Source organism: Daucus carota, chromosome 8 (assembly GCF_001625215.2).
Source record: "Daucus carota subsp. sativus chromosome 8, DH1 v3.0, whole genome shotgun sequence".
NCBI lineage: Eukaryota > Viridiplantae > Streptophyta > Magnoliopsida > Apiales > Apiaceae > Daucus > Daucus carota.
The window spans coordinates 14,340,567-14,412,655 of record NC_030388.2 but is presented as its reverse complement, the minus strand read 5'-3'; the positions used below and the strand labels follow the sequence as shown (position 1 = coordinate 14,412,655).

The window sequence follows — 72,089 nt, the reverse complement described above, 5'->3', positions numbered from 1 at the left end:
CTTTCGGATCTTGGAACCCTAGTTCTTGCTTGGGTGCCTCTTTGTACGGCTGCTCCAAAAATCCTATCTTTTTCCAACCTCCCAAAGACTTATAAAGAACATGAATATATATATAGGCTACAACAGGGAATCTGGATAATTAGGTCAGGCCATCCAATGACATTTCGGGCAAAGCCCAATGTCATTAAATCTATCTATCTATACTATAATAAGCCAACATGGGTATAATTTGTAGTCCAAGGTTTTAGTTATATTTTTTGGTTTGGTACTCTCCTTTTGGTACTACAAGTTTATAAACACACATTAGTATTATAAACAGTTTCAAATACTAAAAACACTCATAACAATACATTATCATATAATATTTCATTAAAAAAATTATAATGATGTTATAAATAAAATTAGAAATATACAATTTTAAATATCTTTTTTTAACAAGAACCTTCATATAACTCTTTTTAACTTTAACGTGTTTAATTTCAATATAACCATTACATAACCCTTTCTAACTCTAATCTTAAAAGTTATTGTTGTCAAAAAAACCGAGATTACAAAATTATTATAATTTGTAGTCCAAGGTTTTAGTTATATTTTTTGGTTTGGTATATTAGTATTATAAACAGTTTCAAATACTAAAAACACTCATAACAATAGATTATCATATAATATTTCATTAAAAAAATTATAATGATGTTATAAATAAAATTATAAATATACAATTTTAAATATCTTTTTTTTACAAGAACCTTCATATAACTCTTTTTAACTTTAACGTGTTTAATTTCAATATAACCATTACATAACCCTTTCTAACTCTAATCTTAAAAGTTATTGATGTCAAAAAAACCAAGATTACAAAATTATGTTGAAATTCGATTGATTAGATTATTGAATCTTTCAAAGGTATTACACGATCGGCTATGTTTGGAAAAGATTAAAATTTTCTGATTTTTTTATTTTTAAATCTACGTGTACTAAATTCGGATTAAATGTGCTAAAATCCTAATATATATTAGGGTTTGTTCATTTTTAAGTAACCGGGAGAAAATATAGTCAGTTGAATAAAATAATTTTATTAAAATTCAATCCATTAATACTAAAATACTAATAAAATGATGTTAAAATTTAAATTATAAATAATAAATTACGAGGTATATACCGCCCATGCTTCGCACGGGTTAAAGGCTAGTATTCATTCAATCAACGAAATAATTAATATTTGCACCACCTCTCAAAACATCATAATTTAATTAATAATTTAGCTCCAATGTTATTTGCTTATTGAACTCCCCATATTAAAGATATTGCATGTCCATTAATTAAATTTATTAATATTATTTTATCCTTGATCATCCATTCAACCTTATAATTATGCAAGAACAAATGTTCCTGCAAGGCCAAAACATAATTATCATTATGAGCTTTCAAGAGCATATCATTACCCCAATATTTTTTAACACTATTTTCATTTATAGTTTATATCCCACTTTGAATATAATATCATTTCCCCATACATAATTTTGTAATTAATATAAATTACATAATATATGAATATAGTGTCAATCACTATATACGGATTAAAAACCTAAGCAATAATAATGTTATAGAATTTTAGTTCTTCTTATTTGTCAGAATAGAAGAAAAATTATATTATTTTGATCTTGTTTAATACACACAAAGTATACATGCATTATTTAATAGTCAAGATAGACTACTACTAAATAATACTTCTGTCATTCAAGTGGTTTGTCTAACACCACTTAGATTGTGATCCTTTATTATATTATATAAAAAATTAACAATCTAATCTTCTGTATCCTATTTGATGTAAATTATTCATTATATATAAAATCAGACAATAAGCGAATATTTAAATGATTCTCAAACAAAATGGTCGAAAATAAATAAATATACTTCAAACAAATAGTTCAATACCATAACAATCTCCCACTTCTACTCAAGCTATTTTTTGAGTATATCAGTGTTTATTACAAGCAATCCACCATCATCGAAATAAATTCTATGGGACCAAATATCTTACTCATATCACTTCCACGCGCTACCATAAAGCTACATTCAAATCCAAACCTAAATACAGCAGGATCTTCCGAAGCATACAACCTCCTTGGATGCCTTAGAGGCTGCCACATATTCGGCTTCCATGGTGAGTCTGTGATGCATTTCTACTTCACACTCCTTAATATCACGGCTCCACCTCCCAAAGCAAAAACACATCTCGAGGCAAAATTCCTCTTATCCTTATCTGTCTATAATTTTAAATCAGTATGGCCCACATCCAACAAATATGATACCTTGTAAATTAACATACACTCTTTAGTCTTTCGTAAGTACTTGAGTATTGTTTTTACTACACTCCAATGTTCTTGTCCTAGATTCAACTAATATTTACTAACCATGTCCACGGTAAAGCAGATTCATGTCTCGTACATAACATTAAATACATTAAGTTTCTATATATCGAAGCATAGGAAACTGCTTCCATGTTCTCTCTCTCCTTAGATGTCCTAGGACACTACTTTTTTAATAGAGCAAGTCCATGTTTGAAAGGTAAGTAACCCCTCTTGGAGTCATGCATGTTGAAATGAGCTAATACCTCATCAATGTAGGGTTCTTGAGATAAAGCCAAAATCTTTTCTCGCAATCCCTTATTACTTTGATCCCAAGGATGTCTCCTACTTCACATAAGTCCTTCATGATAAATTTTTTGAACAACCATGCATTGACTGATAACAACATATCAATATTGTTTCCAATAATTAAAATGTCATCAACATATAGCACTAGAAAATTCATTGCACTCTCTTTACCCTTCCTATAAATACATGATTTGCATGAATTTCATTAAATCAACTAGATTGGACCGCTCGATCTAAACGGATATTCCACTACCTAGAAGCTTGTTTAAGGCCATAAATTAATAGACCTCTTAAGCTTACGCACAAGATGCTCTATCTTAATGCATCCTTCTTGTTACCACATATAGATAGTTTCCTCAAGACTTCTATCAAGGATAGATGTCTTAACATCCATTTGCCAAATCTCATAATCGAGATGAGCTGCTAAAGATAAAAGAATCCAGGTTGACTTGAGCATGACTACTAGCAAAAAGATTTCGTCATAATTGATCCCTTCTTTTTAAGTATACCCTTTCGCAATAAATCTTGCATTCCAGCTTTCATCTTCCGTCAGATCCTCTTTTCCTCTTGTAGATCTACTTACATTTAATGGGTTTTACACCTTTGGGTGGTTATACTAGCTCTGAGGCTTGATTAGAATACATAAATTCTATATCAAATTTCATAGTTTTATTTCACATATTTGCATCCTTATCTTGTAGTGTTTCCTCATATGTCCTAGGATCCTTATAATGTTCTCTTGGGGCCAAGTCCAAAGACTCTCCCACAAACACGAATCTCTCAAGTTGTTCAATAACCCTCCCACTACGACGAGACACTCTTGTGGTATTAGTGACTAATTGTGCATTTACTTGTGGTTGTTCTACTTGTACCATTGGCACATTAGAATTATCTGTCCCTCCCATTAATTCCTTCAAAATAATAATACTTATGGATTTGTGGTTTATTATATAGTCTTCCTCTAAGAATCTAGCATTAGTGCTAACAATGATATCTAGATCCTTAGGACTACAAAATAAATAGCCATTTGTTCCCAAAGGATAGCCTAAACAATCGTAATTCTGTACTAGGATCCAACTTAATTGTGTTCTTGTTCAGCACATGTGCCGGACAACCCCAAATCTGAATATGTCTTAGACTAGGTTTATCACCAGTCCATAATTTTGCTGGAGTCTTAGGAACTGACTTAAAAGGTACCGGGTTCAGGTAAGCCGCTATTTCTGAAGCATGTCCCCAAAATGACTTGGGTAAATCTGAATAAGTCATCATCTATCTTACACTCTATAAAAAGTGTTCGGTTCCTTCTCTTTGCTACACTATTTTGTTGGGGTATGACAGGTGCTATCAACTGGGATATGATCTAATGTTCAGATAAATATTCCCTAATTCTCCAAGCAGGTATTCACTATCATGATCTGATCATAGTGACTTGATATATTTTCCAATGCGTTTATTTATTTTAGGTTTATATTCCTTAAACTTATCAAAGCACTCTTACGGCGCAACAAGTAAATATACCCATATCTTGAATAATCATCAATGAAAGTGAAGAAATTCTCATAACCACCTCTCTCTTGGATATTTATAAGTCCACATAAATCAGTTTGAACTAATTACAACACTTCTTTGGCTCTATTCCCCTTTGCATTAAAGGATCTGTTAGTCCTTTTACCTTATAAGCAGGATTCACAAACTAAAAATGGCTCCACTGCCAATTATGAGCTTAAAGGTCCATCTACTACCAGTCTTTGAATCCTTCCTAAGTTAATATGACCGAATTTTACGTGCCAAGGAAATATTTGGTTCATATTAGAAGGTTCCTTTCTTTTATTTGTGATAGAAGATGTCTTGTTCGATACCCTATTTTGTAGTCATAGTGCAGGTTGACAAGGATATATGTTGGGATTTATGGGTGATAGACTGTCACAGCCAGAGTATGTCTTTGTAAGTGTCCTTTTCATTACTATCAAATGTAATACAAGTATGCTTAGAAGAAGTTCAATTCATATTGTTCATGCCCCAAGACACAAAAAGGAATGACTTGCATTAAAGGATCAGTTAGTCCTTTTACCTTATAAGCAGGATTCACAAACTAGAAATGGCTCCACTACCAATTATGAGCTTAAAGGCCCATCTACTACCAATCTTTGAATCCTTCCTAAGTTAATATGACCTAATTTTACGTATCAAAGAAATATTTGGTTCATATTAGAAGGTTCCTTTCTTTTATTTGTGATAGAAGATGTCTTGTTCGACACCCTATTTTGTAGTCATGGTGCAGGTTGAAAAGGATATATGTTGGGATTTATGGGTGACAGACTGTCACAGCCAGAGTATGTATTTGTAAGTGTCTTTTTCATTATTGTCAAATGTAATACTAGTATGCTTGAAAGAAGTCCAATTCATATTGTTTATGCCCCAAGACACAAAAAGGAATGACAACAAGAATAAAGGACTGTGTTACGTAGGAAGATTCATTTATGGATCAGGAGATCATCACAATGAAACGACAATGAACAATGCAGTTGATAGAAACTGATGGCCGCATCAGAAACTGATGTAATCTCATCAGTATGCAGATACTTGATTAGTATCGAGTACTATCAGTATCTGAAGATTGAGTTTGAGAAGGAAAGAAAGAAGATTGATACGATATAACTTATTCATATAGATACACTTCTGTTTGAGTAAATCAAGTTAGTAATTGTAGAAGCTGTGTACTATATAAACACAGATCATTAGGTCTTACGAAGATATGAGCACCGAGCACAACACGAGTAATATTTTGTGTAACCTAGCAGCTCTTGAGTACGTTGTTTTTCTTGAGAGAGTATTGTAAAAATTCTTATCGATCAATTAAATCTGAGTTGATTTGAATCTTGTTTGTTGTGAATTTTAGAGTATTCGACATTCGATTGAACAATAGATAAAATTCCGCTTAAGTCTATTGATCAAATCAGGGACTAACAAGTGGTATCAGAGCGAGGTTGGTTAATAACTACCAGTAAAGATCGAATCATGTCAACAACCAAACAAAAATCACTGAAAATTCCAGTCCTTAACAAAGCTGATTATCTGACATGGAAAGTCAAGATGATATTGTATCTCGAAGCCGCAGATCCTGACTTCAATGACAGGATTACTGATGGTCCTCATCTCACAAAGAAATTGGTCCCTCCAGAAGGAACGACACCAGAACACTATGTGGACAAAAATAAAGCGAAGATGACACGAGAAGAAAAGCTTGAAGTCCTCAAAGATTCGAAGGTAAAATCCTTGTTCAAGAATATGAAAGATATGAGACAAATCCTGATGAAGATCTTACTGACTCATATGATCGATTTCTTACTTTATTGAACAATTTATCTCTTGCCGGAAAAGAATATGAAGCTGAGGATTCGAACACGAAGTTTCTAGATCATTACCTGAAGAATGGGATACTCAGAGCTCTATCATAAGGCATCACTATGACCTAAGTACTATTTCTCTGGATGAAGTATATGGATTACTAAGAACTCATGATTTAGAGATTCAACAGAGAAAAGCCACGAAAGTGAATAGAGATAAGTCATTAGCACTGAGAGCTAAGATAAGGATGGAAAGGAGCATCTATGTTGAAAAGCCTAGAAATCAAGTATCAGTTACTGACACTATATCGGTAACTGATGACTCTTCCGGAGATGATGAGAACGATAGTTCTGATGAAGCAAAGATACATGAGATTATGGCCTGTATAGCTAAAGGACTAAGAAAAGTAAGATTTAGAAGAGATGATAGAAAGGTAAACTACAAAAAAGACTCGTCTGGATCAATGAATGACACAAAGGGAAACAAAGTTGATTGGTCAAAGATAAAGTGTTTCAACTGTGAGAAGACAGGACACCTTGCAAAAGATTGCACAAAGCCTAAATCAGATGGAGGCAAAGGTAAAACACTTTCCACTTCAACCAAAGACTGGATGTAATCATCTTCTGAGTCTGAAGGAAAAGAAGTGAACTATGCACTGGTGGCAAGTTTTAAAGAAACTCAACCCACAAATGACTCCTCTACTGATAAGGTACAAGAACCAATTTATAACTTTGATATCGATGATACATATAGATTGAAATCATTGCATGTTAGTTTTAAAACAAAATCACTAAAAAATACCAGACTAAAAAGTGAGATTGAAGAATGCAAAAAGAGAAATGACTTCTTAGAAGGAGAACTAGTAGTGTTGAATGAATTGAAAAATGACTACAAGATTGCTAAAACCTCAGAATCCATGTTTAGACTCAAATATGAACAAATGGAAAAAGAATTAGCCATTGAGAAACAAAGGATCAAAAACTGGGTTAGCATAGGAAAGAGACTTTATGAAACTGTATCCACTAGATCAGGATTAGAAGGTATAGGATATAAATTTGAAAATGACAAAAATGAGAATAAAAAGAAAGATCTGAAAGACATTTTTGTTAAAGCCAGTACTGATAAACCTGTTGAGATATCAAAAACTGTTTCTACTAACTTTGTTTGTGATGAGAAAGTTATTTCTCATAAAGAAAAGAAAACTGAGAAGGTTTTCATAAAAAAGATAAATAAAAGCAATAATGATGTCAAAATGACAATTGCTGATACTCAAAAGAAGGTAACAGGTAAAAATATTGGATTGATGACGAAAGGTCAATTCAGAAAGAAGCTAGGTGAAGTTAAAGGTAAACCTGAACCTAGAACAACTCCAAAAAGGAATAGGAATGAAAAGCATGGAATTTGCAAAGCAAATAACTATGAGTTTATTCCTTTTGCACCTAGGAAGAGATGTTATAATATTATCATAGTTGTAATCATCTTGTTATTGATTGCAGGAAAAACAAGAAGAAGCCAAAAGCTATACATAAGTCTGATGTAGCTGGTAAAACAATGAAAATTAAACAAGAAAAACCATGTATTCGTTGTGGGAGCTATTGGCATTCTCTTAATACTTGTTTTAATTATTATGATATTTATGAGAATTATTATGATCCACTTCAAGTTTTATAAAGATGCAGGTGATGATAAAACTTCCAATAAGAAACATGGCTCATGTTCTACTAATGCGAAAATCGGTTACTGATGAAACTGATGTTCATAAAATGTGAGGTATAAAGAAAGTTTATGTGGTTAAAAAACAGTAAACATGTTAAGAGGATCCAACAAGTGTGGATTCTTAAATCTTCTAATTAATCACTATTGTTGACTGCAGGATAATAAAAGCAGAATTTTCATTCTGAATAATGGATGCTCAAGGATTAATGAGATCGTTAAATGAAAGGCATATGTTTAGCCTATTTGTAATTAAAGAGGTACCAACTCAACTCTGATAAGAAAGCAAGGTAAATAGCAAGTACTGTTGAAGGAATCCATACGAAGAACGTCAAGTGATTTATTGAAATTATATGTCTGAAGAATTTCAGGATGCTGCTACACACCACTGGAAGAAGTTCATTAATATGTTCAAGCCTCAGTGTACAAATAATCTTTTGTAGCACGTCTAGAAGTCCAGAAGGTATAAAGTTTTAATACTTTATTTATTCAGAAGATTTCATACTACTGTTACTTATGAAGAAGAACTACGAAGACATAGACTCGACGAACAAGCCTCGTTTCAAATGTTTATTTAATAAAGAATATTTAATTCAGCTAGATACAGATGAACCAGACAGTACATTTGTGTGTCAGCTACTCAGATTAAGTGTTCTGCATCAACTACAAGTGGTCGTTCGATCAAGACAAAGATCTACAAAGTTTAATCAAGCCGGAAGTCTCTGCTGATGAAGATATACAATATTATAAGTATTTATTTAATTATCTCACTAATCAAAATAATTAAATTGGTTATATAATTTATTTATTAAATTGATTCACCTTCGAATTAATTTAATTTATGAATTTATATAATTAATATAATTAAGTGGGTAATTATCTAATATTTATATATATTAAAACAATTGATTTAATGCATATTTGGCTCGATATGACATTCTCAGAGAATGTCATACCGTGTCAGTTGAGTAGGCTTTCTCAGCATGGCTTTAAAATGTCATTCTGATGCTCTCTACATGGCTTATTCAATCGGTATGACTTTCTGAATTAAAGTCATACCGTTTGCTTGCATCAGGCATTCACTGGTATGACTTTAAAAAGTCATACTGTGTCCTCTATTCAGACATTGTGCTTGTGCTTGTATGACTTGTATATATATGACTTAAAATATCATATAAGGCTCAACCGAATGGCTTTCTTTGGTTAAGTCATGCCAAATGAAGAGTAGTGACCAAGGAATAAAGTCATACCGCCCCTGACAGTATGACATTCCATTTAAAAGTCATTCCTTCTTTGTTTTATGGCATGGCTTTGTGTAATAATGTCATATCTTCCATTGTAATGTCATTCCTAAGCTAGAAAGTCATTCCTTTCTATGTCATACCTAGATCCAAGTGATTTGCCTATAAATATGGCTTCACTTCTTCATTTGTAAAGTGTTCATTGCATTGTAAACTTTCAAGTTGTTTGTAACTTGCTATTCGTTATATCCACAGTTTTCTGTGCTTTGATCACTCGGTTGTTTTAATCACTAAACTAGAATACATCCTGTCGAATTTATTCTACGAACTTTAGTGGACTTTAAAACGAACCATATTAATTATATAACGACTTAAAACATTGTTATATTAATTAATTAAAATCTGATTAACAAGTTTAATTCAAATCAGATTATTCCGCCACGATTTTTAGTGACGATTGTATTCAACCCCCCCCCCTTCTACAATCGTTTCAGGACCTAACATTAAACCCTGTTGTCATAGCTACAGAAAATTCAAGCAAAGGACGCTCTGAAATCGGGAGGAAATCTATATATTTGGGCTGATCCTAAGCTTGAAAAGGCTGAAGAAGAAGAGGCTGTTAAAGAGAAAAATGAAGAGACAATCCAGTACTGATGATTCACAATCTACTAATGAAGCATCAGGATACTGATGAAAAGCTCATTACTGATGAGACTGCCAACAAGGGTAAAACTAACGAAGCTGCTAAAGAAGCCATCAATACAAAAGCTGAGGGGGAGGAAATTACTTTAAAATTTTTGTAAATTTTAGGAGTATATTTTTTCAAATATTTCGGCTACTGATAGAGAAGATTTGATTTACAAAAGATGAGAACAATATTTCTTTCAGTAATTATTTATATAAATGAATTTGATTTGTTTTATAAAACTAATAGTTATATTTGTGTTATCTTTTAATCTTGGAAATAGCATATTTTATTCAAGAGTCAATACTTGTCTTCTAAAGAGTCGTGGTTAATTATGAATATTGCCGTTAATAAAACACGATTCACAATAGAAACTCTTAAGTTACCCAAGCCTTTTTCCGCTATAAAAAGGGTTTCAGTCTCAAGGTTTAGGCATTCACTCATACACATCTCTAAATCCTAAACACCATGCCCTATAGACAACTCTTTCGGCTTGAAAATGGAGCTTATATTCCAGTCAGAATTGTTCTGAAAGGTAGAATATATTATGATCCATTTGATCTCACTATTCATATGAACAGTCAGGTTTTCGATCCTGATTTGTTTCCTCATGAATATGCCGAAACTCTGTCATGGGCAGATTTCTTGGAACTCCAGTTCTTCAAACTAGAGGTTCGTCTTGAGAAAAGGAGAGGAGTGGAGGAGATGGAACAGAGGCGGATTGCTGCCTTAGTATTGAGAGAAAATATCATCTCTTTTGCCGGCTCCATGTCTAAGATTTATAGCCGGAGGAAGTTGATGGAAAAATCTCCGAAAGGAGAATAGGTAGAAACCTCCAAGTCTGGAGAAAAAGAAAGGGGAGCCTCTGGTACTTAGAAGCTTAGGTTATTCTTTTCTTTTAACATCCAAAACCCCATCTGCATCAATGGTAAATGTTACTACATTTTCTTGATGTATGATGATCTTCTTATATTTCTACAAGCACTTCCTGCGGGAGAAATCTTCTTCGAAGCCATCACTTTCAGATTGATTATCTAGAAGCTAAGTACCAGAATAGGACTTAGATTATTATGTAATCAATAAAGATTATCTATTAAGTCAGTTTGAGTTATGCATGTAATCATCTCAGTTTATTAATGGAGTAAAGCTTATTTTTAATGATGTTTAATGTGTGAATTGCTTAAGATTATTTTACTTGATTATGTTGATTGAAACTATTCGTATTCGTCTTAATGAAAATCTTATTAAACAAATAAATGTATTTAATGAGTTCGCTTTAATTTGAAACTACTATGATGAGTTTTAAGTTATGATGAATATCGAAGTACAGCTCAAGAATCACACCTTTCAAGACAAATCAATGTGATTTCCGAGAAAAGAAAACTGTGAATACAGAGACGAGACTGATTATCAGTAAAAGAAAGGTCAAAATTTCGATTAATTTTATATTATGACTCTTTACTGTAATTTCTATCTGTTAGGTCCCGATATAGGGGATAATTAAGCTAGAAGGGGGGTTGAATAGCTTAATCGCCAATTTAAAAATAATAGTGTAGTTTTAAAAAGTTTATCCCCATTTTAAAAGCTTGTATCGAGAGTTTAAGCAGTTATGATGTGCGGATGTAAATGAAAAGAAAGAAAATACCACACGAGCGATTTTATAATGGTTCGCGGTGGCTAACTCAACCCTCGGAATCCACTCACCCCTACTCCAGTCCCCGAGCTCCTCCCCGGACTCGAGATTTTCTCTACTATAAAGCAGGGCTGAGCAAATGGTCGGTTCGGTCGAAAACCGAACCGAACCGAAATAACCGAAAACCGAAGTTTCTAATTTCTGAAAACCAACCGAACCGTACTTTGCTTTCAAACCGAACCGAACCGAAAATACTTCAGTTTTTTCGGTTTGGTTAAAGAAAAACCGAACTTTACATTAAAAAAATTGCATAAATTAAGAATCAGGAATTATATTGCACGATGCTCGTAACGGCTCACACCCAGTCAAAGAAGCAAGCCCATAAGCCAAAATATCACAACCAAAATTAGTAATTGACTATTTTCATACCCTGCACTAGTAGACCAAAGAAGTGAAACTTGATTCAGTCTTCAGATGTGAAGCTTGTCGCAAGGCCCAAGTCGGTCTCCGGGGAAAGGAGATCGGAGTATGACACAGAATGATGGAGTGGAGGCGCGGCGGGTGTTAGATTTAGGGATTTAGCTAGAGGACTCACTGACCAGAGAGTTACGCCAGTATGTATATCTATTATCTGATTATTATCTGATATACTTATGTATTATGTATTATTAAATATATTATTAATTTTATATATAAATATAATTTTAATATATATATATATATATATATATATATATATATAACTTCGGTTATTTCGGTTAAACCAAACTTATGCTATTCAGAAACCGAACTGAACCGAACTTTTAGTTCGGTTTAAACCGAAAACCGAACTAACCGGAGTTTTTAAAAATTCCAAACCGAACCAGACCGAATTTGAACGGTTCGGTTCGGTTATTCCGGTTCGGTTCGGTTTTGCTCAGCCCTACTATAAAGAAACTCCTTTACAGTAGGCGGAGAAGCCTTTACAAATATATATCTTGGAGCGTAACTTTCCGTTACCTCCTCACTATAAATGTAAATTACAAGACTTGTCTTGGAGCGTAACTTCCCGTCACCACCTCAAAATCGTTGTATCTCCAAGTGTGTAGCCTTTGTTCTAGGGGTGAGCATAAAAATCCGAAATCCGGATTATCCGATTTTCCGATTCGGTATCCGGTTTAAAAAATCCGGAAATTCGGATATCCGATCCGAATAAACCGGATCGGATATCCGATCCGGTTTTTTTCTATAAATCTGGATACGGATCCGGATCACATATATATAAGAAACCGGATATCCAGATCCGATCCGGTTTTAATATTTTTAAATAAAATATTTTTTTATATATAATATATAAAAATTATTTAATTTTTTAAATAGAATATTAAGAGTTTATGTTGTGTGTTAGTTTGTTAGCTTACGTAGCCAATCTGCTGAATAATACGACTACGTTAAAACTTAAAACTTAAGAACCCTAGAGGCCAGAACCATCAGTTCATCACTCCATTGCCTACGAGAACGGGCTACGGCTATCGGTATCAGGTATGTTTAGACTTTAGTTGTATATTTTATTATTTGTTATAAATCTAAAGTATATGATCCTGGTGATTCATGAATCAGTGATCATGGTTCCGAGTATATATATATTGTTTCTCTTTTGTTTCACGCATCAGTGAAGAATTTTAAGGCACTGTTTTTATGCAGATAAAGAACAATGTCGACTCATGTTGATGACCACATGGACGTAGTAAATTTAGAAGATGAGAATGGAACTAATCAGCAAACAAAGAACCAACAACACGAGCATGACAAAGAAGAAACTTTGGAAAAGAATAAGAAGAATGTTCAAGTCTCGTCAAGTCAAAAGGAGAAACGATCAAGGTCAAAACGAGGTGACAATTCTTCTCGTAAACGAAAAAACGCTTCTCCGGTTTGGGATCATTATGAAAGAACTGATGATCCGGATATGGCTAAGTGTATTTGCTGTTCTAAATTGATTGGTTGTCACCCTGATAATGGAACTACTTGTTTAGCTAATCACACTAAGAGATGCAAGATGTTACCTGCTAATCTAGATAAAAAACAAAAAATCTTGAATTTTGAATCCCAAACCATTGTTAACAAAGATGGAACTACTGAGACAATTAATGTGTCAAAGCCTTGGATTTTCAACCAAGAGGTTTCTAGATCTGCACTTGCAAAGATGCTAATTATGGATGAGTTACCTTTTATGTTTGTAGAGAGAGAAGGTTTTCGCTTATTTTGCAAGGCCATGCATCCTGAATTTTTAATTCCCTCACGTTTCATTGCTGCAAGAGATTGTTACACTATTTTTATTGAGGAGAAGAGGAAGTTAAAGGATTATTTTAATAAATTATCCTCTAGAATTTGCTTAACAACGAATGCTTGGACCTCTGGTCAAAATTTAAGTTATATGTGCCTCACGGCTCATTTTATTGATGATGATTGGAATTTACATAAAAGAGTGATAAATTTTTGTCCACTTGCTGGTCATTCTGGACAACTTATCGGCAGAGCTGTTAAAAAGTGTCTAACTGAGTGGCAAATCAAAAATATTTTGACGGTGACAGTTGATAATGCGAGTTCTAATGATGTTGCTCTTGATTATCTGAAACGACGATTTAATCATTGGGAGTCTAGTGTCTTAGATGGAAAATATTTGCATATGAGATGTGCTGCGCATATTTTAAACTTAGTTGTGAAAGATGGTTTAACTGATCTTGATATTTCAATTGTAAAAGCTCGCACTTTTGTGAAGTATGAAAGATCTTCTCCTGCTAGGCTACAAAAATTTAAGACGAGTGTTGAAGAGGAAAAATTAGATAACAAAAGTCTTGTTTGTCTTGATGTTGAAACTAGATGGAATTCAACATATTTGATGTTGGAGTCTGCTCTGAAATTTAAGAAGGCATTTGCTAAATTTGATTTTGAAAGACTCGGCTCTAATGAAAGAAATGAAAAAGGTTGGCGGGGATATATCAGTTGAGGAGTGGAAACAATTGTCAACTTTTTTGCCATTCTTAAAAATATTCTATGATGCTACTTTGAAGTTGTCTGGTTCACGGTATGTGACTTCTAATTACTATATGGATGCTATATTTGGTGTTGGTTATGTGCTCTCTCAACAATTTAATCATGAAGATACAGCTGTTAGGCAGATGGCAGCACAAATGAAGTTTAAATATGATAAATATTGGGGTAATATCGATAAGCTCAATTTATTCATGTTTATTTCGGTTATTCTTGACCCAAGAAGAAAAATGGTTTATGTTGACTGGATGGTGAAGGCCTGGTTTGGGATGGACAAAGCTAAGAGTTTGCCATTGAATATTAAATCCACTTTTTGTTCATTATTTGATTTTTATGCTTCTACCATGCCTGCTGTAAAGAATGTCACAAAATCAAGCAGTTCAAGTTCCAACTCTGCCTCTAACTTTCAGAATAAAGATACAGAAAATGAAATGATGTTTGATTATTCAGAATTTTTAGGCAGCACGTTTGAAATAGAAGTAGGAGGGGGGATTAGTGAGAAAAAAGTCGAGTGGGTGAAGTACTTGGAAGATGAACGTGAGTCAAATGAATCATGTGCTAATGTGTCGCATTGGTGGAAGGATAACAAAAGTAGATATCCTACACTTGCTAAGATAGCCAGAGATATCCTAGCTATTCCGGTATCCACTATTGCTTCAGAGTCTGCCTTTAGTACAGGAGGTCGTGTTCTCGACTCATTTCGTACTTCTCTGACTCCAAGAATGGTTGAAGCTTTGATTTGCACACAGGATTGGTTATGCACTGCTAATCATCCGTTAATCATCGAGGAGAGTTTACTTGAGCTGGAAAAAATGGAAGAAGGTCAATTCAATATCAGTTTTATTTTTATTTTATTCAACTCGTTATTTGATTGGTCTAATCAATATTTTTATGTTTCTCATCTATAGGTATGGAGAACTTGACACTAGAGCAACCAGTAATACTTATTGACGAGACAGTGGATGATAATTAAGGAGCAATCAATGATCTTTTTTGTGTGTTCTATCAATATTATGGAGTTTCTGTTAATTCTATCTTTGATGTTTTACTATTATCTTAACATTGGATCTTTTATTGAATTTAATAGACTTTCCTGTGTTTTACTTTTGAGCTATGTTCTATCATTCTGCACTTCTGCACTTTTTAGGTTCTTCTTAATGTGAATTCTGGCACTGCTCTGTCGATTCTGCAGAGTGCAGAACACATGAACTAACCGTTTGAGGCTTCTTTTATGTTTTATTGTTGCAAAGGAATTTGTTTATGTTTGAGCAAATCATACCGATTGAGAAAATAGGAAGCTCAGCTCTGCATTTCTGCTAACAATTTTACTGCGTAATTTTAATACTCACTGGTTATGTACGTGCACAATAGCTGCTCAAGTTCATTTATATTTTATGGTAGAGTTAGGCAAAACTTATACTTCTGCAGGTTGAAACTTTTATACACTTTTCAATTTTTAAATTACATCCCAGGCACCACACCTGTGATTATAAACATGGTTGGTTTGCTTAATGGGAGTTATCTGTTATGTTCCCAGGGTCAAGGAGTGTGAAATGGACCAGGAGTCTAATCAATATTTTTATGTTTATCATCTATAGGAGTGGTTCATTTTATTTTTACAAAAGCATGCAGATTAAGTTGTGGAGTCTGCTCCTGTTTCTTTTGTGCAAAGAAGTGAAGTTATATGTAGAAACCTGTTGAATCAAAATGGAGCACTGCATATTCTCGGAGAAGAAATAGGATCCGGATAGTCCGTTTTCCGATCCGATTTAAATGGATATCCGAATATCCGGATATCCGGTTAAACCGGAACCGGAATGAAAATTTAGTGATCCGAAAAACCGGATATCCGGTTTATAATTCAAAACCGGACCGGATATCCGGTTTTGCTCACCCCTACTTTGTTCTTCTAGCCCTAAGCGGGTCTTGGATCTCAGGTCTTAGGTCTTGGGTCTTTCCTCTTCCTCACGGTGCAAAGACAACTAACTCCCCGTTAGCTCGTCTAGGACTTGGGTCTTAGAACGAAGATCACCTCACTTCACTTCACCTCACTGCAAAATCTAGAAAACAATATCTACGAAAGACAATCTTGGTTATAAAAAGAGTTTTGGACAAGATTCACTAGTCCGAGTGTTTCAATAATATTCTTGGTCTTAGAATATTAAAGATCAAGTGTTCTTTAAGCTTTTATAAAGCTTAAGACCTTGTGAGCATTCTTTTTCGATAGATTTGTCTTTATAATCGAAGAATACTATTATCGTACAAAATCCTCCAAATAAATAATATTCGAGTGTCTTGGAGTTTGTAGATAAAATAAAGTCCTTTTAAGCTCTTTTGGCTATATGGACTAATATACTTGTCTTTGACTAAGTATATGAAATATTCCTTCGGGTATGATGACCTTCGAAGTGAATAACACGAAGTGTTTTATTTTACACTTTCGTTGCAAGATAACTCCTCTTTGAATATAAATATAGTTTTGCACGAGAGAGTGAGTTCTTGACGATCTTTAACAATTGCACAATGATATAGAGTTTTGGGCCACTAAGATTTGCGATAACACCTCTATAATATATATATAGTTGATTTTAGAAATACCGAACGAATCTCGCGTGGGACAAGCTACGGGTATTTTGTGGTGTGTGAACAAAGTGTTGGTGATATATATATATATATATATATATATATATATATATATATATATATATATATATATATATACACGTATTAATCAACTCACTAAGGTGAAGACCACCACTAAACTTCTTTAAGCAAATATTCTCACGAAAGCACAGCACGTATGAGAACCTTCGCGTAAACAAGAAAGGGTATAACACACACACGCACACGTAGGTATATTATAGATAATACGAGCGGCCAACTCTTGTGCTTTTGTTTTGTTAAAGAAAAAAAGAGCTTTGAGATGAAAAGAAATTTGACTTGATAGCTCTTTTGAAGATGGTCGGTTAAGACTCGGATCAGACGAAGCTAAAGAAACCACTTACACGATTTTTGCAAAAAGTTCGCCGGAAAAATTCGCCAGAGGTTCGGCAGGAATTTGGCTTATGAACGAACTTCGGAAAGCCCTTCGGAAGGTCGGAAAGAGTGGTTTGTGAGCAAGTAAAGTGGTACGGGGCTTGGTTGGGTGGAGCAAAGCCTCGGTGTTTAAAACCTCGAGAATATATGAATATACCGAGCGGAACGGGGGTTTTAAAGATGAAGTAGATGAAGAATGTGTTTGTATAAATTTGGAGAGAGCTTCTACTTGCAAAATCTCAGCACTTTCTTGCTGGGTTAGTTATCTAGTTGGTCACTGAAATGGGCTTAATGTATCAAGTTGGTCACTGAACTGAAAACGATATCAAGATGGTCACTAAAGTCACCATAAATATCAAACAAGTACCTTAAAATATGAGTTCAAGTAATAAAAATATTATTTATAGAGTTTTACACATCATTTTCAATGTTATCACAACCAACTGAAAGGTTATGACTTCTAGTATTTATGATAATATATTTAGATTTTATCAAGTTTATTTATTATTTATTTTTATTATACAGTTATTTTCTTTTTTTAATTAAAAATAAATAATAAATAAACTCTATAAATAATATTTTTAGCGCTTGAACTCATATTTCCATGTACTTGTTTGATATTTACGGTGACTTTAGTGACCATTTTGATACTGTTTTCAGTTCAGTGACCAACTTGATACATTAAGCCCACTTCAGTGAGCAACTTGATAATTAACCCCTTTCTTGCTTGCTAGCTTGTAAAAAAATGAATGGGGGGAGCCTTGTATTTATAGGCAAAGATGGGTGGAAGTATTGAATTTAAAATGAATAAATTCAAATTAAAAACACATTGGACCCACTTGCCCATGCTTGTCATTCTTGTCTCTCATGCTTGCCAATGCATTAAATGCACTAGTTGACCTGCATTTATTGGCACACATCTTAATGCACCATGCTTGTAGACTAGGTGGCACGCATTTCGAGAAAACGGTTAAATTCCGTTACACTAGATATTACGATATTTCGAACGTGCTCAATAAATTTCGGAAAAAATATGATAAATCTTAGAATATTGGAAAATGGTATCCTGCCAAGGTTGGTAATTTTTGGTCAACTCTAGCTTGGTAAAACGTTCGGTGGAAGATCGGGACGACAGATAGAAAAACGCTCCGGAACTAAAGTTCTCGAGAAATTACGAAAATTTAACCATGCATTAAGAAAAATGTATAACTGGATAATCTCAAGTTTCAAGTCATTTGGACAAGTGGAAGTATTTTATTTGGAATTAAAACGATTAAAACGTTTTTTTGGGTCCAAATAACAAACGAAAATTCTTTTGAGATTTTGAAGAGAGTTTTTGACCAAAATTAAGACTTGATTAAATACTTAAAATATATTCCCTTAAATATAAAATACTTTTGAGGATGGGGAAATATTTTAGAGTATTTAAATCAATTTTCTTAACGAATACCGATATTTGAAAAACCGATACAGTTCGTGTTTTAGTCAAATCGCGTAGACTCTTTCACGAAAGTTTTTGTCCCAAAATACTTATAAAAATATTGTTCATGATAAATCATGATTTTGATAAGTTGAAAGAGCTTTCTAAGTATCGGAAAAATGTTTCTTTGAAAAATAATGAATTTGAGAGACCGAGAAAAATATCCCAAAATGAGATAAAATTTGATATTGATATTTTTGAGATAAATATTAATATGGAGAATATGAATCCATCTTGAGAAAAATAATACCTTTAAAAAATGAAGGATCTATGATTTTTGAAAGATTTAAAATAATATATTCTGAAAGATAATAAATTGTTTAAATATGGAATAAATTACTTTAAATATATTTTGAAAATAATGTTACGTTAGATATTTAAAGAATATCATATGTAGATGATACTTCATCCTTGCTCATGTAATTTGATGTTGCAATAGTATGAGAGAGGCAGTTGATAAATACCGAAACTCCTCAGCATGACTATTACATAATGAAAATTCTTTTGAAAATGAATGTATTTTGGTAAAAAGGTATTTTAGAAATACTTGCCACAAAATGACTATCCACCTTTGATTAATCAATTAAATTAATGACCTATTGGGAGGATTACTAAGTGAATTTAAATTTAATGTTTGTCACAAATACCAAAACAAATATATAAATAATTGTATATCGAAGATATCCTTTCACTATCATATATTGTTGTGATCAGTTTCTGGTATTATTTGATTTTAATCAAACTTAGTAGTTTGTTTGTGATTCAAGCACAAGTTCAAATTTATTTCACAAAAGAGCTACGAAAATATTTTTTCATCAGAAATTGATGATTAAATTATTCAAGATCCACTTTCTGTACTATGAATATATTTCTAACCTTGGTATCATCAGAAAATTTTCCAAACACATATCCATCTCTGTCTTATCTCAAAATAATCCAGTTGAAAATTTTTACTATGAGAGATGAGAGTAATAAGAGATATACAAGATAAAATCTGGAGAAATGAGTGCTAAAAGTTATATACTGATGGAACACTAACAAGAAGATCAGATGCTGAATTTATACTAACAGGAAGATCAGATACTGATAAAATACTGTTAATAAGATCATATACTAACGAACATTATCAGATCCTGATGAATACTGATGAATTTACTAATACTGATGATATTCAAGTTCTGATTTAGTCAAGAGAAATATATCAAGTGGAACTTTAAATGATTAATGATAGTCATCGTATGAAAATTGATGAAGCATGGCAACCAAAGACAAGTGCTGTGAACACCAATGAAGAAATTTCATACATACTGCAGCTGAGGAAATCCCACAAAAACCTTCACTTCAAAGTAGTGAAGCTGATCAAGTCAATCCTCAGATCCCATAAGTACCTGCATCTCAAAGTGATGTAGCAGATCAAGATGAAGCTGGAGAAGCACACAAGAACCTGTTTCTCAAAGTGAGACAGAAGCTTATTAGCAAATTCCAGAGGCACATAAGAACCTGATTCTCAAACTGAACCAGCAGCCAGAACATGTATGAACAAGACATGAAGACAAAGACAGTTGATGAACAAAATTCAGAGACTGACGACACTTTAAACTTCTGGAATTAATATGTCAAAGGTACGTTACTAGATTCTCAGTTTGATTATAAATAGATCTTTGTTATCAAAGAAACCCCTATTTATATAACTGACCACTACCCTTCTTATCCACCTCTTATTTCTTTGATTTTGCTGAGAGACTGAGCATTTTCATGTGAGTTGTGTGAAAAACATCTAGTGAAAAGATTCAAGAGAGAAGCATGTGAACAAAAAGAATGAACAATAAAGAGTCAACATATCATACTAACCTTGCACAAAAACTATTTTTTTTTGTCAGAACACAGAAACTAATAACACTTAATATTAAAAACAACTAAGCAACTATATAATTTGAAACGGGAATTATAATTTGCTTAAGTTTGTGTAAGCTATTTGAATATTACTAAAACACAACTAGTTAATTTAGCCAAATACACAATTACAACACTTTGGAACATCAACTAGTTATTCCGCTACACTGCGCCCCACAACTAGTTATTCTGTCATGGCTGGTGTGATGATCAATAGTAATGAGGCAACTAAACTATGTAACAAATTCACACTACTTAGTATTTATTTTCTGATATAGACAACTCCGAAATCACACAACATCAGTGTGTTTGGCGACACCAAGTAGAACAAATTGGTGCCTGGCGTTGGAATACGACTGAACAACAAAACAGGAATATATATTTAGTTTCGGATGCATGAATTGATGATATCACGGACCAATCATCGACTAATTTTAAGGAAACAACATGAAAACATGAAATGGTTCACTAAATAAATCTCTCCCAGTGAAGTAAAAACAAGTTACAGTGAATGGATATACATTGCCATAATTTATTGTGGAAGAAAGCCTTAGTTTCTAGTTCATAAACTTAACTTTTTCGCTATTTTTCATGTTATTTGGCATATTGTTTGACAGGTCAATCTCTACATTTGTCTAGCCACAAAAATCTAATTAGTTAGTTAGAGCTAGTAGTATGCATATCCTGAGGTAACCACATAGTGATCAAGTGATCAGAGAACTACATATAAATCCATACCAATTATACCAAGTGATCAGAGAACACATTCATACCAATTAGCAACATATACTTCCTCATTCATACTCTGAAGCAACACTACATATTACTGCAACTTAATTAGAACTAATACTAACAATTTGTAACCACTGCTTCATATATAAATCCATATAGACATTTTAACAAACACATAAAACACATACATTGAAAATACATATAAAAACAACATATATAAATCAAATTGCAATTCCTTACATGAATGTAAAACTTACATTAAAATCCATTATATGAATTGAAGTTTTCTTAATATCAGTTTGAAGCAAAAGTTTTTCTCTCAAATGTACTTTGCCTGCTTGAAAAAGGAGCAACTTCTGTTAACTGCTAAGTTTGAATAGCGGGGATATATTAAAGTTATAAAAGCTACTTCGTGTAGCGTCTTATACTTATCTACAAAAGGAAAAACGCTACATCGTCTCACGTTTTAGGGATCTTTTTAAAAATACCCATCTGTAAAATTAGTTTTTTAAAAAGACTACCATCTTTTTCATTGTTTTTAAAAATACCTTTTCATAAATTTTTTTTTTCAAAAATACGATTTGCAACTTTTGCAACCTCATTTGCAACCTTGGGCGGCGCAGCCGTAAAAGTTGCAAATGAGGTTGCAAAAGTTGCAAATAAAAATGGAAAGTTGCAACTGTTGCAACTGCAATTGCAACTAGTTCAACTGAAAACTGTAAGTTGCAAATGAGGTTGCAAAAGTTGCAAAAGAGGTTGCAAATGAAGTTGCAACTGCAGTTGCAACTTTTGCAACGTTGCAACTGCAGTTGCAACTTCATTTGCAACCTCAGTTGCAACTAAATGCAACTGAAAACTATATATAGTTGCAAATGAGGTTGCAAAAGTTGCAAATGAGGTTGCAACTGCAGTTGCAACTTTTGCAACCGCAGTTGCAACTGAAAACTGTAAGTAACAACAGATGTATGGTGTGCCCCTGGCGGGGCCATTAGATTACAATAGAATCAACTGAATGCAACCATATGCAACTGAATACAACCATATATGCAATTACAAATCCTGATTTCAAGTTCCAGTTTTCAAATGTCATTTTCGACCTCATTTTCGGAATCGATATATATATATATATATATCGATTCCGAAAATGAGGTCGAAAATGACATTTGAAAACTGGAACTTGAAATCAGGTTGCAACACGGCTGGCGCCGCCTGTAGTTGCAAATGAGGTTGCAAAAGTTGCAAACAGTATTTTTGAAAAAAAAATTTTATGAAAAGGTATTTTTAAAAATAATTCTGGAAGGTAGTATTTTTGAAAACAATAAAAGAAAAGGTAGGTAGTTTTATAGATTTCCCCACGTTTTATCCTTTATATTTAATATTTAATATTATTTGTTTTTTTGTTTACTAATAGTTGAAATATTATAGCCTTTAAACGCTACTCGCAATAGCGTTTACCCGTAATATAAAACGCTACTTCTAAAACGTATTTACATGTTAATTTACATGTTAATCTCTTATCCAGGACATTAAATACCGAAATTGTGTTATTTGGGGGATTTTTTTTTTTTTTTTTTTTTTTTTTTTAGGAAATGCATATAAATAAAGTAATGGGCGTCCAGTACTTCTCTTTGACACTAACCAGCTAAAATTTGAATACAACCAAGCCCTCAATTCAATCGTCCCGGTTCTCAAAATCCAATCAACTTTCCCAAAGCGCGGTGTTGATTTACATACATACTGAAGCAACCCGATCAACAATCACACCACGGTGCGTATATTTTGAATCAGATAACCTCCTTTTTCTTTTTTGTTTTCAGTTACATATTTGTATATACACTGTCTTATTGCAGATGGATGACAAAGATAAACCCGAGGAATTAGAGAGTGGTTCGTTTATTGATGATGATGATTACTCTGATGATGATGATCAAGTTTCACAGTCCGATGATGATGATGTTAATCTTAAGGTATAGCTAAAAATAATCAATTTCTTGGATATCTGTATTTCAATTTTCGTGTTTATGTAAGCATTCATATGGAAGCCAAATTTTATCCTAATTACCCTAGAACCCTACTTTTATCACTTCAGTTGTAGTAAATTTATTTGTTTTGATGTACTACTTTTTACTGTCCCTGCAATTATCCAACTGTCGTTGTTCTTTTATGCCGTTAGTATTTAACCAACCATACGATGCCAATAAAAGGCTCTTGTTTGCTCAAAATAATAATATAGCGTAGATAATATATTTGTTTTTATAACTGTCATTTTGTTTATTGTACTGCCATCATTATAAAATATGTTTTAGTAATAAGCTATGGTACTTCATGTCATTGTTAGTTTCTTACTGCATTCTCTTATGCATTGATAACATGAAATAAATTAAAGGAGAGTCATAGATATGGAATAATATATATTGATGGGTTTGTGTGTACCATTTGACTGTAATATTGTTTCTGGGTTATTTAATTTAGGCTTCGTTCCATTCTTTTTCTTTTTCACTGTCATAGCATCAGGAGCCATTGACGGAGGAGGAAATAGAAGAGCTGATAGGAGAGCTCTTGGAAGTTGAGAGTAAGGTATTAATTCCCTCATCTTCTTTTCCTTGACAATATTTCTTATTTCTTCATCATTTCCTTTCATTCTCACAGTCTTAGCTTTAGGCTGCAGAGGCCCAAGAATCATTAGAAGACGAGACACTAGCAAAAGTAGAGGCTGAAGTAAGGGAAGAACTGAAACAATCATATAAAGGGGATGAAGTAAGTTGTTGAATTATGTTAATCCAATCTCCTTTTTACACAAGTGTTCATCATGGTGATTACTGACATATGGATTTTCTTAATAGCTGGAGAAGGCTGTTAGAGATGAAATAGAAGCTCTTAAAGGAGAGTGGGAAACTGTTCTTGATGATCTTGAAACTGATAGTGCTCACTTATTGGTATGCTTTTGTAATTTATATCAGCATTAACTTTCTTTCACACACACACACACACACACACACATTCTATGTCGACACAACACAAGGTAGTGTGCTATTAGCTTGTTAAATATTTGGTTCATGTGACTCTAAAGATTAGTTACATTGTGATTGCTAATAGATATTATATCCCTATATATTTTTAATTATGTGTAATGAAGATACTCTTGCATGCTATTACGGCTGTTGCATGTTGGGGGTAGTAAGAGCAAGACCAATGGTGTGCTATATCTTGTTTTATAACTATATTACAGAACAAAAATTAAAAATCACCACTCCAATGGTGTTCTATATCTCGTTTTAAAATAGAACAGTGCTATAGCTTGTTCAAAATATTGAAGAAAAGATAAATGGAGCTATAATTGCCAACACACCAAAAAGTGAAAATAATGGGGTCCTTGGTGTAAAATTAGCTTAAAAAGTTGAATTTGTAGTTTAAAGAGTGGGGTGCTTGGAGAATAATTTAAATTTGGAAGAAGATATATCACCAACCATTGGAGAGACATGTTAGTTTAGCATCAAAAATCACTTTTTGATGCTAAATTATAGCAATAGCTCCATCTATTTTAGCACAATCACTGGACTTGCTCTAATGACCCATTTTAGTGCAGTATTTTGGCTTTGTCGGGACTGATATATCAATGAAGTCGATACTGTTTTTCTTTGTGTAAGGTCACTTCAAAATCTTAAACTTATATCTCTATGTCAGAGGCTGAGCTCTAGGGGAACTACTAGGATTAGCGTCTATGTGGTGCATGTGGCAACTACAAATGGTTTTCAGTTAAACTTTTGTATTATATATACTTTGCATTATGAGTTCATCTCATTCGTGGTCTTCAGTAATTTAGTTGGTTAAGCTCTCGAACTTTTTAAGGCCGTGTTGTTGAAATTGAAGGCATGTTTAGGCAAGAGGTGCACTTGTGTTCCAACTTCGCCTTGACGTGACGTGAAATAAGTGTCATGCCTGGATGTCCAACAGTCTAGCAGGCGTCTCACAATGGCCAGACTATATTAAATGTATTATTACTTAAGTGGTACTTGTACTATATATATATGTATTCACATATATAAAATTAATTATGATTTAGACTTACTCTTACATGCATTAATTGTATTTTTCTTTGATGTAGAAGCAGATCATGTCCTGTTGGCTAATTATGAATATTTACACTTCAACTTTAGTGGACTTCATTCTCATTTTTACCTGTGATAAGGCCATGCATTGAATCTGTTTCGTGTTGCAAATTAAGGAATACAAGTGTTGCTTTCTTTCAGCTCTGGGTTCCATGCATTAATATTTTTTTATTCAAACTTTCTGTGATAGTTCATACCCTTTTCTTTTATAATATATCTGTATGTCCTTCTGCGGATGGGAGTGGGACATGCTCCTTTGCTACCATTTTCATAAATGTTTCTTTGAACAGGAACAACTCGAGGGTGCTGGTATTGAACTCCCAAGTCTGTATAAATGGATTGAAAGTCAGGCTCCGAGCAGTTGCAGCACAGAAACATGGAGAAAGAGGACTCACTGGGTTGGTTCACGAGTCACTGATGACGTTACTGAGATAATAGCTGATGCCGAGAAGTATCTCCAAATTCACAGACCTGTGAGAAAGTAAGCGAATGTGTGTAATCATATGGACAAAGCTACTTGTGAATGTCAAGGACTTTTCTGACCCAATATGTTTTCTTAATGTTGGATATATAAAGAAAGCTAGGCAAAGTTTTGGAGGAGGGTGCCAGCGGGTTTCTGGAAAAGAAAATTTCAAGCTGTGATGGGATTGAAGGTTTGGAAAAAACTTCAGATGTTGATTGGTCCTCTTTTAACAAAATAATTTCTTCGTCAGATAAAAGTACGTTATTTGGGAGCAGCCAATGGGCTTCGGTTTACCTGGCCAGTACTCCACAGCAAGCTGCCGAATTAGGAATAAAATTTCCTGGGGTGGATGAGGTGAAGTGTAACTTTTATGCTATTTGTATATCTTAAAACTATGATTGAACAGCTTAATACTTATTTGTATGCAGCAAACTTTTTAATTCATATCATAAACTTCATTTCAACTTCATATTTGGTTTAATAACTGTATGGTCATACGTCATATTCTATGTCACCTGCTTATGTTTGTGGGAGTCACAAGGTTCCAAGTGTTGGATTCTTCATTTTGGAAATATTATATTTTTTTCTTATATGGATGTAGTATAGGACAGGTGTGTAGTGTGGGCCTGCACGGAGTAGTGCAAGGAGTAATGCATGTTTGATCCATATGATCTATTTTAATGCTTACTTGAAAATGATTTTTGCTTACAGGTGGAGGAGATTGAAGATCTTGAAGGAAGCTCTGATTTTCTCATATTTGATGCAATAGTTAGTGAAAATATCAATCTTACTGCAGAACAAAGGAAAAATTATAAAAAGGTCTGTATATCAGAGGGATACTTTTATGAATGCCAATTTGTTAACATCTTCACATTAATCGAATCTTCTATCTTGTGCTTCACATAATGCCTAGTTATAAAGTATTGCTGCAATTGATAGAAGGGTTTAGTTTTTTCAGACAATTTACTCGGACTTGTTGATGATACCTTTGTGGGTCTAAAATGCTAATTGTGCAATGGGCTTTCTTGTAATTTTTTAGCTTGCTTTCTTACTCCTGTGCAAGTAAGAGTAGTTTTTTTTGGAGAGATGGAGGTTTGTTGTTAATGTTGCACATCTTGTTACTTGACTTCGGTATCTGTGCTTGACAAAGATGGAAGTTTTGTTTATTAGATGTTCCAGAATGACAAGTGTTGAGAGTAAATGAGAGTACAACGTCCATTTCTTTGACAGACAAAATAGTTGCAATTCTAGATTTTGTAGATTTCGTTTACTTTTTTTGTTCTCATTATAATTGGGTTTGTAGTCTACATCTGCCTACTAAGATACATACGTACGTTCGCACGTACGGACATACATACATACATACATACATACATACGTTCATATATACATAGAGGGTCTTTCTCCAATACAAACGTATAAAATAAAAACCAAAAACAAATTAATGTAATTACGGAGAATGAGAAGAGTTGTTGGATTCGGGGATAGACTCCGAGGTGGGCCTGGATGGGGCCTGGCTGAGTCGGAAAGGGGCCTAGTGGGACCAGGGTTGGTCTAAATTTGGGCTTTTGGGCTGTCTAAAGCATGTCCGAGGCTTTTTCAAAGTCTCGGTGAGGCTCTAGTGGGTCCTGGGTGGATTGAGTGGGACCAAGGATGGGTCTTGTGCGGGTGATGTCATATAGAGGGTGAGTAATGTCATATAAGGGATGGATGATGTCATTAAGGGGTGATTTCATTTGGTTTGTATTTAGTTTTTATTTTAGTGGTTTGTATTTGAGCAATTGCCTATACGTATATATTAAGTTTTTTCAAACTCCCATCTCTAGCTGTTTAGGTAACAAATATTTCTTTCCCTTTGATTATTTAGAATGCTAGGTCTGCCGTTCTTTCATTTATAGCATCAAAATAGAAGGTTTGGTATGCTGGGGGCCATTTCATAAAAAGCTGCTTTACAGCTTTACTCTCCCCTGGGTAGAGGTAATACTGCATACATCCTACCCTCCCTAGAGCCTACTCTAAGTGGGATAATTGGTTTTGTTTCTTTTCCCAATTCCTTCTGGTCAAAGGTCTCACAATATCGTGAGGTATAAAATTTTTTGATCTGAACATTCTTCAATAACTAAAGAAGCATAATCTTAATATTAATGGTTTCCATTAATGTTGCTAACCCATAAGAAGAAACCAATAGCACTCCCCCTTCTTCTGCCCAAAATTTTCTTCTAGATTCCCACCACGATTGGTTAGTCTTAAGTGTTGTTTGCCTTGATGGTTTAATCGGAATATATTTGAATCTTCTTGTCTTCATTTGCCTATGATGGTGTGGTGGGACAAGTTATATCTCATAGGGACGACAACTTTGGGTTACTGGTCAAATTCATGTCGGGTTTGTTGTAGTTTTAAATCAACCTGAACCCAAAATTGGTTGAAAATTTCAACCCTAACCAGACATCTTATGTACGTGGTCAATCTGAGAATGACTTGTTTTGACCTGAATTTATTAAATATTACCTGATTAGCACCAAGGCGGATGCCTGGTCATAATATATTTAATTTCTTAAAAATTCTTTTTTGATATATAATTTTAAGTGTATATATATATATATATAATATCATACAAAATTATTTAATATTACAATACTAATAATATATATCATATAAAATTATTTAATACTACAATAGCAATATATATCATATAAAATTACAATAAGTAAATTAAAATTTATTATAAATATCTTATATATTTTTGTTCATAAGTATTTACAATATGTGAAATATGTAAGTCGTTAATATATACTCCCGCCGTCCCACTCATTTCTATACGTTTTTTTTCACTGCTCGGCACACACTTTAATGCTCCCATAAAATATAGTTCCATAACTTATTCTTAAGATTTTTTTTCTGAATAAAAATTTAATATTTAAAATTTATAAGAATTTTTTTGAAATAAATTATAAAACTATACTTTACAAAGCATTAAAGTGCGCGCCGCGTCCTCGTCCCCCAATGTATACAATTCAGGGGGACGGAGGGAGTATTTATGTAAGGAAAATAATACTTATAAATAGAATAAATAGTAATAATGAATAATATTTGAAATAGATATTTTTTATAGTTAAGAATCGGAGATGAGAGAGGATTAGTGGGAGTTATAATTAAAAAGTGTAAGTTATGATGAGGGAGAATTAGTGGAGGTAATATTTAAAAGGAGTGAGAGAATAAATAAAATAAAGTTGGTGGAAGATGATGTCAGCAATTAAATGAGAGCATTACAGATCTTCGTTAATGATGCAAGCAATTAAATGAGAGCTTGACACATCAGTTTTGCTGAGGTAAACTGTTCTTTGTTTTAGTTATATGTTTGATGTGTATAAATTTATATTAATTTATAATATATCAAAAAAAATAGTATGGTAACTTAATGAGATAATATGTTAATAAATTCATTTGATAATATATAAATATATTACAAATCTAGGCAATTATGTAATATAAAATTTTATATACATGATAGTCCTCGTAAAATTTTACCCAACCTGAAGGCAACCCGAAACACAAAAACCCAACCATATTAAAGTAGAGAATTTGAATCGTATTTATAAATATACACGAATTTTTTCTATTTGTAGTGTTGGGATATGTATGAAAAGGACGATTTTATACATTAAAGCAGCAGAGAAACTGAATTCTCTTTGTGTGTGCGTGTGTGTAGTTCCTGGAAGAATGCATTATTTACACTTTGCATTGACAGGTTAAAGAGGAAGAAGATGTTTATGCTGATCGTAAACTTCAGTTGCGTCTAAAACGAAGAAGACAGAGAAACAGATGCAAACAGGTTCGGATACTGTTAAAATGTATTTCTTTAGTGTTGGAAATATATTGAGCTGAAAGGTTTGAGTTGCCCACTCATTGTTTTGTATAAATCGTCCATTATGAACCTTGTTCATACTTGTCAAGTTTCTTGCCTTTCAAAATGATTGTATTCTATTTTTTTTCCAAAATTCGGATACATTTGGTTTGTAATGTTGTTAAATAAATACTGCTTCTTATTAATATGGGAGATATAAGTGTTCCCCGATTCGATAGTAGGTACTGTGGTTGTCAGATACTCCCTCCATCCCACCCAAAATTTTAAATTTTGGTTAGGCAAGGAGGTTAAGAAATAAATAAAGCATGAGTGGAAAAGTAAGAAAAGTGAAGATAATGGTGGGACCGGTTGATATTTAATGTATAAAGTAAGTATAGTGAAAAAAAGTAGGTGGAGTAGTTGATTTGTATATTATAAAATCTTACTATATTTGGTAAATTTTGAAATGTAAAGACGGAGGGATTCTGTGGAATCAGATGTGAATGGGTACAGCTTTATTGTGTGTGGTGAATTTTAGGGGGCCAGTAGATTAGATTGATCTAATGGCTCAGATTAGTTTGTAGTTTGTATTTTACTTTTAGTTTGTATTTGATCACTAGCCTATATATATGTGTGTGTGTGTCTATATATATGTGTGTGTGTATGGTCATGTTCCTCTTAGAACCCTTAGCCTAAGAACTCTTAGAACTTATACCTCTTAGGTAGGTTAACTAAGATTCCGTAGCAGAACTCGCCCTTTTTTTTTTTTTTATAGTTTTGTATTCTTTAGTTGAACTTTGTATTTTGTGTTGAAATCATGAGATATTTTAACAATTGAATTTAAAGAGTCTTGGGTTCTGTAAGAGCATTTGCTTTTTTTAGTACTCCCTCCGTCCCTTTTTAGTTGTCACATTTGGCTTTGTGCCGGTCAAATTGACCAAAGTTTGACATAAGTTTATTAATATTTGATCAATTGAAAAAATAAAAAAAAATATGTCACCGGAAATAACTTTTAATCTACTTTAAGATGTAATTTTCAATTTTTTAAAATAATGAAAGAGTGACTTATAATCTTGGGTCAAAACTTAGTCAATTTGACCAACAAAAATAGAAATGTGACAACTAAAAAGGGACGGAGGGAGTAATAATTAGCGTTCTCGAGCAGAATTCGCTTTATTGTGTAGTATAAATGTGTTATTTACATATGGTTCAGGTGTTAAACATAACATTTTGTAGCAAAATTAGCCTTATTCTGTAGTATTAATATGATATTTACGTAGAGTGAGTTCAGGTGTAGAATTTTTCCTTATTTCTAGCATTACTTAGGGTTCTGCAGTAGAATTGCACATGCAAAATGTCGTGTTTATGTATTATATTTTGAAATTATTTTTGAACACACACAATGATGCAAAAAACATGTATTTAGATTTAGAGCCTGAAAGTCTATTTGGAATTTAGGGTTCTGCAGAAGAACCTTAGTGGTTCTAAGGTTCTATTTTAAGGATTGGTTCTAAGTCGGCTATATATATATATTCTTCATATACCGTACATCTTCATCATGCATTCACATTTCACCTGTATTATTTTAAGGCGTTAGGGTGAGTAGTAAGTATTCATTTTTATCTTTATAGTTATCCACATATACAGATATGCTGTCCTGACATGAATATTGCATTTTTCATCAACCAAAGTTTTGCACAGGAATTTTTTGCACATAACATTATTTTCGTGTTTAATCCCTTGTAATTGCGGTGGTACTTTAGCTCTCCTTCCTAATTCTCCTGTTTATTGAAACTCTTAGGAAGTTATTCCAGAAGCAGTTCCCTCTTGTAATAGACTGATAGAGAGGAGTGTAGACGATTTTGAGACCCGACAGGCTGCTTCATCGGAAAACTTTATCAAGGTTGATGTTACTAGTGAAACAGATATTTTTTGCAAGACAGCTTTGCTTGAAGTGCATGAAGCCAGGGGTTCTAAACGTCCACGCGACAATGACGGACTGAGTTCTGATTTACTAAACACTGATGACGTGAGTAATATGCTCAATGAACATATTCAACAAAATCTGCAGGGAGAAGAATGTAGTAGTGGTCTCGTTATTAGTCATGGAATGCAGAGTTTAAAAGGGGACTTTCTGTGCACTGCTTGTCATAAAGTAGCTATTGAAGTGCACCCACATCCCCTTTTAGATGTAATCATTTGTAGGGACTGCAAATCACTACTTGAAGCAAAGAATTGTGTGAAGGTATGAATCTTATATTTTTATCGAATAAGTTTCAGAAATAGAGTTATCACAAATTTCATGTAATACAATACCATATAGTCTCTATGTATTATATATTTATGGAGCATGCAAACCTTGAGGTTTTTTTTGGATGCTCATCTGAGACATGACCAAAACCATGTGCTTGTCTACACACGTCTCGTTTTTTTGCCTTCAGACATTTTCTGTAATAGGTTTAAGGCGATCTGAAATTGAATCAAGATATTCACATCATGAGATGACTGGGCTTTAACTATTGCCTCGGGCAAGTCTTGCGAGTCATTTCAGGGGCAGTATTCTCTGTTATATATGTATGTATATTATTGTATATATATAACTACCATATATTATGCAATATGTAGAAAACATGTTTGCTAGTTACTGTCTTTTCTTCATTACAGAAGCGGCAGGAGAAATCTGCATGTTATGTAGATTTCAGAAATTATTCTGTGATTCTTTCTGTACTTACTTATCATCTCATTTCAAGGTGTCTGAGACTAGTTATATTTTGTCCATCATGGTTTATCCCAAACGGAGAAAGAAATTGTTCAACTTGTTCTGGCACTGTCGTTTGATCTGAAAGCAATCTTTTATAGTTTTATTATTCTTGATAGTTTTAAACGAATTTGCAAGTATAATTGTTAAATAAACTGAATGGGAAAATTTATTATTTGGTTCAGGTTTTAGGGTTTTCTTTTCTTTCTTACATAAAATTTGTTTGAATATGATAGGATCCTGAGTGCTCAGAGTGCTATTGTGAATGGTGTGGACAGAAGAGTAACCTAATAAGTTGCAACTCCTGCAAATTATTAATATGTTCAACATGTATCAAGAGAAACCTTGGGGAGAAGTGCTTGTTTGAAGCCGAGGAATTTGGTTGGACTTGTTGCTGTTGCTCTCCAAGTATTTTGCAAGAACTGACTTCACAATTCGAACAAGCTATTATATCTAGAGATCTGATGGTTTCCAGCTCGGATGGTGATGAAGATGGCAATGCCGTAATCAGGTGCAGTAGTTTTTTCTTGCTACTTCTGAAACAATATATCAACTTTTACATATGATAATACTGGTTATCAAAGTGGTGGACCTTGACATAAATTTCCATAAGTTTATCTCTGGTTAATTAATCATGTAACTAAAACCTTAAATTTTCGTAAGAGGTTATATCCTTTCGTTGTATAAGCTGTTAAAGTACCCGCTTTTAAGAATTAAATAGAAATAGAAAGTGTCACACATAAAATATGTAATTTAATGAGAAAACAGCTTTTTAGTTTAAATGAGGCTTATGCTATCTGAATTGTCCAGGTTCTGTAATTCAAAGCACGCTTTATTGCCATTATAAATCTTCCATAAATCAATACGTGCCTTTTTGAGTGGGCGTGAGAAATTGAGAATCGCGAGCTCCTCACAACTTCTACATATGATTATACGGGGGTAATTGTTGCTAGACTCTAAAATTTTCACTAGTCTTCTTGAGGATCACATGAAATGTAGGGTTTGAACACTTGACTCTTTCCAAGTCTTCTTTTGATGGGACACATGAAATGTAGAAATGTAACACATGAAATATTTGCGAACTCTAGCGAAACTAGAACTATTACGATTATTACCTACAGAGTATTGTCTGATTTGTTCCATTTAATGTTACACCAACTTTTGGGTCTACACTTGTGTGACATGACTTGAAACTTAGGCACAACACGTGTTCAATGTAACCTTGGATAGAAATATAGGACAAAGGATTCTAAACGGCGCAAGGTTTTGATGAGGTGTGAGGCACAAAATGATTAAATCTAAAAATTTAAGGATTACTTTAGGAAAATATTCTAAAAACTATTTGAGTTGCTGCAAAATTAATGAAATTATCGGTTTAAGAAAGAAATGGAACATTTATCATGTTTTCAAAATTGAAAAGCTAATCATGATTTGATCTAGGAAAAGAATATCAACAACATGAAAAACAAATAAATAATTTATATTTAAAATTCAATTAATTAAAAATATATATCATAATTTTTTCTTCTCTAATTTCGTAGTAAATAACCGTATAACACTACATAGTGTATGTTGTAAACATGTGTATGCATGAGTACATATGAATGATGATGTAAATGTATGTATATAATTAGGCCAAATATGTAATTCCATAATAATGTTTACGGGTCCAAAGTCAACGTTTTAATTTACGTGAACTATGAACTACCATATACCTTGGTATTTAAAATATTATAATGTTTCATAATTTATAAAATGTACAAAAATATTTTTTATCATAAATTTATTGTGAAATCCTATTGTATGTATATAATGTTGGTATGTAATTGTTTGTATGTATGATTGTATAAGATTATAATTTTTTGTGTATGAGTATGTAATTTTAAGTACTCCCTCCGTCCCCTCCAATTCTTATCATTTAGAATGGAGTGTTCGGCACGCATTTTAGGACTCATATAAAATATTGTTCCATAGCTTATTTCTAAAATTTTCTTTTTCTGAATAAAAATCTAATGATTAAATTTTTATTCAGAAAAAGAAAATTATAAAAATAAGTTATAGAACTATATTTTATATGAGTCTTCGAATGCGTGCCGAGCCCTCCATTCCAAATGATAAGAATTGGAGGGGACGGAGGGAGTACATATTTAGGACTTATGTAATTTGAGTAAAAAGATTATGGGTTAGAAATTTTGTTATATCTGGCCTAAATTACATACTACCAGACGTATATCTCAAGTTTAGTTATTATAATAGTATGTATACAGTACAAATTTTCTTATATTAATATTCAAAGGAAAGTAGTTTTTAAGCTCTGCAAGTTCAAATGTTGTGATAAAGATACTCCTGCCGTCCCATCCTAATGTTTACATTTGCGTCGGGCACAGAGGTTAAGAAAATAGGTAAAGTAAGCGTGAAAAAGTAAGAAAAATAAGGATAGTGATGGGACTGATTGATATTTAATGTACAAAGTAAGTATAATGCAGAAAAGTAGTGGAGATAGTTGATTTTTTTATTATAAAATTTTACTATATTTGGTCAGTTTGGATATGTAAAGAATTGGATGGGACATCCCGAAAAGGAAAGTGTAATGAAATGGTTGGGACAAAGGGAGTACAATTGTAAGGTGTAATTGTACGCTGCGTTTGAACATTAAAAGGATCATGTATGTGTGCAAGTATGTGTGGGTATGTATTTAAGTTTAAAAGATTTAACTTGTGAGCTTCAATTTAAGGAAGTGCAAAGAGGTCAACTTCGAATATAAAAGTGGCGACTTTTATTGATTTTAGCATTATCATTATTTTTTGCTATGATGTCTGATATGTTATACTTGTCTATTAAGGATGAGATGTGCTAATAAGGATAGTGTTTTCCATATATTAATATTAATAATAATACTAAGATGCGACTTATCTGTTATTTGATATATATTTATATAAAGTTTTAAAATAGTTGGGCCTTGACAATGTATTTAAATCAGAGTAGTCAAACATATTTTAATTTGATTATGTTTTTAATCGGAATAGATTGCTAAAACGTTTAGGGGCCGTTTGGTTTGCCTTGGGAAAACGGAATGGAATGCAAGAGGGGAATTAAAAGAAAGGAAAGGAATGATACTCAATTGTTTTACTTGTCTGATTTTGGTTTAGAAACAGAATAAAAAGTTATATGATTATTTTTATATCTGATTATTCGAATATTATATAACTACAAAAGAGTCAAATATATTTATGTTTATAACAATATAGTTTATTTATATTTTTATAAATTAATATAGTTTATTATTTAAAAGTGTCATTTATATTTTTGATAATTTGACATATAAATCATATCAAAATTATTTTTCATTTACAAAACTGAATTAATTTATTTTTTATTTTTAAAAATATTTTACACATTATTTTTTATTTTTAGTGATTTTAGGCATAAATTTTAAATGAAAAAGTAAAATAATTAGGAAAGGGAAAGCAAATACTAATTGGCTAGGAAGCAATGGTTCGGGTTTTGGAGTGCGTGGTATGCGTGATATGGGGATACTAGAATTAGGCAAATTTAAAAATACGAGAACTCGGGTGCGGGGGGATTCGACAATTATTAATATATCAAAAATATATATTATGCACGTGTTTCGAGAGTTATATTTATTCTTAAACCATATATTCAAATAAATATGTTCATTATCCTTAACTATTTACATTATAATTATTTGATAACACCATTCTTGCATTATAAAGTTAAGTGATAAAGTATTCGATTAATTACATAATTAAATATTAACAAGAATCCCCGAGCACCCAAGAATCATCAAAAATCAAGTGTGCGGCGGGTGAGCGAGAACGCTTTCTAGCTAGTTTGGGGGGTGGAGGATAAGGAGGGATATTGGGCAAACCTAAAACTAAAAAGGGTCAAAGGGAATGACAGTTTTAATGAAACAAACAAAAACAAAGGGAATATGTTTAATTGTTTCCCTTTCCCTTTGTTAGTTACCCCCAACCCACGAGGATCATGATAATTAAAAGCCTAATGTATGTAATAAATTATAGTTAATAATTAAAATAAGATAAATATAATAATAGATTTTGTATGTATGCTTAGAACTATTAATATAAATATCTAATTTTAATATTTTGTGACGGGAGCGAGTTTTCTTGTTTATTGGTTTTTTTAATCTACCACGCAAGCAGAAATGAATAAATGCTCCTATGCACAGGGACGGAGCCAGGCTGGGGGCAGTGGGGGTATTTGCCCCCAGCAGGATCTGTAGCACTTATTCATTTTTACTATAAAATTTTAGCATTAGATGTGTTGCCCCCATGGTTGGAGCATGGGATTATGGCTAGCTGAACCAGAGTTCGATTCCTACCTACCGAAAATTTGTTTTTGAACTAAAGCTCAGCTGGCCACTTGCAAGAACAGCTCCCCTGTTTAACAAAACAGTGCTCCTGCCCTCCCTGTTTTCCAAAACAAACCCCCCTCTTTCACATACTTACCTCTTCTACAAAGTAGCATATTTTTTTTGCCCCCCTATCATGATAAACCTGGCTCCGTCCCTGCCTATGCATGGTACGCATTAAAACTACCCGATCACTTTGATAATAAACTTCAGTCAAGTAAAATAAAAAGAAGTATAAAATATTTCTAAAAACATACAAACCACGAACTGGATTGAGCGCATCAAGGTAGGACTGGCCATTATTTTGATATGCTGCAACGTGGAATGTAGAAGTTGGATTTGTTACCCATGCTCCAAAGTAGCACTCAGGCTTGCTTCGGACATGCGCTCTTAATATAGTTAAATTAAAATAAAGGTCAATTGAAAATGCATAAAATTCAGTATACCTTTTTCTCCATACAACCAATCTCCATTGAAGATGTAAGCTTTGAAGAGAGATCTGTATTTATACCTTTGAGGATTTGATGCGCTTGGATTTGATTCTATTTGAAGAGAGATACTGGATTTGATGATTTCTGGTTTTGTAGAGAGAAAAAGAGGCGGATACAGTCGCGACTCGCGTGGAAAATGAAAATGAGAGAGGCGGAACTCTTGGCAGCCTGGCTCTGGCAGATCTAATATATATGTTATTTATAGTTTATACTATATATAATATATAATATTAAAATAAGAAGGTCGGGTTCGGGTATTTCGGGTCAATACGAAAATAACCCTTTTTTTTTCCGGCAGATTTTTACCCGACCCGAAAGTCAAAAACCCCGACCCTAATTCGTATTTTTTCGAGTCGTGCTTCCGGTCGTGCTTCGCGTCGTGTCGGATTTTGACACTCTAGTATTACTAAAGGGGGTAGGGGGTGAGGATGAGAAGCAGACCCATATACAAAGTATGATGACTAACTTGGACTATGAAACTAACACATACTTATGTAAATTTTCTTAAGACGACTTGTTAGGGTCACAGTTTATGGATTCTTATAGGCTCCGCCACGGCAGCCACCACATATAAGGGTTTTAGGCTTGCTTAAGGAAGGTTATTGAGCCAGGTCTATTAGTACTCTAGTTTATATCGAAAGATATGGTTTTGATAGTTCAGCACTTATTGCCAATTAAATTAGAACTGTTAATTTGTTGCAATCTAAGTTATTTACTTATTTAGAACTGTTAGTTTGTTGCAACTTGAGTTAAATTAGAATTGATAAATTTTTGCAATATAACTCCAATTTACACACGTCATGCAACTTAATCACATTGCACATGCAATTACACTATCATTTATCATTTCTATTTAGCATGGGAAAGGGAGATATTGAACAGAAAACTATTTAAAAGAGCAAGTGTCACCAAAATACATAGATGGGTTTGGCATTATTTAGTTGAAAGTAGAAATTTGTTAGCATGTTTCTTATCCCATCTACACATACCCATGCAAAACACTATTAAACAATAAAAAATGTTAAGTATTTTGAATCAATATAAATTGAGTGCAATTGATCTAGATTTTTTTCATGACTCCTTTATATTGTATATCTGACTGTTTTTTTTTTGCTACAGGAAAAGACGAAAGAAGAGAATTCGTAGGATCATCGATGATACTGAATTAGGAGAAGAGACCAAAATGAAAATAGCAATCGAAAAGGTATATTATATTAAATAGTATCACTCTTATAATAGTTTGCTTACAGTTTTAATGAACTTGCAGGAACGTCAAGACCGTTTGAATTCTTTGAAAGCTCAATTCTCTTCAAAATCCAAGTTAGCAAGTTCTGTGGGTTTTAACGTAGATATATCTGAAAGCTGTGCTGCCGAGGTTCTTGGAGATGCTTTAACTGGTTATATAGTGAATGTTGTGAGAGAGGAAGGGGAAGAGGCAGTAAGGATCCCCCCAAGTATTTCAAGCAAGCTGAAAGCCCATCAGGTTGTGTGTGTGTGTGTGTGTGTGTGTGCGTGTGTGTTTGTGTGTGTGTGTATGCGTGTTTTTGTGTGTGTGTGTTTGAGAGAGAGAGAGAGAGAGTTCAGTACGGCTGAATCATGTTACAGGGTTTAATATAATAATATTTTACTTTAAACGAGTTTTGTCCCTATAACCATGATTTGGTGTTATTAGGTCATTGTACCCCTGAAAGTAAGAGCTAGCGAGTTCAATTTATCTTATCGTTTCTTGAACAGATATAAGTAATCTTGTGATTCATGATTCGCTCTGGTTACGCTTCACGGAAAATTGTACACCTGGAAAACTCCCAGTATATTAGTGATATACTTGATGCTTAAATGTGTTTTTCTATCTACCTAGCGTACTAGGATGTATGAGGATTTTGCTTTCTTGGTCAAAATAGAAATGTATATAATTTTTTTGCGAAGATAGAAGAGAGTAAAGAGTATATTGCGAGAAGAAACATTTCCTACTAAAACATTAATGGAAAAACTCAGACAAAACCAAAAAGGGTGCAGATCAATTGCGTTGCGTTTGGTGTGTGGTATCCTAAACACCCTATAAGGTTATATCAATATGCCTAATCATACCTGCTGGTCTTAGTTGACAACTAATGGACACCTTTTTAGGCTGTCTTAGAAGTTAGCTCAGAGGCAATGAACAAACCTTTCTGAAGATAGAGAGCAAAGATCCCAAATTATCTGTAATTCTTAACCTCTCAGAATTGGCATATGCTTTAACACATGTAACATACTGTTAAGTCGTATGACCGCAAATATTTTCAAAAAGCGAACCTAGAATATATCATCAGCAAATGCATGTAAATTCCTAGCTCGTGACTTGTATATAAGGTTACACCAGAAAAGTTCCTACTCACTTTCTCGGTATGTTGAATAGGAATTAAATTTCATCCATGTCAAATACAACAGCTGCAATAATGTCTTTCGTTCTTCTTTTCTTTTCAATTGCAAGAGAGTAACTTCAGTCAATAATAAAAGTTTGCGGTGTCAGAAAAGGAATTCTAACTGTCATTTGGTTGGGCGGGGTGGTCCAGGTTGTATGGAGGAAAATGAGAGAGTAATGTGATAGAAATTTGAGGTGAAACACAAATAATGGAGGGGTGAGTGAAGAAAATGATTGAGTGGTCCTGATGGATTGATGAAAAAAGATAGTAATGTGATGGAAAATTCAGGTGAAACACAAATACTGGACAGGTAGGAAATGATTGAGTTGAATTTGTATAGAAAAGGCAGGTTTAGATATTTTAGGTATCAGTAATTATATGTTAACTCTAAAGGAATTCTCCCGTTACTATTAACTTGTTAAATGGAATGGAGGAATAAATGACAAACCTTGTCATAAGAAAGTAAAGTATGTTTTCTGCTCTTTTTTTCATCTACTTCCTCCTCCAGTATTTCTTCACACTTCTGATTTCGTTTTTCGCCAACTAAATGGATCCCGAAAGTCACGAATTTTTCAGTCATGAAATAAGTGCTAGATATCAAATATTAAGATGCAATGTTGTTCTTGCACCTTTCAGTACTTCTTTCTTATTTATACCCTGTTGACTTCTAGTGCTAATACACGTGTTTTTCATACTTGTTTCTCGGGACCTACAGGTATCTGGAATAAGGTTTATGTGGGAAAATATCATTCAGTCGATTGGGAAAGCAAGGTCTGGGGATAAAGGTCTTGGCTGCATTCTTGCTCACACTATGGGTCTTGGCAAAACTTTTCAGGTAGTTAAATCAATTTGTTTTAACGTCTCAAAAGTCTTGTAATTGTATTCTCTACTTTCTTTTAAGTTCTACGTACATTTATCTTGACTGTTGAATTGTGGTAATTACATTAGTTGAGAGTAGGCATTTAACAGTACAGTTAAGTCTTTTTGCCAAAAACAAGAAGTTGCAAGTTGCAGTTTGGTACAATTGGCACATGACACAAAAATTTAGTGTTTGGACTTGAATGTTTAGTACACGAAATACAGAAGAAACAAGAAGTACACGAACACGAAGAACAAGATGAATTTTGTGTCAGATATGGTTTTAATTTTGAGTACAAGACACGACATGAAAGTATATGAAATAAGTATATTTTTATATAATTAAATATATACATACATATATATATATATATTTATATTCATTTCCCAATTTGTATAGTATTGTATGTATATATAAATTTTTAATATATATTTCATGAAATTGTGCTCACAAAATATATTTTAATTAAATTATATATATATATATATATATATGTATATTATTGTATGTACATGAACACACATTTCATATCAGATATGAGTTTCAAATTAAGTATACAAATCCATAGATTAGATATGGTTTTCACGTTCAAGTACATGAAACACAAAAGTATACAACATGACACGATTGTGAAGTCTACATAAAAGTGTACTCCCTCTGTCCCTCTCATTTCTTTACAGTTACTATTTTGGGATGTCCCTCTCATTTCTTTACGTTACTATAAATAGTAAGTTTTTCTCATCATTACACCCACTATCTTCCTCCACCATCTCATATTTAACAATAAAAACTACTATTACACCCACTACTTTCCTCCACCATCTCAAATCTATTATTAAATATTGATAGGTCCCGCCACTTTACCCACTTTTCATCTAACTTTACTCATTTTTCATACATTGTCTTGGTCTCCGTGTCCCCCTCCAATGTAAACAATTGAGGGGGATGGAGGGAGTATAATTTATAAATATGTAATATATATTCCATGAAATTATGCTCACAAAATATATTTTAATTAAATTATATATATATATATATATATATATATATATTTGTGTGTGTGTGTGTATGTATGCATGTATATTATTGTATGTACATGAAGACGACATGAAAAGTACACGACACATTTCATATTAGATATGAGTTTCAAATTAAGTATACAAATCCATAGATTAGAAATGGTTTTCACGTTCAAGTACATAAAACACAAAAGTATACAACACAACACGATTGCGAAGTCTACATAAAAGTGTGTAATTATGCACTTTTTTGCTTACCCCTCTTTTCTGTTACACATTTTTTAGTGTAAAATTTATATTGTACATTTATTTATCAATATTATATATTAATTTATATAATGCAACCCAATTATGATATCTGATGAATAATTTTAATTATAATTTTAAGATATTAAAGATTTTTATTATATAATGCATTAATTAAATAAATCAGTAATAATTAAATATGTGTGGTTACTATTTATTCGGTTTTAATTTTTTTAATTATCTTATGATATATAGTGTAAATATTTGATTGGAGTACTCTAGTTACTTTTTCAATTTTAAATTTTAGTATTATATTATTAATTATCTTTTAATGACATGGCATCTAATGTGATCAGGTAGTTACTGGCATTTTTTTTATTGGTGATCAATTTTGGGACCAATTGTCATGGTTTTGCCTTCCAAACTTGAAAAAATTTAGTGTGTTAATGACAAAACTAACCTTCATCATAATGATGATTAATTCAACTAAGGTTTAGGTTAAGCACATGGGCGGTAATTTGGTATATGGTTTACCTCAAAAATTAGATATATATATATATATATATATATATATATATGTGGATCATGTTCAAAAGAGAACGATTAGGAAGAGAACCCTTAGAACCATTACCTTATTTCTAGTATTTGTTGGGGTTCTACAACAGAATTGCACATGAAAAAAATGTCCTTTTTATGTATTATATTTTGAAATTACTTTTGAACATACACAACGATGCAAAAAACATGTATTTAGATTTAGATCCTGAAAATCTATGAAAAATATAGGGTTCTGCAGCAGAACCTTGGTGGTTCTATCATCTATGGTTCTATTTTAAGCATTGGTTCTCTCTTGAGCGCGACCATATATATATATATATAGAGTTGGGTTCAGTGGAGGACATCATCTTTTGAAGTATTTGGAGACAAAAAAACAACCGTTGGATCATAAAACAACACAAAGGCTGTGATTACTCAATATTTAAAATATTTTTTTAAAAAACTGTCCAGTACGGTTAGGGACGAGTATGTAGGAAACAAAAACTTACTTCACGGAACAATATCCCTGTAAGATTGCAGGACGACTGTTTTTCATTTGTAATTCATCTGCAGTATGGAGTATCGTTCTTATTTTTTCTTTGAATGGACACAGTAGTTTGCTAAACAACGGTTGATCTGATTTACCCCTGACATATGTACTGCATTAGAAATATATTTAACCATTCTGCCTTGATTTGATGTATAATATAAGAAATGTTAAAATTTAGAGTGCAGAACATATGATAGACATAAACAAGGAACAACCCAGAATTCTCATTTGATGTAACTGTTCCTTAAAAGCAGTTAATACTGTACCGTTGTTTTGTATACGTGCATGTGCATTTGTTAAAGGATTTTATATTTAAAAAAATATAAATAATGTTAACCGTTGGATGAAAATAAAATGGATGGATCAGATGTTGGTCTCCAATACTCCAGGATAATTATAGTCTCCAAGGAACTTTATATATATATATATATATATATATATATATATATATATATATATATATATATATAGGGTCTTGCTCAAATGAGAACCTCAACTAATGTGAGATATGAGATCTAATCGCAGCCACACGTTTTTATTCCCCAAATTAAATCAAAACCTTTTATTTTATACCTCATCTCTTTTATTCACCTCCCACCCACTACCCACCACCACCCGCCACCATCACGCACAGCTGCTCTCGTCACCGTCAAACACCAGATCTGCACTCTCTCCTCCTCCCTCTCTCTCCCTCTCTCTCCCCCTCCCCTCACGAGCTCCATCACAACCGCGACTTAAAGCACCGCAGCGGCTCAATCGCCACCGCCGGCAGACACACAAACACAATCACAGTCGTCTCCTGCATTTTTACTCGCTTTCTCTCTGTTTTGCAGCAACCAAAAACCTCCGCGCGGCGATTTTTTGCATTAGGCAAGTGGCAGTTCCACTAGTCAGAGATGTTAACTATACCGTGGTTGTTTATTTATGGTGCACAGATAAGTGGATAACAATTTGGATGCGGATGTGTTTTTGTGGTTTCAGAGAGATTTATCCTGTAGTGTTTTCTTTGATTATTTTTTCCGGTGGTGATTTGTTATTTAACATACATGGATTTGAAATTATAAAAAGAAGCATATATGAAAAGCTACGGTGATTATTAGTTGTAGTATCGGTTTAATCCGGTGATTTGTAGGTGACTTGGAAAGATGATCGGAAATTATTTGGTGGTTTTTATTTTTACGGTGGTGATTTTAATTTTTTGGTGTTGGTTTTCGATTTTCTGGTGGTGATTTTCGATTTTCAAGTGGTGATTTTAATTTTCTGGCGTTGATTTTTGATTTTCTGACGGTGGTTTTTGGTGTTCCGGTGGTGATTTTATATTTTCCGGTGGTGATTTTCTGGTGGTCGCCGGAAGTGGTGGTGGCCGGAAATGGTGGTCAGCGGTGGTTGGAGGTGGCAGGTGGTGGAATTAGAATGAAAATGGTGATAAAATATTAAATATTAAAAATTAATGTATGGTGAGGGATTGATATAAGATATAAAATGAGTGGTTATGATTAGATCTCATATCTCACCATAAGAATGGTTCTCATTTGAGCAAGACCCTATATATATATATATAGAGGGTTGCACTCTAGAAAGAACACCTTAAGAAAAGAACAAAGAACACTATCATAATACTTCATTTTTCATAGAAAAATGATTTGTTAGTACAGTAATTATATAGCTAAACACCACTTGAACTTATTATATGAAATCTAACATCAAGCTCATCCAAATTAATAATATGAATTATTATAGAATCCAAAATAGAATCCAAAACAGAATCCATAATAAAATTATATGTATAGATATTACACAATGAATTTTACCTAAAATCATGTTATTTTTAATACATATTTATTGTTAAACATGTTAGAATTCATAATAAGAGGCTCTGTGGAGACCCAATTTTATTGGAGACTTGGAGACCACATCTCTCACCACTAATTTATAAGTCTATTCAATGGACACGATTAAAGATACAGTAATTTGCTTTTATATCAATGATCACATCACGTGCATTTAATATAAGTATTTATAGTCAACATTATCATCAAGGGGAAAGCAGTAAACTAAATTACGAGAGAAGGGAAGATGAGAAATATATATCACGGATATCCAAAATCCCGCGCTTCCGTCAACACAATGAAAAATTGTAAGTCATTGCAAACTTATTAAACAATAAAGTAAAAGAGAAATAAAATGGGAAGATGATTATGGAACATATTTATACTCCCGATGAGTGCAGGATGAAGTTAAAATTAGATGAGAAGAGTGAATAACATCAAGTTGGGAGACAATGTGAATTTAAATTAGGAAGGGAAAAAATACAGGACAACTAAAGGCAAATTAGAAGGTGGACAGGACAACCACAACCAAATTAAAAGGTGGAAGGATAAAATTTTGCATTCAACAAAAAAGTTGCAGAACAAACAGATGATACAGTGTTTGTTTGTGGAGCATATATATAGTTTCAATTGGTGCAAGATGGAGATAAAATTAGATGAGAAGGGTGAACAATATTATAATGGGAGACAATATGAATTTAATTCAGGAGACAAGATAAAAAATGCAGGAGAACGAGGACAATGAGTTTCTAGAGAAGATAATATGAATTTAAATTATCTAAAAAGGGGGATGATAGACAAGCAGTGCGGCTAACATAACTGGCAATTCACAACAAGGTAGAAGGATAACATTTTAAATTCAACAGAAAAGTTGCAGAACAAAGAGATGGTATAATATTCTAACAAACAAAAGACGTAGTTATACGATTTTTATGATAAGAAAACTGGTCAAGGCATGATGATCATCTGTTTCGAAATCCTGTAATATTTTTGGTACTAACTGCCACCATTAGATATGCCATATATACATTTTGTTGTATTTAATTGAATGTTATTAAAATAATTATTGTTTTGATGTAGACCGCTAGATTAAAGATTGTTGGACGGTTTAGATGATGGTCTCCAATACTCCAAAAAAAGAGTACTCCAAGGAACTTTACTCTTCATAATAAATGGTTAATTAGCTCAAAATCAGAAATTCAAATTTCAGTTGAGAATCTATATTTGATTCTATAGTGTTCTTTGTTCTTCTTTGGAGGGTAGTTCTCTTTGAGCAATGCCATATATATATATATATATATATATATATATATATATATATATATATATATGGGTTGCACTCCACACAGAACACCTTAAAAAAAGAACAACACAGAACACTATTATAACACTTCATTTTTCATAAAAAATGATTTGTTAAGGTTATAATTACATAGTTAAGTAGTAATTAAATTTGATATATGAATTCTAACATCTAAACTCATCCAAATTATTAATATGAAATATTATAGAATCCAGACTAGAATCAAGAATAGAATCCTGAATAGAATCATATAGATATATCTTTTGCACGATTATTTTACATAGAATCATGTTATTTTTAATTTATATTTATTGTTAAACATGGTGGATATTGTTTTTATTCATAATAAAACGTTAATCACCTTAAAATTTGAATTTAATTCAAGTTTTTGATGAGATTCTACATTTGATTCTAAAGTGTTCTGTGTTGTTCTTTTTTTAAGAGTGTTCTGTTTTGAGCAATGACCTATATATATATATATATATATATATATATATATATATATATGGACCGCAAGTTGTGCAGTTTAGTGAAATATGTGCTTGTACAGGAGTTTTAATTCCTTGTCTGGTTACTTATAATGACACAAATTGTTGGCATTAAACTTCTGTTGTAACAATTTATATGAGTATTATTAATATAAATATAATGTCTTAGACCACTAGAAACTATTTTCCCAGCTCAATAACTTTTAAAGTCGGCCATTTCTCCCTGCTTGAATTTAGGGTGCTTTTTTTTTTTTTTCTTTTCTAATTCAATCTTCTACTTTGCCTCTGCTGTTCTTTCTAATAATCAGTAACAGCTATATATCAATATGCATTTGCTGACTTAATTCTTCTGTATCATGTGATTCATGTGTCAACAATTTGTGTATACACATCATTGTTCAACAATTTAGAAATAGTTATTGGCATCCGATATGCCACATGGCCATTACTAATTTATGAATACTTCTCAGGTCATAACATTTCTGTACTCTGCTATGAGAAGTGTGGATGTGGGATTAAAAACAGCACTTATAGTCACACCTGTAAATGTTCTACATAATTGGCGGCATGAGTTCATCAAGTGGCGACCATCAGAATTAAAACCATTATGCATATTTATGTTGGAAGATGTTACAAGGTTTCAGATCTCTATCTTATTTTTTGTTAGTTATCAAAGCTCTATATGCATATCATTAATATTTAGACTTTATTATATTTTGGATGCATCTAATTGCTGTTGCACCTTTTCTAATAAACTATATAGAATATACTAATTTAGTTGGAATATATTGAATAAAGTTAGTTATATTAAGTTTGTGATACAATTATTAGAACTGGTTTGTACTAGTAAACAAGTCGAAACAATGCAAGCACAAGAAATTAACATTCGAGGATATCCAATTTTATGTAAAAAAATATAAGAAATGGTGTAAAGATATATGAATCCCATGGTAAAGTAGTCTAAAATTATTTGGGACAAGAATGCTACGTGATTTTGATATTACTCCAATAATTAAGCTAAAAGGATAGGTTCCAATGTCGACCACATAGACCCTGGCCGAATGGCGAGTCAACAGCAGAAACAAAAAGTAACCTAAATACCCTATTTTAACTACATAAGGTTCCAATCTGATGCATCTCCGAATTAAGCGCATCTCTATTATACTTATCTCTACTATACTGTTACTTAATATACATACAACGTAGCAGGCAGCAGCTTGCCTAAGAAAGGAGCTATGCAAAATATATTTACCCTATTTTCATTTTCTTTCTTTAATTTTAAATGCTGTCTTGGTTTGTTAATTAGTTGTAAAAGAAAGGAATTTGTCTGGGTAATAAATTAAAATAAATATTGAATAATCTACTTAATTCTTTGCTCACATCAACCACCACAATTTCTTCAACTCATGACAAAGGAATTATTATGTTCTCATGGAACTATTCATCCTAGGTACATACACTTTGATATTTCTTCAAATTTATGAAATGTTTCAAAAATTATTTACTCTTTTCATCTAAGTCTATTATCTTAATGTATATTAGCTTTACCGCCGGTGTAAAACACATAAAAGTCTTATTACTACTGATGAATTACATACAAAATATTGTACAATATTTTATTTTAATAGCTCTTTTTTTCTATCTTTTGTTACAATATTTCTTTCGAAAATTATGAGTTGATAATTGAATTCTTTTACGAGTTTATAAGTTTGGCTGTTGAACTGAGATGTTTAACTATTGTACCATTTATATATTATGTGATATGAGAGTGACTAGATTGTAAGCTCTGTTCTAAAAGTCGGTGATTAATCACGATTAGTCACCGATTAATCCCTGTTCCGTAGCTCGCCGAACTGATTAAATCTCCGATTAATCACCGATCAATCTGATTAATCCCCGATCAATTCAATTAATCTCCGATTAATCCTTGTTCCATTACTTCACCGATTAAGTCCAATTTCCGCTTTTTACAACACTGATTAGAGCTCTAAGTATGTGTATATAATATATAGGTTTTTTTAATTTATTTGAAAAATTATGCAACTTAATTTTGAGATTAATCAAACTTAAGTACCGCATACAGAATCTGAAGTTTAGTTATACCAATTTAGTTTTATGATTATAATTGTTTTTTAAACTATATAATATGTTTAGTTTTAATATATATTAAAATTTAGATAAAACAAATTCCACAGTCCTTATATTTGATATTTGAGATAATATACATTAAGATAATAGACTTAGATGACAAGAGTAAATATCTCAATTTGAGATTGTTTTGGACACACATTCATTTCAATACTCTCCTTGTATTTGTATGGATGTAAATGAAGTCGAATGTAATTTTTTTAAACAACGTGTATTGTTAATTGGCTCCGTGGATTGGGACATAAAGAGTGTTATTGTAATATACAAAGATTTGATGTAAAATATTAGTTTGCAAATTAAAATAAACTCCGTTATGAACTTGATCGGTGATGAAACTGAGATTTATAAGTATTATTGTACTTCGTAGGTTTATATTATGGTATGCTATTAGATTATAAGTAGAATTCTGAGTTTATAATACTAAGGATATAATTTGAGGGTAAGGGCTTATGTTTTGTCGTCGCAGGTTCTGAGTTCGACTCTCACTAAGCCCTAAATTTGTTAGGACAAATACTCATTTCTGAGGCATATAAGCCTAATTATTCACATGAAGAGGATATAATTTAAATATATTGTAAATTTAAGATATTATTAAGAAAAAGGTTAATTTAAATGGGGGTTAATCAAAAATTGACTAACGAAGATGTCAAGTCTCTTTATAATGATATAATACAAATGTTGAAGATGATGTAATTAGATATATGTAATTGTCGTAAGATGATGCTTGTGTACATTCTTTGTGCATCGATATAGGGAGAAGAGAGCAAAATTGCTTATGAAGTGGAAACGTAAAGGCGGTGTCTTCTTAATTGGCTATACTTCTTTTCGCAATTTATCTCTTGGAAAGCATATCAAAGATCGTGACATGGCTAGGGACATTTTACATGCTTTGCAGGTAATAAAAATCTGTAATGTACTTTCTATCGCCATTATCAGTAGATTTAATAATCTCTATATGCTTTTAAACATCTAGGTATTTGTTAATGAATTTGCTCGAACTTGTATATATTTACTTTATGCACGTATAATTGCCGTGATTAGTAAATTTAATAATCTCTAGATACCTTTGTTGTTTATATATACTGATCTGTTTGTATACTGATTCAATATATATATATATATATATATATATATATATATATATTCTTGTCTTTCTGAGTATGATTTAAGTTATTTGTGTTCTGATTTCTTTCCTGTGAGAAAGTGATTAATTGTAATATATTCATTGTTTTACTTGCAATACTTATTAATTGATTACTCATATACTTGTATGTAATACATATGTACTTATTATAGTGACTGATACCATTACCTTTTAACTATATTAATTATAGTATAATAATTGATAACTGCTAAGCTCAAGTATACTGATTTGTGATACATTGTTGAGGATCTGAAATATAGTAGTGAGTAAGATGATTTTATGAATCTTGATGTAGTAGAAGAAAAATAGTGGATGAACTTTGCAGTTCTTTGTTACTTTTACTTTGAATCCTTCTAGACTTGGAATTTATGTGATGATGAATCTGGTTGCTATATTATTAATGACAATTTTGTTTTTGCCTTTATGAACATCTTCTTATCTATAATTTTGTAATATTTTGCATTAATACCATACATTGCAAATGCTTTAGGAGGCCTTTGCCCTTCAGTGTACATAGTGCATTTAAGTTTAATACTCACTGGCCAACCACAACACACAGCTCACTAGATCCTTATGCTAACACTTGGACTGCTTATAAGGATATATATTTGGAACACAAAATAAAATGAAAGTAGAGAAATGGAGAAAAATATATACATATACTTTTGATAGACTTGATCCTTCCATAACTGGTGACACAAGGGAACATACAAAAAACTTTTGAAAAACAAGTATATAAACTGAAAATTAGGTAAATTTAACATGGTAGATAAATGAAAAATATTACATGAACATTTTAACATAGTATAAAAATTAAACATTAATTGCGAAGGACTTGGCAAATCACAGAAGGTTTTCTCATAATTCCTTAAAATATGTACAATTTTTATAGCTAATTAGGATCGTACTCAAAACAAAAACTTTACTCATTCCATCTCGTCCAAATTGGCACAATCAACTATTTCTAGTCAAAGTGACCAAATTTTGAGTTACATAAAATAATTAAATTATTGAAACAAATATATAGGAAATATTTGTTGTAAGAAATTATGTTTAGTTTATCATTAGTATCACTCAATTTTAACATGTATTAATATTAAAGTGAGCGTATACATGAGTAGAAATTCTATCTCACCACTAACATGCCTTACAAGGAATCACCTCACTGTATTGTAAAATAATTTAAAAAGAAAAATCAGACATTTTGTATGTTAACTTTTAATGATAACTTAATTATCCATAATTAATATGGATATATTGTAATTCAACACGGTATCCATTCTCTTGAATACAACAGCCTTACTCCATGTAGATTTCTATTACTAAATATCGATTTCAGCAGCATTACCTGCATTGGACTTACATGCTAGATCCTTTAGTTAAAGTAACCACTATACCAGTTAGAAAAACACATATGACAAAAACTTGTAATATGAAGAGAAAAAATTGAGAAGAAAGAAAGTAGGAAAACTGGGAAAAGAGAAGGTGAGGCCTAACGTGCATAGTTCATTACAATTTATGTTTAGTTAGAGTTTTGTTGTAAGTTTTTGTAATAAAGGTTTATCTAATGTACTTCTTTATTAAGAAATTATGATTTGTCCTGTAGACGTTAGAAGTGAAAAGAATACTACAGAGAAAAGAATCCCCTGCAAATTGAGCACAAAGCGCAAGTAACTGATGTACACAAATGAAATTAGTATAATAGATCTTAGGGTCACCTAAACTTTTTCAGCCAGAGTAAAGATGTCATTGATAGAAACACAAGTATCGGCAACTCAGTCGTGTTAATAAATTCTTACTATAGTGTTCATAAAAATTCTCCAGATTCTCATTCATTATTTGTATTTGGATGGTTTTCTTCACAAATCCAATCTCTTCTTCACGATCTTTCTGTTTTTACATCATTTGCAGGTTTGGGGTTGTGTATACACTTATTTACCCCTTCATCTTGCTTTTAATCTGAAATGCAGTAGCTATTCCAGATCATCTTCATTGGAACTATACCATATCTAAATTAACAACTTCTTACTTTTTTTTCTTTTCTTTTTATGAAATGTCCGACTAATTTTATCATGTACAGCGACATGGGTATGGGAAAAAATTGAAGAGTCTGGGTATTAGAGTGCACAACAATGGTCCCCGTGCACGTACCCAAAAGTAGGCGTGGTCCGCTGTTCCTCGAGTTCAGAAACTAAAGTTTTGTGTCAAACACTACTTTTCAGAGTCTGATTTATGTAGGTATTTTCCTAATGTAGCAGAGTCCGAGCAACAATATTATCTACTATTGACAGATAAGAAGTCAACGAGACAAGTGAAAACCCATTAATTTATTTAAGGCCTGTATTTTAGAGAAGTTGAATGAGTTATAAAATTGGGAATATTTTATGGAAGTTCAATTGCTTTCACAGACTTTGTACTAGGTATCATAAGCTTGTCGGTTTGTATGTGCTTTATATATGTTAGCTACTTATCTTACTTATATGTGTTTCTTCAAGTTGCGGTTTTAAGATTTAAGTTTTTGTGGCCCAGGATGGACCTGATATACTTGTTTGTGATGAGGCCCATATGATCAAGAATACTAGGGCTGATGTAACCCAGACCCTTAAGCAAGTGAAATGTCAGAGAAGGATAGCATTAACTGGATCTCCTCTTCAGAATAACCTCATGGAGTATTACTGTGTAAGAATATGACCAATTTCTAATGTGTTGTAGTTGACAATTAAAGCTTTGTAGTTTGAATGTTTTTTGAAATATTAAAGCTATTGAACTTCCTTATATATTGAAATTTACTGTAGAAGATAACCTTGATACCCCGTATTTCGGGCCATGCCCAAAATATTGAAAATCAGGAAGGTGGCCCTATCTGCTGACATGATACACATCTGGGAGATTTGATTTTTATTTTTTTTAATCTGTATCCTGGGCTCATGCGTATCTCAAATGATTATTTTATTAAAAAAAATGTTGTTGGCCTGGAAAGTAATATGCATGTGCAATACATCTTTTTAAAAAGAGAAATAAGTAAAATTATTCCAGGTCATGCATGTTCAACACACGGCCAGGAGCAACACCTTCAGGGCCTGATAAGCATGTTGAACATGCATATCCCGTCGGCATTTAGGGACCTGTTATAGCAACAAGGTATTTTTTTTTCTTTCCTGAAGGACGTTTTTTGGGCCTTTACCTAATTTTACTGTGGACAGATGGTTGATTTCGTGCGGGAAGGATTTCTTGGCAGTAGCCATGAGTTTAGGAACCGGTACGGCTTCCGTCATATGGTGATGATTACCATTTAGTACATAATGTTCTATTAACGATTGTCACGTGTTAAACATCAACAATATCATCACTAGCTAAACATTAAAAAGCACCATACTTTCTTTTATTGTCACATTGTATATTCTTGTAATTTACAGTTTTGATGGGAACATAAATTCAAAATGTATGTTACCTCATCTTTACTTGGAAGTTGTTTGACACCAGAGAAGTAGTGACTCTGTATGTTGTTTGATTAAATAGTTAAGGAATTTGAGAAGTGATGATGTAGTTAATAATGTGAACCTGAGGTTTGCAAGGAAATTAGAATTTAAGGTTTGTTCAGGTAGTAGTTGTAGCTGGGAGGTCTCCTTAACTAGAAGCATTGAAGCTTAAGAATGTGGATTCAGATTACTCATTCTTCCCTTTCCACTGGTGAAATTGCAGATTATATATACACTATAAATGGTATAAGGGAAACGGTAATGTGGATAACAATAGGAAGCTAATCTTACGATATTATGAACTTTCCACGATTCGTTCTTCAAGGATAATCTTCTTCTTTTTCCTCTCAACTAAAAATTATCCTTCAATTATTGACTAGTTTCCACCTTGGCCTACATCATATTTGTGTAAAAGTGTAATTTTTTCCATCAATTTGTGGTCTTTGGGATATTTTGTGGTTGTGGGTGCAAATGTCACTTTCAGGCGTAGCAAAGTGATTGAGCTTTTTACTATTGATCTCCGGAGCACATATCAGTTACTTTTCATAAAACAATAGTAAATTGTGTTTGACAAAAAAGGAGTTTTTGACCTTGTGAATTCTACAAACTTGTAGACTTGCTATATTTCTTTTCTTTTTTTTTGTTGCTGAATTTCTGAATTTTGGCATGAATACAAACCTCAACTGGTTCTTCTCTAACGTATCCTAAAGGATACTTTAGGTGGTCCAGATTTGTCTACAGCAATAATCTTTAGCATTTATTGTTGTTAATGGGGCCTTGTGATTTCGAATATGCAGAAGTAGAAATTTGTAATGCAGAAGTAGAAGTTGTTAATGGGGCCTTCTGATGGATAACGGTGCTAACATCGTTCAATTTAAATCTTATATGCAGCTACCAAAATCCTATAGTAAATGGTCAGCATACCAATTCTACGGCTGATGATGTGAAAATTATGAACCAAAGGTCTCATATCCTGTATGAGCAGCTGAAAGGTTTTGTGCAGAGAATGGATATGAATGTGGTAAAGAAGGACTTGCCTCCAAAAACTGTTGTAGTGATAGCTGTAAAGCTTTCTCCCTTGCAGCGTAAGTTATACAAAAGATTTCTGGATGTACATGGATTTACAAAGGGTAAGGTTTCTGCTGAGAAGACGAGAAAGAGTTTCTTTGCTGGATACCAGGCTTTAGCACAGGTATATTGTTGGTCTTTGCTCATCAGTGGAACTAATGTTTTTAATACAAACCTAACCGTGATTATACCTTTGTTCCGTAAGTTTGTTGATGGATATGGGAACATGTTCAGAGGACCATCTTGTAAGACAATTTCATTCTTTGACCAAAAGACATATTTTTTTTTTGTTTTTAACATCCTTTTGTCCGTCAAAGGAACCAGTGTGACTACTCCCGTACTTACAAGTAAACTTAGCAAATCTGTATGATATGATATGGCCGAATTTTAGTATCTCACAATTGTTTATATTAATAGTTAATTTGTTGTGTTTGTGTTTTTGTTACAATTTTATATAGGTTGAGACTAACTGGCAACATATAATAACAGCCAGACATTTATTAGTACTATTATTATTTTATGGTGTCATTCTTGACTGTTTTGAGTGGCAATGATTCTTTATCGCACTTTACATAGCACTCAAAAGATTTATAGAATTGTGATCTATTCTTTCTCCGCAGCCCTCGCTAACATCTACATCTCTTTAGTCGTGCACTGTATTTTTCTATAATTTTATACCCTTTCCTGTGTTACTCTACCTCTATTCTGTGTTACTTTACCTCTATTTTGTGTTACTTTCTATCTCTCTCACTCATCTCTCTCTCTGGATTCTCATAATTTTTGCTCACTGAATCTAAGTTAGTGATAAAAGATACTACCAGTAGTACGGATACTGTGGTGATGAAAGCAAGTTTCAATTATTGTAAAAAACTGTAAGTGGTAATGTTTTTTGTGAGACATTGATGTAGGAGGTCATAAAATAGTTTGAAACATGGAATAAAAACCATTTCCTGCATAGAATATATATAGACAAAGTAATCATTAGATTCATCAAGTTACAAGGTCATAGAAAAATCATGAAACATAGAATATTGAATGATTAAACACTAATCTCATTACTATATAGATTTTATTATGTATCTATTGTTTCTTTCTTATTTTTGAGAAGAATCCTTGATACGATGATACAAATATCTTACGTAGAAATAGACTGATACATGAATAATAAATTTGAAATTTGTTGCTTTCAAGTCATTCAACAAAATGTAATTAATTCATAATTTTGTGCCATGTATATGCAATCAGTGCTTCTGGTGAGAAACCTCTACATATGTCTTCACCATTATCTTGTACAATGTGTAATTGTCACTACATCTTCGTTTTCATGTGTAGATATTGTTTCTTAGTGATAATGGATGCAGGCTATGTTAATTTTAACCTTTTTACCCCTTCCACAGTTTTCTTCTCTAATATTCATGATCGTTTTCTTCATAATTCTCTGTAGATCTGGAATCATCCTAGGATTTTGCAATTGATGCAAGAAAACAAAGAGTATGAGAAGCATGAAGTGATCGAGAATTTTCTTGCAGGTGACAGTTTTAGCGATGAAGATCTGGATCATAACATAAATGGAGGTAGATTAACCCTCCCCGCTTCTGATAACATAAAGCTTAGCTTGTTGAAAGTGAATACGTACGTCAATAAGAGCCCTCTAACAGTTGTTAGACTCACATATGCCATAATTTAAAACAGCTTCCTCAGTAGTCATTGTTTTCGTTTTGCTCATCGAAACATTTTCCAAGTAGCACCACTGTTTTGGTGGGACCACACACACAAGGAGATTTGAGTCATAAATTAGTTGGTAAACATCAATATTTGTGTTGAAAATTAATACTAAAGTATTCTATATGCTGGACGAATGCTTATAAGTTATTCCATTCTCTTCTGTTCTATCCTGCTTTCCATGCCCCTGCCATATTTAGATTTCTCCGCATGATAATTGTTTAATTAATTCTGTTGGTATTCATACATTTCATATTACTTACAGTGACTGGTTTGTTAATTAGTTGTTTTTTTAATGCAGAGCAAATGAGAAATGAAAAAGATCATCTACAAAAAAAGAGCCCTAATGGCTTTTTTGCCGAGGTCAGAATTTATTATACAGCATTAATGATATTTTGTTGTACTCATACTTGCTATTTTGAACGGTCTTAATTAACTATGCAGTAATATTGCAAAGACTAACTTTGCGAAAATATACATTAAATGCAATGGGTAACCTTCTTTTTTTTTGCCTTGAGTTATATAGCTCATGATGGGTATAGAATTTACAGTGTTCCTATCTTTAAGGTGTCATCCTATTATTTGTACTTCTTAAGTATGCAAGTGTAATGTTGCTTTATCTTCTTCTAGAATTGGTGGGGTGATCTCCTCAAGAACAACCATAAAGATGCTGAATACAGTGGCAAAATGGTTTTGCTGCTTGATGTCCTCTCAATGAGTTCAGAGATAGGTGACAAGGTTTTAATATTTAGCCAAAGCTTAGCAACACTGGATTTGATTGAACTATATTTATCAAAATTAATCCGTCCTAAAAAGGAAGGGAAATGTTGGAAGAAAGGAAAAGACTGGTACAGGTGCGTATTTTTCATTCTATGGATCGAGACATGTGGCTTTCAAAGTTCTTGCTCTCTCGCTTAACTGAATTGAGTATCCCTAATTGCAAAATATTAGCATTTCACAGATTACTGTGGTTTGGTAATTGGTTTTAATTATCTGCCGCCTACATGTGGGAGTAGTAACAGTTCTCTCTCCCTGTGCAATTTAAGTTGCTCTAGGAGTCAACTTTTGTCGCCCAATAAAATTTTTCTCATTGTACTAAAAATAACACCTAGTATTACTTTATCATTTATATTGTTATAAATAGTTAATATACAAGTTTTTGTTCACACATGTGTTTTACCATTTAATTTGGTCAACAGACTTGATGGAAGAACACAGGGGTCTGAAAGGCAAAAGCTAGTTGACAGGTTCAATGAACCTTCAAATAAGAGGGTTAAATGCACTTTAATATCAACTAGAGCTGGATCTCTTGGGATTAATCTTCAGGCTGCTAATCGTGTTATTATTGTTGATGGTTCTTGGAATCCAACACATGATCTGCAGGCTATTTACCGGGTTTGGAGGTTCGAATATCAAACTTGTTTAAATGTGCATCTTTTTCTTAGACTGTTGAATTTATATTGAAATTTTGAAATGCAACGTACTATTTCAGGTATGGACAGACAAAACCAGTATATGCATATAGACTGTTGGCACATGGTACTATGGAGGAAAAAATTTATAAACGCCAGGTAATCAATAGTAATATAAATGTTCTTAAATATTTTTATCTATAGATTCTAATAAAAAGGCCTGTGATTTCAGGTGACAAAGGAGAGCCTTGCTGCGAGGGTGGTTGATAGGCAGCAAGTACATAGGACCATTTCTAAAGAAGAAATGTTGCATCTATTTGATTTTAGTGATGACGAACATAGTGAAATGCTTCCGGAGCTGAATCAAATAAATAATAATCAAACGAAGCGATCTACCAACCCTGATGATGATAGTTCTCCAAAGCAAGCTGCCTCTATCTCTAGTGGTAACGTCTCTGCTGACAAAGTAATGGAAAGTTTGTTGAGCAACCATCGTCCAAGGTATAGAATATAGATATATAATTATTTATAAACTTCCACTTCCCCATTCTGAATATACTATCCATCATTTCTTTGGTTTTAAAGTTCCTCTTTCATTGTTTTCTCTTTCAGATTCATCGATTTTTGTTAATTTGACATTCCAATCAGTCATGAACTAGTTACCGCGGCAAAGCTCCTTATGTATCTGCTGCTAAATATCCTTACAAACATATACACAAATAAATTTGCTTTGGGTAAAATATGTAAACCAGGAAAGTGAATAGACTTTTTAGACAATGAGAGAAATAAATGGTGGTAATAGAAGAAAAATACTAGAAATGGGAAGTGAGCAAACAATTAGAATTAAGCGTTAATTGCAAAACGCATTCGGTTGGTTTGGTCCAACTGCACTTTATTACCTAAACTTTAGATAATTGCACAATGCACCCCCTTAACATATTTTAGCGCCACATGTTGAACCTTTTGGCCCAATTTCGTCTATGTTGACCTATCACTATGTTAAATTAGAAGGGTAAAATAGACTTAAGAATATATAACATTACATTACATGTTCACGCTTTTAAATTCCACATTGATTGGTCAAAATAGTCAAAAATCGTCCAAAAGGGTTCAAGGTGTGTTGCCGAAACATGTCAAGCGATGCATTCTACAATTATTTAAAGTTTAAGTAATAAAGTGCAATTTGCCCGAACTAAAGGGATGCGTTTTACAATTAACTATATAAAGTATCAAGGAGAGCAAGAGCTGAGGAGCTTTTAGGATATTATATAGTGAATCATTACTTTAACCATGAATTATAATTGTACGTATTGCTACTTGATCCGGCATTTGTTTTCCAAGTACTTGGATTACTTGTGGGCCATTATCGCTTCTCTTAGCCTTCTTCTGTTGTATATTTCTAGGCACTGTGCTCACTCAAGTCGTACCAGAACTTTCTTCACTATTTTGAACAGTATCATATACATGTCTAGTATCATATACATGCCTATTGATTGGTATCAACCCTAGATTCTTAAACGAGGATAAATTTATCTTTCCTTGGGTTGAATTCTTTTTATCAACAAAAATGTTACCGAGGCAGATGTCATTGCTTTCTGGCTAACTCATTGCTAATGCATTCAATTAAAAAACACAATATATATACAGCTTCTCTCCTGTGCTTTTCCCTCCAGATTATAATTATAGTTATACACACACCTGTAATCCTATAGCTCCTCTTTTCACCTCTTTTCCATCATAAAATATCTCAACAGTTGCACAAATATGAGGAAAGTGATATTTAACCTTAGAAAACGTACCTGATACCTACATATAAAATTCAGTAATATTGTTTCTCTATATAATATTGAGCAGCTTATTAATAATACATTTAAAACAGGTTTGCAAAAAAATCTCAATTCTATGGATCAGGCTATATGCTGAAGTTAATAGTTGTGATACATGTGAAGATAATTAATCAAGTTGCTAATATTATATGTTGGGTATAGGTGGATTGCGAATTACCATGAGCATGAAAGCCTCCTACAGGAAAATGAAGACGAACGGCTGTCAAAAGAGGAGCAAGACATGGCTTGGGAAATGTACAGGAGAAGCATTGAGTGGGAAGAAGTGCACCAAGTTCCTTTCACTGGATTTATGGTTGGGCAAAAGGCAGCCTCACATGTTCCTTCTGATGAACTGACGTTGCAGCAAAATTCTGCCGTTTCAGGTGTACCAATACCTGAGCCTCAGAGCAACAAACTGTCTGTTTTGAATCAGGATGCAGCCATTTCTGACATACCATTACCTGAGCATCAGAGCAGCAGAAACTTTCAACCCAAGCGGGTTTCACTGTTCCGGTCATTTAGGTCTATACCAATGAAATGTACTAACCTTTCCCATCTGCTTACTCTTAGAAGTCAAGGCGCTACGAAAGGTGGCAGCATCGTGTGTGGGGGGTGTGCCCAAGAGATATGCTATGACAACAGTCACAGCAGTTGAGTGTCTACTGGTAGTACAGTGCAGCGTTTCATTGTCGATTACATAATGATTTTGATAGTGAATGGGATTGTTCTATTTGTAAATCTTGTTGCAACAAATTTGATAGTGAATGCTTATTTTAAAGACTATTGCAAAGTAACCGTTCTTCATTTTACATTTCTCATATCAAATATCTGGCCTTGAACAATCCCACCAAATTATTGACATGCATTGAATGTAAACTAAAGAACTAATAATTACTCTCACAAAACATTCTCAATTTGCATGTTTCAATGGGTTGCAATTGTTGGGTTATGTTTCCTTAAATTATTGGGCATCTTTTGGTGTTTGGATATGTAAGAATTGCAATACTGCTGCGAGTATTTTTCACAATCTACTAACTGTGGTGTCACCCCTATATTCCACAGTGAGGATGTTTTTGTTTAGTTTCTAATTATTTTTTGTAACTATATGATTATTCTGTTTCGTGCATTAGTTCATGTATATTAAGTTTTGTTTGTGAATTTTGTGATGACAGAAGTTATTAACTTTTTTTAGTCTTTTATCTATATATGGTTTGGTCTGGTTCATTGAAAAGTTTGTTTTGTTCTGTGGTGCTAATATACCTTTTGTTAGGACTCCCTGCATAAAATACATCTAGAGCGAGACTGTTTTCTACGTGAAGGCGGCTACATTCCCCATGCCAAGTTGTGGACGTTTTTAGACTGATCGGAATATCAATATTTTTGTAAAGCAACATATAAATGATTATGTACGGAGACATGTCTCCTTTCACGTACATGTTACGATAAGCCGGAGTAGTTAACTGAAATAACGATATCATGAAAGGGATGTTAGTTATTATGTTATCTTTAATGATTATTCTAGTGATTATAAACTAGTTAAACCTTAGATTGTCTGTGACCTATTGGTTAGATATAATGTAGTTTATGATGTGCAAAATACTAAAATAAAGTCCAACATGTACTTGTAAACAATAAATAGAGTATATCCTAGGATTCTAATATTGTTACCAGAGGCTATAATGTAAGAGTCTGTATATTGAAACTTATGTACTTTGTAAATTTTGAAAATAGAGTTGATCATAGTCTACAAACGTTTTGTTTGATTCTTCTAATTAAGGTCCATAAGCTTGCTAGAGTTTATAGCGTTCAAAAGTTTATAAAATTGTAAAAAGAAAAGTCTTATTTAGTCGTATCTTAGAGACAAGGTCGAATTAATTATATAGAAGACGGAGATATGCTACATGTTGAAAATATTAGTATCAAAAAAGAAGTATTCAGCTAATACATATGACATTGCTTTTGAATTCATATGATTGATTATACTTCTTGTTTAGTTCATAAGAGTTTTGTATATAAACTCTCTGATATTCATTGTATTGTAGTTAGTCTACTTTGTTTATACAAAGAGAGAATTTAATATGGAGAAGGTTTATACAATAGCAGCTAGCCAGCTACCAAGATAAATTGTACACCTTTGGTAAGATTTGTAATTCATCATATGTAACAGAAATAACGTTTTCATCTATGGGTTTAGGGACAATGATGTAAACGGAAGAAGATATTATTTGTGTTCGACCATTCATTCTACAAATAATTCTTAATTAACAATTGGTATTAGAGTAAGTTGATTCAATTTTAGTTAAAAAGATCCTGTAATCATGTATACAAATAAGGATGTATACAAATAACAACTTCTAACTGCACAGCAGTTGAGTGTCTACTAGTAGTATAATGCAGCGTTTCATTGTTGATAACATAATGAATTTGTAAATGGGATTGTACTATTTGTAAATCGTACGTGTTGCAAGAAATTTGATAGTTAATGCTTCTTTCAAATTCTTGCAAAGTAATCGTTGTTCCTCATTTTCAGGTATCAAATTAAATATATAGCCTTAAACAATCCCAATAGATTATCGACAAGCAATGAATGTGAATTAAAGAACTTATAATTACTCTCACAAAACATCTTCAATTTGCATGTTTTAATATGTTGGAGTTGGTGGGTTATGTTTCCTTAAATTATTGAGCCTCTCTCGATGTTTGAATATGTAAGAATGATATTACTCGAGTGAGTATTCTTAACAATCTATAGTCGTGGTGTCACCCCTGTATTCTACGGTGGGGATGTTTTTGTACAGTTTCTAATTATTTTTTGGAACTATATGATTATTCTTTTCGTGCATTAGTTCATGTATATAAGTTTGTTTTGTGAATGTTGCGATGTCGGGCCAAAGTTATCGCGTTTTTTAGTCTTTTATGTATATATATGTTTTGGTCTTGTCTATTGAAAAGTTTATTTCGTTCTCGAGTGCTAGTGTAGTTTTTGTTAGGGCCACCTTACAATTCACACACATTGTGAATACTGGATAGATTAGATAAAGAACGACACCGCTTTTTTACATTAAAAAGTTACGGACCTTTTTTGACTGATCGGAATATCAATATTTTTGTAAAGCAACATACAGTTGATTATGTACAAGGACATGTATGAGAAGATGAAATTTAACCCGACGTTGTGGTAATAATAACGATTTGTGTTTCAATTTTATAGTAACTTGATGTTCCACAATTCATTAATATGGGCATTTGGAAATTCAACAATCATCAAACATGTGGATGTCGATAGATTCCCTAAGAAACTGGACCTCCGAATATGATATTCTTCCTATAATTTTTATCATTAAAGTCAAAAACCATATTCACGCCAGTAGAGATGTGATAAATTTTAATGATAAGGCCAACCCCTGTTTGATGCAAATTTAAAGGGTGTGACCGTCATCATTTTTCCTAAAAATACAGATGTTAAATCCTTTATATGGAGATATCCACAAAGACTAGTCAACAATTTCTGATGGGGTTGGTTATTATCCCATCATAAATAAATAGTAAATAAACTTGATAAAATTTATATAATATTATCAAAAATACTAGAAGTCGTAATCTTTTACTTGGTTGTGATAACATTCAAAAATTATGTGTATAACTCTATAAATAATATTATGATGCTTGAACTCATATTTAAAGGTACTTGTTTGATGTTATTGTAACTTTAATAATTCAAATGATACCTCATTAAGATTGGTGAACGAAGTGATATATGCTCTTCACTTTAGTGACCATGTTGATATTTAACCCGATTTTTAACATTCATACTAGTATGGTAATTACAACTAAAGAACTATCTAGGTTAATTGGTGCAAATGAAAAACTTGTAAAAGGAAATGATGAGTCGGAATAATTTTTGTTGGATGGGAAGGTCTTGAGCAAGAAAATGAGTATTTGAAAGAAATGGTCAATTATACTTAACTAGAAAGATTTTGGAACCAAGTCTGATAAAAATAAGTAGAAATTATTATGATATAGGAATCCTTCGAATTTAATGACAAGCAAAAAAAAAAGGTGATATAATAGGTGTTAATTTTGATAAGAGGGTCCCTGTATAAGTGTATGTTAATATAACTATGAGTTAATTGCATAGTGTGTACCTCTAGTTTGAGACTTGTGCAGTGTGTGTACCTATGATTTCATATCTAGCAAAGTGTGTACCTATAGTTTCAAGATGCTTGCAATGTGTGTACTTCCGTCAGCTAAGAGTTAACACCGTCACTTTACAAAGGGCAGTACAGACATTTCCATATGCAGCTTCTTGTTTACTACTCTATCTTTAATTGACGGCAACAACGGACATTCTCAAAGATAGTTATATACTGAATTCTAGCACAGATCTCAAAGATCTATACAAATCTTAACATTAGTTATATATTATTTCAGTTTGTGGATGGTTCTTTGATAGTACACACATGAAGAAATATGATTCATCTAATATAACTGGATTGACATTCTTGAATTTGGTACATAAGAATTCAGAATGGTGAAGATTACTATTTTCAGCCAACTTTCCGACCTGTACATGTCTCAAAAATTGTATAAGATATAGAATATTATAATGATATATGGTTTATCATTTGTAATTCATTAACCATTTTAAAGGTTTCTCTTTTTAAACTGCATTCATCTATTTTCATTTATGTCCCATGTATAGTTGAATTAACCTAAAACATGACTACTACTGCAATGCCTTGCAGGAAACAATTTTATTATTATCATATAATTTTATTATTAGACGTCTAAAATAATTATGAATTAAAAAAATAAATTGCACTAGAGATTGAATACCCACTCAGCTGGTATTGAATTTTTTTTCCATTTATTTAGAATAAAAAATAACATAATGATTTTATTAAAATAAAACGTACCACTTTGAAATAAATTCATCACATAACATGTATTCTGAGAATTATTTTTTTTGAAAAATAAAATTTAGGGCTTTTTTTTATTAATAATCACGTTTTCAATCTTATTTCCAAAAAGACTACCTTATCCAATCTTATTTTCAAAAATACTACCTTCTCTAAAATATTTTCAAAAATACTGTGGTTGCATATGCAACCATATATGCAACTACAAATCCTGATTTCAAGTTTCAGATTTCAAATGTCATTTTCGACCTCATCGTTGGAATCGATATATATATATATATATATATATATATATATATATATATATATATATATATTGTTAGGTCCTATAAACTCACTATATAATATGATATAGTGACCACAATCTGTAACACAGTAAGACAATATAAGAAATTGAAATCAATAAACTCTTATATTCACAAAGCTTTGATGGTTACAAAAACTCTCTCAGTGATTTATATTGTATCACTAAGAGCTGCTAGGGTTCTTAACAATGTACTCGATAACTCAACTCTTGTAGAGTAACCCTAATCTGTGTTTATATATACACAGTTACAAAATCAATCTCTGATTTGATATCCTATAAATCAGCTAATAAATCTATCAATCAAAGATTGCTACTGTTTTCTGTTTGGTTTCCATAGTCAGCAAATCACTCCTCCGCTTCTATCCTTCCTTGAAGTATATCCGCTTCTGAGCTCTTTCCACGTGTAAACTCTGACGAGTCTTGACTATGTAAACTCTGATCAGACTTTGTTAAACTCTGTCAGACTTTACTAAACTCTGATCAGCTTCCCGATTAAACTCTGATGATTCCTGTTCTAAAACAGACTTCAAGAATATTAGTAATCATCAATTATATCTAACAATCTCCCCCAACTTGTGCATAAATAAGTTATGTGCAAGTTAACAGATAATTGATGATGTCAAAACAAATAAGTCAAATGCAACAGAGTTTAACTAATTATAACAGAAAACTTTTAACACTTACAGATACTTTACTCCTTAGCTGCATAGACACCATTTGCTGTCTGTAGATACCCTCTGAGGAGTTCTCTTTCAGCTTCTTCAAGTACTGTAATCATTTGTCTCTTGATCTCTCTCAGCTCTGGATCTGAAACTCCAGTTTGATAAATTGCAGCTCTGAGATCATAAATCTTGTTCTTCTTCAAGTCTCTATCCAGCCTGATATTGTAAGCTTTATCAGACTCTTCATTAAATGCAAGAGTTCTGATTCCACCTACTGTTTCAATCTTTGCTGAATTTTTCTTCATCTCAACCAGCTGTCCCTTATGATTGAAGTATTTAGGAATGAAAGGTCCAGCATTTTTGTTTCCTGTAATACCCATCTTTCTTCTGATTTGATCCTTGAGCAGGTTGGAGATGTGTTGTCCTGACTTGTTTTTCACTTGAAATATGTGTGATACATATCTCAATTCCTCCCAGTGTTTAGCATATAGATCTGCTTCAAGTACTCTAAACACTGTTCCATCAGACATGAAGTAGATAAGAATATTATCTCCTCTGTCATTCTTCACCAACTGGACTGAATCAAGTTTGTCCATTTTGTCTTGCAATACTCCAGTCTTGGGAGCACAGAGAGATGAGGGGTCATCTGGTCTTGATCCTATACTCTGATCAAATTTTTCATATTTGGATCCCAGCCCTCCTTTATCTCTTCCTGCCTTACGATGAGAGATTGGTTGAATTGAGCCCTTTTCAAAGCTTATCTCAGTCATCAGAGTAGGCTTTGCAAATCCAGCCAGTGGAGTAGTTGTTGGTTTGAACACAGCTTGAGCCTTGTCAGAGGTTGTGTCCTTCTTTGCATCCTTATTAACATGAGCTATGTCAGAGGTTAATCTTTCTTTTTGAGGTTCTGCAACATGAGCTTTGTCAGAGATTGCAGCTTCTAATTTCTTTTCCTTTACAACTTGATCCTTGTCAGAGGTTGTAGACTTCTTCTTTTCCCAGCCTTTCTCCAGATGTTCATCTACTTTGCTTTTGCCCTTGGAAGTATATTCATCTTCAGAGTATACCTTTTTGACTGGTAAACTCTGATCAGCAACAGTAGCTTCCTTGATCAATATCCCTTTTTCTTTTGGCTTGGTAGATGACTTTGCAGGCTTTTGGATCTTTCCAGAGTTTATGGCTTCAATATGTTCCTTTTTCAGCTCAGCTTCCTCAGCAGCAATCAACTCCAAATCCAATTTGGCTTCTGGATTTTCTTGTTCAAAAACCAATCTAGCAAGCTCTTCATCAGTCAATGGTTTATCTGATCCAGCCACTGGTCTGTGCTTTGATCCAGATGTGACATTATGTGTTGGAGCAGACTTTGTGCTTTGCTTAGATTGTTTTTGACTGTCAGAGTTTAAAACTCTTCCACCAGTCCCTGCTTGAAATCTCTTGTGCTTTGTGAAATCATCAGCATCATCATCATCATCCTTCTTCTTCCTCTTCAGAGTTTGAGTAGTAGACTTGCATTTGACTTGAGCTACTCTCTCCCCCTTTTTGACATTATCCTCATCAGGAATCAGAATTGATGTGATCAGAGAAAGTGAAGATTGAATGGCTTCAAGCTGCTTGGACATCTTTTCTTGATTTGATTCAATCATGGTCATCCGTTTGTCCAGAGATTCATTGGCAGTCACCAGCTTCTGTACATTTTCTTTCAGAGGTAGCATGGTCCTTTTCTTTTCCAGTTCATTTGTCTCCTTGATATTTGTGATAAGTGGTATTTATACGCACTTATAGGCCTTCATTTCCACTTAAATTGGTTGGTTGTACTTAAGTGTTTAGTGTCTTTTGATGTGTTTTTATTGTTTTTCTGTGCAGGTCACGAGTTGAGGTGATGAAGTGATTTCCTATCATTTTAGGTTGGTTTTGGTGCATTATTTGCAAGAATAGAGAATTGTGGATTCATCGCGACTTGGGATTTTGTGGGTATATCTTCTACAAACCCTCACGAGAGCACACTCGTCCACTAGAGCTATCTAGGGGTTTAAAGGGCTTGTTGCATATGCTAAATGCAACCGTGATCACCTACGGAAGTGGTACTAGAGCGAGGAAGGACATGCACGCGAGAACGAGCGAGAAACGAAGAAACAGGGCCACCATGACAGACAGTAGCGCGCCCGCGCTACTTGTTAGCGCGCCCGCGCTACCTTCTGCTGTCACTAGCGCGCCTGCGCTAGTTTAGCGCGGCCGCGCCCAGCAGAAGTGCCCCGGGCCGATTTTTGGAGCTTTTCTGACGGATTTTCGCAGCGGTCGAGGCCCGGTTGACTTGGTCAATGTAATTTAATTTCTCGTGTGTAAAACCCTAGCCTCGTAGAAGTAGTTTAGTAGAGAACAATATCGTAGTTTTCAGTTTTATCATTCAAAGACATTATCAGTTTTGTATTGGATCGTTCTTCGCGAGGAAGTGACAGTTTCGAGCGAGATCGTGAACATCAATTCTGTAACGTTGTGTTCTTTATTATTAATTCAAGTATTTTTATTCCGTTTAATTCTCGTAGTTTAATTATCATGTTTTCATTAGAACCCATGATGTCGATTAGTTCGATTATGAACTAACCGCCTTCATGGGATTCTAATGGATTTATCGATGTAGTCTAGTAACGAATATTAATTACTTGATTTTGCGACGTACATTGATTTCTTTGCATGAGCCGTGCTTATTCTTCTTAGGAGCGTAGCTAACTTCTAAGTTGTTTGTTAATTCTTTCTGAAGCGAGAGTGGATGATTGAATTTAGAACTATGCCATGTAAACATAGGATTATGTGAATGAACATAATTTGTGGTAGACTTGAACTATTTTTATCACCCTGTGTAATCACGATAGACGACTTGCTATTAAACCTCTCTGCTTACACTACCGCTATAGAGATATAGGGTCTGAGCTTTGTTGGTGTCCATGAGATTTCTGTCTTAATTGCGGATTTTGACTGGTATGATATGTGTGCAACGAGAGTTGGCATGTATTACTTTCGTGTTGTCTGATTAGGATCAACAGTCGCATGTTAATCAGTAATTTCAATTCTAGATGAGTTCGATAATGAAGTTAGAATCCCATGTGTTTTCCTATTCTGAATTTGATTCGTAATTTTAGTTATTAGTATAAAAGAAACCATCCTTGTTAATTGTCTTGGCAGTGAAAATTGATCATACATTGTTGCATAGGTGCGTATTCTTAATTCACCAGTCTCTGTGGGATCGAACTTAATATATTACTTGTGATCACGTGCGCTTGCGTGTAGATTTTTGCGAACAATTTGCCACCTCTGTTCTTAGACTATCTATTGATTTAGATGTCTGAGCATGAGCAGGATGAAATGTCTTCAGATAGAGAATTGTGCCTTTGAGGCTTGACATAACATCAGAGTTTGAAATTTTGTTCTCTGCCATAGAGAGAAAATCTTCAGCTTTTGCTGGCTCCAGAGAATGTTGGTGGCTCAACCAGAGTTTATCCCAGACTTCATTCGGTGGATCAACCTGAAGATCCCTGGGAAGTGGCTCAGAGTCTGTATTCAGAGTTTGTAGCCTTGCATTGTACTGGCTAGTAGACTCCCACTTTTGTTGTGTCAGAGGGACTCCATCATCTTCATCCTTGTCAGTATCTGAACTGTCATCATCATCAGTATTAGCATCAGAGTTTGCTTTGTCAGTTTCAGGAACAGGATCAGCAACTTTCTCCACAGTATCTTGAGCAGATTTTTCTTGAGCTTCAGACTGTGATTTGATAGGCTCTTCACCAGTCTGAGCAAGAGACTGTAGAGCTTCCATAGCTACTCTGTCAGAATCATCAACTACATCAGACCTGTAGTTTTCTGGAGCTGTATCATGAACAATGGCACCCTCAGGAATCTTCATTGGAGATTGAGGAATTGGAGTTGGGGTTCCATGATCAGATATGGGAGATATGGGATCAGACTTTGCTATTTCAGCTTCAGCTGTAGCTTGTTCCTTGCAAACAATTTCTTCATCTACTTCAGATGAAGTAGAAGAAGCTGTAGGAGATGTTAGAGGGACAGCTTGGATAGGAAGCACCATCAGAGCTTGAGAAAGTTCAGCAACTGGAGTTGATGGTTCCTCAACTGTGAAGTCTGTGATGTCAGTGATTGGGACTTTTGCCCTTGCAGGTTTTTGAGCCCTTCTTTTGAATCGAGCTGGCTTTTGAGGACTGGTCTGCACAGGGTCAGAGTTTGTTGAAGAAATAGGTTCAGAGTTGACGGCATGTGCAGGTTCAAGGTCATCATATTCATATGCTGCAACAAGTCTTCTTCTTTTCTTCTGCTTTTGAGGAGTAGCAGCTTCAGTGTTTACTGGAATATCAGAGTTTGCTTGAGGGTCAGAGTTTAAATGAGCCTCAGAGTTTACTGGCTCATCAGTGTTTGTCTGCTCATCAGTGTTTGGTTTCAGAACATGTGTAGCAACAGAGGTTCTTGTTCTTTTGGCAGTAGAAGGGGCTGCATCAGACTTTGCAGCCCTTTTGGACTTGGATGCAGAAGTTCTGGGTGCTTGAGAAGAGACTGGAGATTGTTGATTTGCTGGAGGCATGTTCAGTCTATCTCTAATTTGAGCTGGAACTTGTAACGGCCTGAGAACTGGCCTCTTTTCATCTTTAGAGATGAGATCTTTGAAAGCCCTTTTATGCAACTTAAAAGGTCTGATCTCATCATCAAATGCTACCTCTCCAACAGATGCATTGAACAATAATTGGCAAAATCGAGAAAAATAGACAACTTTACGATTTTCATTCATTTCACCAATATTTCGAATAACTAATCTACCATAATCGAAATTAGTAGAATAGATCAGAGAATACCCAATTTGTAGCATGTCCATGGGTATTGCATCCCAGTTGGTAGATTTCTTCTGGAAAGCCCTGGTTATGCAATCAAAGAAGAAACTCCACTCTTTCCTTAGTCCAGGACGCTTCAGTTGGCCCAATTTGTCCAGAGAGTCATAGTAGCCCAAGTCAGTCATCATGACTCTTAGATTTGCATCGCCATTTGTGATGTAATTTGAATGTTCAGGTAGGTTAAGAGCTTGACGGACTGTGGCTGGAGTGACAGCATACTCCTCTCCTTCGTAAGAGAATACAATGGATGGAGATCCATTTGTACCACCATTATCATAATGACCCGTCCTCCAAAAATTTATAATCTGACTTCCAGAGAGTCTGGCAGGAGCTGTAAGGGCTGTGGCCAGAGCACTCTGTGCCAAGAAGCGCTGGAAGGGATGATAATCTCTTGGGGCTTCAGTAGTGTCAAGAATGGCTGCGTAGTTGTTGGGGACAAAGTCCACACCTGCATGGGTAAATGTAGTAGTTGCCATTATATCAGAGATTGTGAGTAGAGAGATGTGTTTGAGAAAATGTGTGTGAGAAGATTTGAATTTCAGAGAGAAGAGAGTAAGAGTTTGTGTGTAAAGATTAAGTGTAGAAGTGAAGAAAAAGCAATAAAATCTGATGATAAACTCTTCAGATTTTGTTTAGCTGTACACGCTTGGGCTCTTTGTTCACTTGGACACCTGTCAGATTTTAACTGGTAGTTGAATGTTAGTGGGATAGAGAAACGAGAGTGATAATCATGAGCGCAGTAAAACATGTGCAGTAATAAATGCTGATTACACGTTCTCCTATTAAAATGTTTTTCATGTAAACCCACTAACAATACATCCGTTTGAAATACTCCCTTCATATTCTCTGAATATTTGTACTCCTGAAATGTACAAGATTTAAAAATCAAGATTAAATCTCTCGAATTTTAAACTCTGAGATTTACATCAAAGAAAATAAATTTCTAAGTACCTCAGAATAAAGACATGATTTTTAGAAAATTCATCAGAAAATTAGAGTTTGTCACAAAATCCATAGCTCAATAATGTGCTTGTGACATTATGTGTGTGATTTAACATATTAAATCAGAGACTAGAGAATTTCACAATTTCGTAATTATAAGGTAGACAGGAATAATTTATTTAAACTCTCAAGACATAGACAAAAGATATACTCTGATGGAGAAATATATAAAATAAACCAACCCCCCCCCCTTTTTTTTTTCTTTTTTCAAGGACGCTTTTCAGTGTAAATAAATCACGACCTTTAAATATTATTTTGCAACAGTATTTCTCCAGTAATCAGAGATTGTGACTGGTCACCATAGATTACAAAATCTTGGCAATTACTTAATACCAGTAAGTGTTTGGGTCTTCCCAGTCACTTTCATATATCTAAGATCTCAAAGGAGTACTATGCTTATTTGCAGGGGTATTTATATGGCATCAGAGTTTATAATCACTGTCTAATTTACTGAGAGAAAATGCAAATTAGTCAGTCTCACTTATAATTAAGATATGTGAAGTAATAGAGTCTCAATGATATCAACATGCATATAGTGTAAAGTAGTAGCACAAAATTGAGATCAAGATTTAAGGAACTGAACTGAGACTCATGATTACTAATTCATATCATGCTTCATAGTATCTTCACAGGTTTGTTTTCTCAGAGAAATAAAAAATTGAGATTATTAATCAAGATTCAGAGTTTACAAATATCAGAGAATATCGTCAGAGAATGACGATCAGAGAATATCGTCAGAGTATAGCACACAGAGTATATCAGCAGAGAATGT

The 72,089-nt window shown here is 33.2% G+C and overlaps 1 protein-coding gene across 1 annotated transcript; it reads left to right on the top strand.

Annotated features, from left to right (window-relative positions):
- Positions 1-23,078: 23,078 nt before the first annotated feature.
- On the top strand, positions 23,079-60,349 carry LOC108199357 (protein CHROMATIN REMODELING 20). The gene is made up of 26 exons (XM_017367140.2): positions 23,079-23,216; positions 23,299-23,415; positions 23,957-24,025; positions 24,110-24,205; positions 24,292-24,384; positions 25,848-26,038; positions 26,134-26,374; positions 26,732-26,839; positions 29,769-29,852; positions 31,666-32,109; positions 32,859-33,133; positions 38,626-38,710; positions 38,774-38,989; positions 40,624-40,743; positions 47,210-47,376; positions 49,641-49,782; positions 52,561-52,710; positions 53,235-53,290; positions 54,402-54,702; positions 56,023-56,152; positions 56,602-56,663; positions 56,931-57,154; positions 57,500-57,703; positions 57,793-57,871; positions 57,945-58,213; positions 59,701-60,349. The coding sequence occupies exons 2-26, from the start codon at positions 23,299-23,301 to the stop codon at positions 60,191-60,193; spliced, it is 4,416 nt and encodes a 1,471-aa protein (XP_017222629.1). The 5' UTR covers positions 23,079-23,216; the 3' UTR covers positions 60,194-60,349.
- The last annotated feature ends 11,740 nt before the right edge of the window (positions 60,350-72,089 follow it).

Coding starts and splice junctions, on each gene's coding strand:
- LOC108199357 (XM_017367140.2), top strand. CDS start 23,299: ATGGATGACAAAGATAAACCCGAGGAATTAGAGAGTGGTTCGTTTATT. Junction 24,385..25,847: donor CTGATAGTGCTCACTTATTG/GTATGCTTTTGT, acceptor TTCTTTGAACAG/GAACAACTCGAGGGTGCTGG. Junction 57,704..57,792: donor GCTATTTACCGGGTTTGGAG/GTTCGAATATCA, acceptor GTACTATTTCAG/GTATGGACAGACAAAACCAG.